The sequence below is a fragment of the Populus alba genome, chromosome 14 (genome assembly GCF_005239225.2).
Source record: "Populus alba chromosome 14, ASM523922v2, whole genome shotgun sequence".
Classification (NCBI taxonomy): Eukaryota; Viridiplantae; Streptophyta; class Magnoliopsida; order Malpighiales; family Salicaceae; genus Populus; species Populus alba.
In genome coordinates this window covers 349,627-417,491 of record NC_133297.1, presented here as the reverse complement: position 1 = coordinate 417,491, position 67,865 = coordinate 349,627, and the positions used below count along the sequence as shown (strand labels likewise).

Genomic DNA, 67,865 nt, shown 5'->3' with positions numbered 1-67,865 from the left:
GTCATAGTCACCATCCTGTTTCTTTGCTTCAGGTATTTGGGTCATTGCATTAGTTATGCTGTTGTAGCATCTGTGCTGTTAGGTGCTGCTGTTTCTCGTCATTTGTCAGTCACAAATCCTTTAGTTGCTAGAAGAGATGCCTTACAGAGCACAGTGATTCGCCTCAGAGAGGGTTTTCGCAGAAAGGAACAGAACACTTCATCTAGCTCTTCTGAAGGTTGTGGCTCAAGTGTAAAACGTAGTAGCAGTGTTGAAGCAGGTCCACTTGGTAACATTGTTGATTCTGGTAACCAGTCCACAGTGCAGTGTACAACTGATGCTAGTAACTGGAATAATGTTCTATGTCGAAATGCCAGTTCTCATGAGGGGATCAATAGTGATAAAAGCACAGAAAGTGGAAGGCCAAGTTTAGCATTACGTAGCAGTTCTTGTCGTTCAGTTGTCCAAGAGCCTGAAGCGGGGATGTTTGGGGATAAGTTTTTTTATCAGAATAATTCCCTAGTGGTTTGCTCTAGCAGTGGTCTTGATAGTCAATGCTGTGAATCTAGTGCATCAAATTCTGCAAATCAACAACTGTTAGATTTGAACCTTGCTCTTGCCTTTCAGGAAAGGTTGAATGATCCCAGGATTACATCTATGCTGAAAAAGAGGGCAAGGGAAGGTGATAGAGAATTGGCTACTTTACTGCAGGATAAGGGACTGGATCCTAATTTTGCCATGATGTTGAAGGAGAAGAACTTGGATCCCACTATCCTGGCATTACTCCAGAGGAGCAGTTTGGATGCAGATAGAGATCATCGTGACAATAATGATATCACAATTGTTGACTCAAATAGCGTTGACAATGTTATGCCCAATCAAATTTCTCTGTCAGAAGAACTAAGGCTTCAGGGGCTTGAAAAGTGGCTTCAGTTGTCTAGATTTGTTCTGCATCACATAGCAGGCACTCCTGAGCGAGCATGGGTGCTCTTTAGTTTCATCTTCATTGTGGAAACAGTTATTGTGGCAATTGTTCGTCCCAAGACAATTAAAATTATAAATACAGTACATCAACAGGTGAGTGGAGTATGTAAGATTTTTTCTTATTTATTTATTTTCTTAGACTTATGCCTGATTAATGATAGTAAACAAAAAGCATGTTCAAATTTGATGAAAAAATTTATATTGCAGTTTGAGCTTGGGATTGCAGTATTTCTATTATCTCTTGTTGTTTGCTCAATCATGACTTTTCTTCGGTCACTTCAAGTAGAAGAGATGGCCATGACATCAAAACCTCGCAAGGTAGATATTATTGAACATCCCAATTTCATTCTTTCTAAATGGTCAATTCAAATCCAAAGTCCAAAATTTTTAATGCTAGTCTGTGATTTGGTTTTTTAACAGTCCAAGTACCACTATCTTCATTTCTTTTTTTTGCTATTGTGTTGTGTCCCGTTGCGTTGCACTAGAAGATGGATTTGTTTTGTTTATTTGTGTATGTGTATAAATCCATATAAAATTTGCCTCTTTACACTCTTACTGTTAGCCTGTCTTTATACTGTTTAAAGTTTTTTCTGTGATTATATGGGACTTGCATCAGAATTCTTGGTGTTCTTATGTCTTCTTTAAACCTCTTTGTTTCTCAGTATGGTATTATTGCATGGCTGCTTAGCACTGGTGTTGGATTGTTGCTTTCCTTCTTGAGGTATGCTAAATATTCACAATCCACTTAATTCCATTATCATTTTAGAATTTTCCTATCATGGCACCTTGTTTTTTCTGTATATAGCTTGCTTTGTGAATGATTTAATGACATGTTATGTGTGGCAGTGCACCACCCACTTTGTAATGAGTTAAATCTTTTTCCTGTTCTGCAGCAAATCGTCAATGCTTCTAGGATTATCCTTGACTGTTCCACTCATGGTGGCTTGTCTTTCTGTTGCAATTCCTATTTGGATTCACAATGGCTACCACTTTTGGCCTCAAGTGCAGTCTGCAGGTCATGCTGGAAATCATCGTCCTCCTGGTACAAAGGAGGTTTGTTCATTCTTGCCCTTCACCCTTCACCTTTGATTTCACATAATTATTCAAGAATAAGATCTATCATTTTGGAAGTAGATGTTTCAAAAAAGTTTCCATCCTTTCCTTTTTTAATATTTTTATTATTGTGCTCGTTCTTTAGGAACTTTGGTTTGCAAAATTAAACCTTTATTGATTCTAGTTAATTTTCTCGTCTTTGCTAGGGTATTGTTCTTATTGTTTGTACAATAGTATTTATTGGATCCGTGTTAGCTTTGGGTGCTATTGTGTCTGCAAAGCCGCTTGATGAATTGGGATACAGGGCATTGACCACTGGTCAGAAAAGCTTCAGTTCTGCTTATGCATCACCAGCATACCTTGGTTGGGTGATGGCATCTGCAATTGCTTTAATAGTCACTGGTGTGCTACCAATTGTTTCATGGTTTGCAACATATCGGTTTTCCCTGTCTTCTGCTGTATGTGTTGGGATATTTGCAGGTAATTTGTCTATACTTGCTCGGTCTTTAATGTTTGCAATTTAGGTCTATCATAAGTTGGCTGGGTCAGCATGTGGATTTATCTTACCCCCTGTTTCTGTTTTGGTAGTTGTTCTTGTGGCATTTTGTGGTGTGTCCTATTTGGAAGTTGTCCAATCTAGGGATGACCAGGTTCCAACAAAGGGTGATTTTCTTGCTGCCCTACTTCCTCTTGTGTGCATTCCAGCATTGCTATCACTTTGCTGTGGATTGCTTAAATGGTGAGAATTATTGTATTCAACATTAATTCATAACTGAAGTTTACTTCTCAAACCATGACTGGATATTGTTGTACTGCTGCAAGTGAGCATTTGTTTGGCTATTTAATGTGCTGTAGAAACTGTTTACAGGAAAGACGATGATTGGAAACTTTCTCGAGGTGTATATATATTTGTTATTATTGGTCTTCTTCTTCTGCTTGGTGCAATATCTGCTGTTGTAGTTGTGGTTAAGCCATGGACTGTAAGTGGGGTTTTTTATGCATCAATGAATTTTACTATCTTTGAGATGCAGTGTACCTATTTAACTTGCTTTATTTTTTCCCTCAATTGCAACAGATAGGGGTAGCATTCCTCTTAATTCTTCTCCTGATCGTACTAGCTATTGGTGTTATCCATCATTGGGCTTCAAACAATTTCTATTTGACCAGGACACAGACGCTCTTTGTTTGTTTCCTTGCTTTTCTTTTGGGCTTGGCAGCATTTCTTGTTGGATGGTTTGGAGGTGAAAACAAATATCATGACTAACCGATACCATTTGCTTAGACCCTAGTCTTGGACATAGCTTACTTGAACAATGACAACCATCCAGTGACTTCAAATTTCTTACCTTTCTTTTCAGGAAAGCCTTTTGTAGGAGCATCCGTTGGTTATTTTGCATTTTTGTTTCTTCTTGCTGGACGAGCATTGACTGTAAGTTTCACCACATTAACTTCATTCAAGTTTTGACTGTAATATTTATTCTTTATTCTTTCATTTTACAAAATGGGTTTAATTTTTCTCATTTATTCTTTTATTTTCTCTCTTCTCGCATGTGTGTCCCTGCAGGTCCTGCTGTCACCACCCATAGTAGTTTATTCACCACGAGTACTGCCTGTTTATGTTTATGATGCCCATGCAGATTGTGGAAAGAATGTCAGGTTTGTCATCTATTCTCTGTTGTTCTTCTCTCATTTGTTCATAGATTTCTTATTCTTCTGTCATTTATTTTCTATTATAATCTTTGATATCCATATGTTGGCTCTCTGCACTAAATCTCCATTCTTTATTCATATCTATTGATTGTGCATCACCTCTTAAACAGCGGTGCATTTCTCATGCTTTATGGGATCGCTTTGGCAACTGAAGGATGGGGTGTTGTTGCCAGTTTGAATATTTATCCACCATTTGCTGGTGCTGCTGTATCTGCAGTTACTCTTGTTGTATCCTTCGGGTTTGCTGTCTCACGTCCATGCCTGACTTTAAAGGTTTGCATGCTGATCATATCCAATCTCCAATGAGTTGATTTGACTTGATGTCAGTCTGCAAGTATTTTTTCTTATTCTTGTTTTAATATTTTATGAAAGGAGTTACTTTGTATCTTCATCCCTAGCAATGTTTATTGGGTTCAGTTAATAACATTCTCTTATATCTCCAGATGATGGATGATGCAGTTCATTTTCTCAGCAAGGATACCATTGTTCAAGCAATTACACGATCTGCTACTAAGGTGTGTTTGATTTTGTATTTGAAACTGATCCACAGTCAGCATCTGATTTGCGTGGTTTAAGTATATTACTCAGATTAACAAAAACTTGGGGTGGCGAAATGCTTCAATCCTCACACCTGCTACAGTTAAATTGAGTCCATGAGATGTATGTTTTCACTAGGTCATGCCCAGGCTATTATGTATAAATATTTGTGAATGTCTATATGTGTTCATGCAGCTGCTTGAGACGTGTTATAAAACATAATAATCCACCATAGTTTTTAGCTTTCTTTATCTTGTATGGTGAAAGGTTTTTCAGGCTTATGCTCACTTACTACTGAACTGTGATGCATTTACTATGTTTGTCATGCAGACAAGAAATGCTTTGTCTGGAACATATTCTGCACCTCAGCAATCTGCTAGTTCAACAGCTCTTTTGGTTGGGGACCCTACGGCTGCACGTGATAAGGCAGGGAACCTTGTGCTTCCTAGGGATGATGTCATGAAATTGAGAGACCGTCTAAGAAATGAGGAATTGCTAGTGGGATCTTTCTTCTGCCAGATGAGATACCGAACATTTCGATGTGAATCAGCTAGTGGTTTAGATCACAGAAGGGAAATGTGTGCCCATGCACGAATTTTGGCTTTAGAAGAGGCAATTGATACTGAATGGGTATATATGTGGGACAGATTTGGTGGTTACTTACTTCTTCTGCTTGGTTTGACTGCTCAAGCAGAAAGAGTACAGGTACATCAGGGTTTTGTGATAATTACTATATTTATTTTATCGCTACTCAGAATGCATGATTATAGTTCTGCTGTTGTAGGATGAGGTACGCTTGAGGCTTTTTCTTGATAGCATAGGTTTCTCAGACCTAAGTGCCAAGAAAATCAAGAAGTGGATGCCAGAGGACCGTAGGCAATTTGAAATTATTCAGGATAGGTGACAACATTCTCACATATTCTTTTTTTCTTTTTTCTTCCATGTGAGGAATTACCCTTTCCATGTTTCTAAATTTCATTCTGGATTTTGTAGCTATCTGAGAGAAAAGGAGATGGAAGAGGAAATCTTAATGCAAAGACGTGAAGAGGAGGGCAAGGGTAAAGAAAGAAGGAAGGCCCTTTTGGAGAAGGAAGAACGCAAATGGAAGGAGATTGAAGCTTCTCTCATTTCCACAATTCCTAATGCTGGCAGCAGGGAGGCGGCAGCCATGGCAGCTGCAGTGCGTGCTGTAGGAGGTGATTCTGTTCTCAGTGATTCCTTTGCACGGGAAAGGGTTTCAAGCATTGCCCGTAGGATACGCACAGCTCAATTAGCTCGCCGAGCACTGCAGGTCAATAGCCCTGTTCTGTAAACTGGTTCTCCAATGTTTACCTTCTGCCCTTTGTTTTTGATATTATCTGATATGAATGCTGGCATTTCTTCCATATTTGGATGATGTACCTTCCCGTATTTGATATAGATTAGCTGCACATTGAATCTGGGTTTTGAAACCAAGACTAATAATGGATAGACTAATAGTTTAACAATTGATGCAGCAGAGGCTGTTCTGAAAATGTTGTGCAATTAAATGGGTTAGCTTTAATATACTGATTAGTAGCTGACAAATAATCAGTGAAATGAGACCTGAATATTTACCTCCCAAAAACTAGCTAACACTTGAGGAATAACAGAAAAATACAGGAAGTTGGTGCCCCAACTTCTGGAAGTTGAGGACTTTCCAGGTCTTGTTTCGCAGAGCAGGGGCTGTACCTGCAAGAAAATATCTCAAATTGCCCTAATTTTTCCTTGAGTCACCTGCTACTTCATGATCTATAAAGCTAATTTCTGAAATTGTGCAAGGATGTCACCAATTCTGTTGTGAAATATGAATCTACTAACTCTTAATGTTGCTGGCAGACCGGAGTTACAGGTTCTGTATGTGTTCTTGATGATGAACCAACCACAAGTGGCAGGCACTGTGGTGAGATCGATCCCAGTGTATGCCAAAGTAGAAAGGTCAGTTTTTCCATTGCTGTTATGATCCAACCTGAGTCTGGACCAGTTTGCCTTCTAGGCACTGAATTTCAGAAGAAAGAATGCTGGGAAATTCTGGTGGCTGGTGCTGAGCAAGGTATTGAGGCTGGACAGGTTGGGCTTAGATTAATCACTAAAGGTGATAGGCAGACAACTGTTGCCAAGGAGTGGAGTATCAGTGCAACAAGTATTGCGGATGGAAGGTTAGGAAGTTTTTTGTTTGCAAGTTACTTTGAATCTTAGTGCTTGAGGTCTTACGCTTTTGCTTCCATGTTACTTTCCATGTATTCTTGTACTTGTTTTTTTTTTTTTAATCTTTAATTGAAGTTTGGAACTCCAAGATGTGTTATACTTCTAGGGTTTTATTTTTTTCCAGCATTTTGTGATTTCTATTTATCTACAGATTCAATGTTACTTGGGTTTAATAATTCTTTGCAGGTGGCATATTGTGACAATGACAATTGATGCTGATTTGGGTGAAGCAACTTGCTATATGGATGGTGGCTTTGATGGTGACCAAACTGGGCTACCATTGTCTGTGGGCAGTAGTATCTGGGAACAGGGGACAGAAGTTTGGGTTGGTGTTAGGCCACCAATAGATATGGATGCATTTGGAAGGTCAGATAGTGAAGGAGCCGAGTCTAAGATGCATATAATGGATGTTTTCTTATGGGGAAGGTGCTTAACTGAAGATGAGATTGCCTCGCTTCACACTGCGATAGGCTCAACGGAGTTTGGTATGATTGACTACCACGAAGATAATTGGCAGTGGGCAGATTCACCCCCCAGAGTATGTTTTGCAGTTAATGTTTCTTATTATGGTGAACCACGTGAAATTTCAATAATGGAAAGAATATTTTATATGCAAGGTTGAAGTCCTTTACTAATCTTTGCTTTTCATGTTCACTTAGGTTGATGAGTGGGATAGTGATCCTGCAGATGTAGATCTTTATGATAGGGATGATGTGGATTGGGATGGGCAATATTCAAGTGGGAGGAAAAGAAGATCAGATCGTGAAGGAGTGGTGATAGATGTTGATTCTTTTGCTAGGAGGTTTAGGAAACCTAGGATAGAAACCCAGGAAGAAATTAATCAACGAATGCTTTCGGTTGAATTGGCTGTTAAAGAAGCCTTGTGTGCTAGAGGAGAAGCAAATTTTACTGATCAGGAGTTTCCTCCGAATGATCAATCATTATACATGGATCCTGCAAATCCCCCTTCAAAGTTGCAGGTTGGTTCTTTTGGCCCTGTAATTACACATTGTTTGGTGTATTTTATTGTTTTTTTCTAACTTTGTTTTGGAGTTCAAAACTAGGTTGTCTCTGAGTGGATGAGGCCTGTGGAAATAGTTAAGGAAAGTCGTCTAGACTCCCACCCATGCTTGTTTTCTGGGGCTGCAAATCCCTCTGATGTTTGTCAGGTCTGGTCTCTACTCGTTGCTTGACATGCAAATTTTTTTTCACTGCACTGATCATCTCTGTATTTCGAATCACCTTAATTGAATGTCTCAAAATTCTTAAGAACTGTCATGGTTATGTAATAGGGTCGTTTAGGTGATTGTTGGTTTCTAAGCGCTGTGGCTGTTCTAACGGAGGTATCACGAATATCAGAAGTGATTATTACCCCAGAGTATAATGAAGAAGGAATTTACACGGTTCGCTTTTGTATTCAGGTAGCAGCTTGTAGTTTCTTTTGGTAATAATACATTTTTCAATAATGCATTTAATGAAAATAATACAGTTACTTGGCTTTCTGTCCTTTGATATATATATGATGTTTGGATTTATGATTCAGCTGTGCTTTATAGGGGCAAAATGTGAGACATTGTGATGTATTATAGATTTTTTTTTTCAATTTTCAATGTTGTATTGAAATAACAAGAACCAGTTGAAAATGCATCCCAAAGTTGTTTAAATTACTCTTATCTGCTGACTAGAACTTAATCTTTGATGGTTAGACTTGCCTTCGGTATACTGGTGATTTGTGCGTGAGAAAACCTGTATCCAAAACTGTTCTTTTACAGACTTGGCTAGTTTCTCACTAGCCTGGAGAAGATCCCATTGTTTAGTGATAAAGTAATTCTAATGTACCTTTTGGTAGACAATTGTCATGTTAGCTGTCATGGAACTAGGAGAGATGTCAACTATCATCTGTTTGGATGTCAATGCTGCCAGACTTTAAGTGGAGCACTCTCCCTCTGACGAGACTATGTCAATTAAGTGCCATTCTATTAGATGCAGCTTCCCTGAGCTTCACTTAAGAACTGGCAATGCTTTCCCTGGGACTTGGCCCTGGTGTTCAAGTGGTGAGGTGGTTTTGGGGTAGGTCTTGAGAATCTTTAGAGCCATAGACAGTGGTTTTGCATGATGTCATTCCCGAGTCGTTCTATTATAACCTGGTCCCTACTGGGTTCTGCTTTTCATTTCTGAATACAATGCACGACCCCTTTTTTCCTCTAATGTTGCTTCATTTCCTGTTAAATTAGCTAACAGACATATTTAGTAAGACTGCTTCCTGATTGGTTATTGTTGTAATTGTTTTGGTTATCATGTTCTTATCAACATTCTGTTTTGCAATCTCCTTGTAGGGTGACTGGGTCCCAGTTGTTGTTGATGATTGGATTCCATGTGAATCACCAGGTAAACCTGCATTTGCTACCAGCCAGAAGGGTAATGAACTCTGGGTTTCTATATTGGAGAAAGCATATGCCAAATTGCATGGTTCTTATGAGGCATTGGAGGGTGGGCTTGTTCAGGATGCCCTTGTGGACCTTACTGGAGGTGCTGGTGAAGAGATTGACATGCGGAGTGCTCAGGCCCAGATTGATCTTGCAAGTGGTAGACTGTGGTCTCAATTGTTGCGCTTTAAACAGGAAGGCTTTCTACTGGGTGCAGGGAGTCCATCTGGTTCTGATGTTCACATTTCTTCCAGTGGTATTGTGCAGGGCCATGCATACTCTTTGCTGCAGGTAATGCAAGCTTGCATCTTTCTTTATCAATCCTGTACCAGCTGAAGAAGTCTTGGTGGAAGTTGACACTCTTATTAAATTATTCAGGTAAGAGAGGTGGATGGCCATAAGCTTGTTCAAATTCGAAATCCATGGGCTAATGAAGTAGAGTGGAATGGACCTTGGTCTGACTCATCTCCTGAATGGACTGATAGGATGAAGCACAAGTTAAAGCATGTTCCACAGGTACTTAGTTTTGGCATGTTTTCCTTTTCATATCATGGAGAGTAAAAAAGTTAACAAGCACAGTCCTTTAGTACTATTTGGTAAGGCATGCATGACATCATGAGTGCATTTGTTCTGATCACCATCATGCATGACTAAATTATTGTCAAAAACCTAATCCTATCTTGTTGAACAGTCCAAAGATGGTATATTTTGGATGTCCTGGCAAGACTTTCAAATCCACTTCCGGTCAATATATGTATGTCGTGTATACCCCCCTGAGATGCGGTATTCTGTTCATGGCCAATGGCGAGGCTACAGTGCTGGTGGATGCCAAGATTATGCTTCCTGGAATCAAAATCCACAATTCCGATTGAGGGCCACTGGTCCAGATGCATCATTACCAATTCACTTGTTCATCACTTTAACTCAGGTGTGCTCAAGTGAAGGACTTTCAGGAGGATTTCTTTTTTAAATCCATTGCACTTGAATATCTTTACTGAGTTCATGAACTCATCTAATTTCCTGTGTTTAGGGTGTGAGTTTCTCTAGAACAGCAGCTGGTTTCAGAAATTACCAATCCAGTCATGATTCAATGATGTTCTACATTGGAATGAGGATTCTGAAAACTCGTGGTCGCCGTGCTTCCTACAACATTTACCTACATGAATCAGTTGGCGGGACAGATTATGTCAATTCTCGAGAAATATCATGTGAAATGGTTTTGGATCCTGATCCAAAAGGTTACACAATTGTACCCACAACTATACATCCCGGGGAAGAAGCACCATTTGTTCTCTCCATTTTCACCAAAGCATCAGTAATCCTGGAAGCTTTGTGATAATCAATGATGGCTGTTCAGTTGTTTTCTTGTCCTTTGGGCTGCGAGCTTACCTGCTAGATTTTGCAGTGCTTGGGTTGTTCATAGTTCATGTACCACCCAGAGGCAGGTTTTGTTGAACCACAAATCAGTGTGCAGAGGGAAGGTAAATTGTGTCTCCAGTTTCTTCTGTCCATTTTGCAGTGCATCTTCTATGCTTCTACTTCCCTTCTGTTTTTGTTCTCAAGAAGTTTGGTAAAACACCAAACTTTCTACTTTTGTCATGTTTCTCTCTGTATCAATGTTGAGTTACGATGGATGGATTTGAAGTTGTATATTTGGCAGTCTCTGCACAATGTGGTTCTCAGCTGCCTGGATGGCCTGTGAAGAAAGCAAGCAAGCCTTTTTTGGACTTGATTACCAGCACCAAATGGATTTGAATGCACTTTGGTAGATGCGAGAGCTTATTGCGTCGGATCTGGAGGGTTGTCAAAACTGGTTTAAATCATTTTCTGCCACCTTCCGAGGGATGTCTGGCACGGTTAATTGTACATGTGTAGGTATGTAATTTGTAAGAAATATAGGTCTGATCATGTAAATGAAGCGGGGAAAGAGAAAGGTTGAAAAGAAATAGGAAAATAATCACTAACGCTAGCTCTAGGTGAAAACCAAAAAGCATGGTAGCTGGAGAAGGTTTCAGCTGCAGTTTTGATGTGCTTTGTATTCTGAACAAGTTATCACTTGTAAAAAGTCTTTATTTTTGCAATATAATCATTTGTTATTTGATTTGGTAATTGTCAGCTTCAATTTTTAATTGTTTCCTTTTCACAACCATTGCATCGACTATGATGGTAATTCAAACTGTAACCTGTAAGCCCGTTCTTTCATCTTGACTGGAACAGTCCTTTAATTTCCTCTGAACTTAAAATGAGGTAGAGAAGTTTATGCATATATCATCAAACTGCTCATGAGGCATAAACCCTAAATCTGGCCAGGGAGAATATGCTACTGTCTTGACCTTGTACTTAGCCATCTCTGCATTAAATGAAAAGGAGAGAAATACAACATTCTATGGCAGTAGTAATCAGTTTCGTGATCAAGTGCTACAACCCATGACCGTTAGCATATATTCTTTTGAGTGGCCTTCGATTTTCAATGCAAAGCAAATCGTAGCTGCAGGGAACCCGTGAAATGAAATAAAAGCAAACCAAAGAACCATAAAAAGCAGGCAAAAGCATCAATAAAGGGCCGGAAAAAGGTGACAAAAATAATATTTTATATTCCAAATATCAAACTGACAAAGCAAATTACAGGCTTACAGCTACAAAAACAACCAAGTGGGAAAGAGACACCTCTACCATTCTCTTTCTATTTTCCTTCCCTTTTCTCCTTCAACAAAAGAAAGGGAACCTTCTGTTTCTAGTCGTCTCTCCTAACTACCAGTGGTCAAAATCTCTCATTCCGAGTCACTTTCCATGCTTCCCATTGCCTTCAATCCTCTAGGTCTCTGCATCAAATAAAAAACCAATCATGAATTTGACCTCTCTGCTGGGAAAGATTGAAGATATCAAGCAAAAGATACAAATCTTGATTATAGCTCATTTTGAATTCAAAATTCAAACCTATTTAACTTTTTTCTGTATTTTTCTGAGCAAGCAGACAATCTGATATAAAGACCAGTAACTAACAAACAGGACATGGAAGGAAATAAAAGAACAAGTTAGTACCTTTTTGGAAGTCTTCTTCTCCCTTACTTCATACCTCTCTTGACACAAATCTGATAACCATGCACCTGGACTTGCCATCTGAGAACACACAAGAGAAATAAAAAAAAATAACATCAACACAAGCTCCCATCAAAAGAAAAGGAAAAGACTTCTCTAATTTTTAACAGTCCCCAAATTCCTTTCTTAGTGTATGTATTGAAGAGACTTACAAGTAAAGTTCGTTGAATCAACTTGGCTCTTTTCTTAGGCCTCTGAGAAGGCTTGCACCCTTTCATAGCCATGAAATCCTCTTCCTTCTCTTTGTTAGACAATGTTATAAACAGTCTGGGCCAAACAACCTTTTCTTCCTTAACAGTATCCACTAAAATCTTGCCATTATCATCCAATCCCAATGATCCCCTTGTTGTGTAGTACCGGTCTTCCTTATCCGGTGACAACGCTGATGACTTCCTATTGTTCGTTAACAAATCAGAATCCCTATATCCAACCACAGCCCAAAAGTAAAATTAGAACTTTTTGACACATTTATTTGAGTGATAATAACAAATGGGACATGAAAGTAAAGAAAACTTTGTGATCTAAGAACATCTAACAATACTCTCACAATTTCGATTTTTCCTAGTTTTCCACAGTTTCTAATCAACCAGGCCAGTTATAGATCAGATAAAACTTCTTTTGTAATTCACAAAAAACCAAAGATCATAAAAAAAGAACGACTTATCAAGCAGACCTAAGTAAATGAAATATGCAAACAAGCAGATTTGCTCACTTGAGCATGTTAGAAACTGAACACTTTCTTCAGTGTATTGACTAGTTACCGACTGGATACAACGACCAAAAAATAAATGTATTGAGCAAAATTCATCTATTCTTAGTTGATGAGGAGAGGAGGAATGGGATTCTTACTTGATGAGGCGAGAAGGAAATTCTTTCTCGGTAGTGACAGCACGAGAAGTAAGTTTCTTCCTGGGCAAAGAATCATTTAGTTTAGATTTATTGGCCAAGTTTTGGGCTTTTTTCACTTTCACACATCTAAGCCTCTTTGTACTTCCCCATTGCAACACAAAATCTGTATCTCCAGCTCCTTGACTCTTCTTCTCCTTATCCTTCTCCTTCTCCATCATCTCTCTTCCCCTCTCTAAACAGCAAAAAATTAGCCCTTACAAATTGTGAGGCGGATATCATTCACTACTATAGAGAGAAAAATCTTCCAATCAAATAGACACCCTTACAATCAGTAACAAATTCAAGAGGAAATTTTGTCACGAACAAACATAACATTGCACAAAGAGTAAACAAGAAACCAACGCGGAGTTCTAAAACAGAAAATTAAAGAGGAATCTAAATAGAAAATACAGTAAATTGAGAGAAAACAAGCCCATTTAAAGAGGAATCAAATAAGGCGACTGACCTCAAGATCTCCAGATAATGCAATAAAAATTGCTCAGAAATTTATCCTATTAGCCTGCATTTCAAAACAGACACAAAAAGAATACCGCGTCAATAAAATCACAAGGCTAAATCAACAAGAAACATAAATTTGTTCTCTGATTGGTTGCTAAGAAACCATAGAAAAGAAACAATAGCATAAGAACTTGGAATCCCCCATCAAGAATTATCGAATCACTTTCTCAGCAACAAAACAGGCAGAGAAAGAGAGAAAGATTACAGTGAAGACGCTTCACTTCATTGCTCAGTTCCAGCAGTAGCAAAAACTTGAAAAGTCTTTTTGTTTGGTCAACGAGAGAAGGGAAAAAAACAGAGACTTTCCAGAGAAAATTGAGAGAGTGAAAGATTAGAGGCTTTAGAATTGTGGGTCTGATTCAGATTTTCAATTTGATGAATAATAAGTTGAAGGATCGGAGCTTTCTCTGTTATCTTCACCAAAAACTGAATACTCCAGTCTGTGTTTCTGTTTCTCTGGCTCTTTATGTTCCAACTTCTTTTTTACTGCTTTCTATTGGTTTGATCATGACCGTCCGATGTCAAATGGACGGCCAGATGACTTTCCCTCCAATTGGGTTAAGGTCTTCAGTTACACGTGACATGGGATGCAAGCACATGACCTTGTGCACTGCCTCCTCTCCTCCCCGCTCCGCTCCGCTCCCAGTGAAATCCAAGATGGACATGGCCAAAGAATTATAGTTCCCTGTTGTTACTCGAAAGTAGTTTTGTGTGTGTATATATATATATATATATATAGAGTTTGTTGTGTTGTGTTATTAAATGCATCTATTTATAGTTTTTTATATAAAAAAATGAATAGCAAGAAGGACTAGGTATCATCTTTGGTGTTTTGAGAATATATAAATTAATATTTTTCTAGCTATTTAGGCTTTGTTTTGAAGGATCGGGGTCAATCCTGCTGACCCATGATCAAAGCTCGCACCAAATTAATTCTCAAATCAATTTTTATAACTATGGCTGCAACAATTACTGCACAGCTTAAAGGAAAACTGCTGCATTCTGTCTTGAAATTGTAAATGAGCATCTCATCATCATCATTCAAATTCCCACAAGGATTACTTAACAGATAGGATATTAACTTACTTGTATACTTAGTGTTGTGTTTGGCAAGTAGCTCACTGTTATTTTGATAAAATTTAATTTTTAGTATTTTAAAATTATTTTTAAATAAAATATATTTTAAAAAATAACCTCTATCATACTATAAAATACTATTTTCTTATTGGTTATTGTTTGTGAGAAGTTTTCTCTTTTCTTCTGGGACAAGTTAATGAAAAGGGGTTGGTAATTAGTCTTGGATTAATTATTATTATTATTATTATTGTTTCCACATTAGTCTAATTTGGGTGATCTAGCTATAACAACCACCTTTATAATTTCAAGACATACATGACCCCCTCTCTTAGCATCACCATTGGAGAAAATCACGAAGTGCATTGCTCTCTAATCATGCTTCTTCTTTTCTTCTTCTTTTTCCTTTTTTAACGGTTAAAGATGCTCTTAAACTAATTTATGTGTTGACAGAGATTAAATTTTTTATCCTAATGTTTTAAAAATGTATTAGAACGTTATAAATATATTCAAAGATTTGAATTTTTTTTAACATTAAATATATGTTGGTTTGTGTGACCAATTATACGGTTTATCGTAGAAACAAATAAATTCTAAGTTACCTCTTTAAATTTTAACTAATATAGAAATAATATCTTCATGATATAACTAAACCCTTAAAATATTCTTGAATAATAATAAGAAAAGACAGGAAAAAAGTAAGGTTTTTTTTTTGAATTAAAAAAAGAATTGTCAAAACGGTTATATTTTGAATTAAAAAAAAAATTGTCAAAACTCATTAGAAAAAATTTATCTTTTACTTAATTATAATTGTTAAAAAGACAATTATATTTTAAATTAAAAAATTAACCGATAAAATGTACTAGAAAAACCCATCCACCATATAGCTTTTATTTAATTTATTACACAATAAAAATCAAGAAAATATTTATTATCAATGTAGATGGATTTGAAACCACACCAGCATTTTCTTCACTTTTATTTAAAAGCATCAATAGGTCTCACCAATGTAACGTTACACTTGCAGCAGTACAAGTATAGTGGTTCCTGGAGTCATTTAAATTTCAAAGGGTGAGGTTGGTTCGAAAAGCAAGACACTCAATTGGTTCGGGTCGAGATCTATTTATTCTCTGTGATCCACTTCTTTGGTGACGATGATGATGAATCATGAGCATGCTGTATGATTCCTTGCTGCTGCTGCTTTCTTCTGCTAGCCAATCACCGACTGCATGGATGTACATTTGGAACTACAGAGAAGATCAATTCTCTTGCATTGCTGGCCCAGACATGATCTAACTGCCAACTTCATCAGCTTCAATGTATTTCCAACATGTAATGCCCCACGGTTGCAACAATTTATCCCAAGAGGATTGGATGGTACATGTACTCTTCAAATCTTTACATCTTCTGTTTGAGTGTAATGGAAACTTATATGGATAGATTTCTTATGAATGTATAAGTGAAAATATAAATTATGGTATGGAATTCTATAAATAAAACTATAACTATAAAACCCGAAAAAGATAATAAGTTTAGCAGATTTTAGTTTTTTTAATAATTAAAACAATATCATTTTTAACAAATTTTTAAGTCAAATTGAGTATCATTCAAGTTGATGAGCAAAACAAATCAAATTTAATTGGATTAGTTTTCACATAGTTTACATATAAAACCCTGCTCAAATCAGGTTTCAAGTTGATAAATCAATACATTAACCAGTTTGATTATACCAGAGTTAATGTAGCACTTAAAAAGCCCTAATTGAGAGGGGGGGGGGGGGGGAAGAATCACAAACATAATTTTATATAATGTTAAAACAATACTAAGCAAGAGCTGTCAAGCGTGTAAAATATAATAGGTATTGATCTTGACAAAGTACCAACAAGTTAGGTTAAAATGAGGTGCATATCTGAAGCATTCCTTAACGTTTAACGTCATAGGAATGTTCATATCGTGACAGTTAAGGTATCCTTTTCTATTTGGAATCTAAGCAAAACAATTCTCCGTTTCATCAAATTAAGTCGACATCGCCTCATAAATTTCCTCTTTTATATCATTCAAGCAAGAACAACTTGTTTTTGTCAATCGACATCACACCAAATAATTACGATAACGAAAAATAAATTTGATTAATTAGCTGTACTGGATTTGGAATTAATGCATTCACTGTTAGGGAAAAAAAAAACTTCTTGCTATATAATTTCTAGTTATAAATCTTGAATTAGCCTAGCAAGTTGGTTTAAGACTTCGTCGACTCAAAGTCTCGATGACTTTAAGTTAAAAAAATAAAAAAATTTAGTTAACATTTTGAAACTCAATTCAAATTTGTTAATTTTTTATAAAATAATATTATTTTAATTTTTTTTTTAAATAAAATTAACTCAGAATTAACCTTTTTAAATCAACTTGCTCTGAATTGATTCTTGAATTGAGATTTATAATTATAATAAAATTAATATAAAATAAAAATAGAGGAAAAAAAGTTGATAGCTAATTAATATCCAATTTGTTTACATTGGAAAAAGAATTTACAAGATTTTATTCTTCGTTTAAGATCCTTTTATATATATATATATATATATATTACAGAACCTTAATAATTTATTATCCTTTCAAGTCATGCCAATGATTTAAGACCATACAATGACTCATCAAACCATGTTAGCAAGCAACCACATGAAAGGTTTTTCCCATCAACAAACTTGGGAAGGCCAGCAATTTCTTTTTTTTTTAAAAAAAAGAGTATATTTCCCACAACGTTGAATGAAATCATTCACAACCCAACAAAAAAATAATAATCAATTTTTAATTCAACAGAGAGAGAGAGATATCGAACAAGACAGCAAAATATGGAGACCCACAAAGGAACATTGGACAGCTGTTTGGCAACCCTTGTCTTTGCCACCCTGTTCTCACCTTTCTCCTCAAAATCTCTCCCTTTACCCCTTTATATATGCGCACCCACACCCACACAGAAACACCTACCATCCACATTCCTACGAGCTGCTGTCTTCATTCTCTCTCTGCATCTCTCTCTAAACAAATCTCATTTCAAAGAGGAATTCTAGAGTCTTTCTTTCTTTGCTAAACAACAAGAAAATGGAGGCAATGAAAATGAAGGTATTTGCTGTCTTGATGGTGGTCTTGATGGCCTTTTCAACCATGCAAAAGGCAACAGCTGCCGAAGCACCAGCACCAAGCCCAGCATCTGATGCCACCATCTTTGTTCCCACATTCTTGGCATCTTTTGTTGCTCTTGCCTTTGGGTTCTTCCTTTGAGCCACCCAACTTCAACTCATTAGATGCTTTACCATGTTTTCTTCCCATTTCTTTCCCTACCCATCTTTCTTTCTCCCTCTCTGATCTCATTTCTTTACTCTTTTGTAATCTTGGATCTTTCACGCTACAACATGGGAGAGACAAAGGAAAGAGGGAGAGGAAATGGGTTGGGATTTTTCTTCTTCTTATTTTGTATTTATTTATGTATTGTTGATCTTTAAAGTCATGTACTTGGGGTGTGATTGATATATTTTGATGGCATTCGTATTGTAATTATCATGACTTGTATAATTCTTGTGTCTGTTTTTTTTTTTTTTTTGGGGAGGGGGGGGGTGTGGAGCTAGAGTATTAGCTAGCCTTGAGCTTGGATTTGTGTTGGTGGATTTTGTCCATCCATTATTCATGTATCCTACTTGCCCTTGAGCTTCTCTCACTTGTATTTGTGATTTATTCTAGTAATAAATCTTCTTTTACTTCTACTTCTCCAATGAATGCTTGGTGCTCTTTCTTTTTTATGTGAGTAACTGGTGTTCTTCTCAACCATTTGATCACCTTCTAACAAATTCCATAATTGAGGCTTAGAGGGGTCATTAAGAAAAGATTGCTGTTAAACAAGTGAAAGAAAGAGTTGAGAGCTTTTGTTGGAAACATGGTAATGAGCTGGAGTTTGGCAGATTCTACTGGATTTGTGTGGTGAAGATGATGATTGTAGACAGTGCTTGTTGGGGCCTTCAATTTTGACTGTATTAGGCACAATGTCACTGAATTTGAAGGCATGGCCTACCATGTGAATTAGAGAAATGGTTAAAATTTCATAACATGGGAAGAAATGTGGTCCAGAATCAAATGGCCTGGTAGTTTATAGGAAAGGAATTGTTTTGCTACAAAATCCTGGCAGAAGCATCTCTATGATAATCACTGTCCAATTCAAATCTGCAAAAGGGCTTCCAAAATAACAATAACCAAACCTTAATTCCAAGCACTAGAGATGTTCTGATTCTAAGGGCCAAATGCATCTCAAAACTTAGGGGACACATTCCAATTTGGAAGGCTAAATGGCCTGGGAAATATTGCCCGTTGCCCTGATGCACCATAGCCCCACAAGAAAGATATTATGAAATTTGATAGAGACACATGATTCTTCCTTTGTTCTCATGAACTATACCATTGATAAATGATAGCCGTAAAAACTTTAGGGATGCCCTACAATGATATGCCACCATAACCCTGCTGAATTCTACCATCAATTTTGATTATCGAGGGAAACCATAGTCATTAATGGAAAAAACTAGTTTGTTATCACTCAAATTCTGTCACAAAAGGTTCCATTGTCATTAAACTCTGCCATCCTTGTGTTCCCCATTAATTTCACCAAATATAGTTTTTATTTTTATTTTTAGAATCACTATTGAGGCCATCCAATCCCTAAACCACACCACAAATGCATTGGATTATTATACTTGGGCATTTTATCAAGCAATGTTATGAGAATTATGAGTAAGAGGGCAGAGCAGGAGTTAAAACCAGTTGTTTATGTGAAATTGTTAACAAATGGCACATGCTTGTTGGGGCCTAGAATGTGAGATTGCAGCCCCCCCTCCCTGTAAAGCTTCATATAAATATTAAGCTTTGTAAACCTCTTTAATGGCCTTAATCATGGATAATTATACTCACTAATATATTGTTTAGTAAGTTGGAATCCAAGCACCTGCTGCCCATTATAATTTTGTTTTCACATGCATAATCAACTAAATTAAACAGAGGATATACGAATAAAAATGCTTGCAAAGATGAAATGTGGAATCTCACATCATTTGTGTGAAAGTGACCATATCCAGAATCACCAGGCAGAAGTGGTTGGTTGGGGTAAGCTTTGTCTGGACGCCAAGACTTGGCATAAAAAACCTTGGCTTCTAGAAATTAGTGCCACTCATATCCTGTCCCGTTTTTTTCTCTTAAATTATTTTTTGGTTTGTTGAGAATCCATTATTTACACGAAACCCGTTAGTTTTGTGTAAAGTAGATTGTTTTGGAACAAATTCTACATGAGACTATTTTTTTTTTACTGTTTGCTTCAAATTTATCGAGTCTCTGATTCAGGTTAGAAATTGAACAAGTTAATTGAACTTGAAGAAGTAATTGAAATTAACCTGTTCAATTCAAAACAACATCATTTTAATTTATTTATTTTTGAATTGTCCAGGATAGATTCAATATCTATGGCTCGGTTATGTCAATAAAAACTACTTGAAACTAATGGATAGTGTTTAGTCATGTATGGAAAATATGAGGTAAAAAGGAAATGGCAAGAATTAATTGATCAGGTTTATCAACGGAAGAAAAACATCTTCCACCTTAGCTATAAGAGAATCATAATAATAACAAAAAAATAATAATTTTGAACTAGATGAAGAACAATGGACACCATTACAATGGTGGTAATGTCTAACATAATCTAAAGATCTCTTGTAGCAATGAACTGTCCTATTCATTTACATCTTCAGCATCTGCTGTCAAAACTATACCTGTTAGATCTAACTACTTCTTCCCAAACATTGCATTTCTTACTTTCTACGCCTTCAAAAAGGAGGGCTATCTATCAGCAGGCTACAATTACGTTTACATTTTACAGTTTATTGTACATATGAGGATGAAGGCACGGTGCGGCAAGGCACGGCACAGACAGTTTTGCTTGAGATTTCTGAGTCTTCTTCAATATCTAGAAAGAGAAAAACCAAGCAAGTTACTTCTCTCTTATACCTGCGACCGACCAGGCTGTGAAGAGAGCTCTTTATCAGCAAAATGAAGCAGTCTTCTGAGTCTTAAAACCATGTCACAATGAAATGGGAGAGCAGTTCGTCGCTCCAAGTATGCTGGGCTCACAGTCATCCAAGATAGGGCTTGAAGTTCTGCTGCGATGTTTTCAAGAATTAATTGGGTTCCGATTTCTAAATCTTTACCATCTGTGCCTAAAGTCCGTCCCCCTTGCTTCAGAATCCCTCTATACATTTTATCTTCGGTCATGTTGTTACCTCCATAATAATCAATGAGACTCACAGAAAGAACTGAAGGCCATTCTTCTCTTGCATCGCTCCTATAGTCGTTCCTCATGGAAGGTACAGCTTTTGAAACCACGAAACCAGTGGAGAGAGGAATTGCAGATCCCTTACTATGAAGGAGATGAGCAAGTGGTGGGGATTCAGCAGTGAGGCATGTGGGGTGCTGCAAAGGTGTTGGGGGAAGGAAGCGCATGCTGGGTGATGGAATCAAAATGTAAGATGCGGATGTTGAACCAAGAGACTTGACAGGAGAGATACCTTCCCGATAGATTGATGGGCCAACACTACTGCCATTTCCTCCTACACAAACTTTTGCTGTTAGTACTCAAGGTAATAAAGTTTAAAATTCCAGCCCCGATTAGTGAAGGAAAAGATGTTCCAAAAAATCTCAACATACACCTGATTACAAGGATTTGATCAAAAATATTTCAAATGTTCCTGTAAGTCACCAAGTATGTGTGCCTACGTAATTGTCCACGCATGCCCAGTAAAACCATTCCCAATATTAAGCACCATAATGTGAGCTTTTAACATGTTTATTATTGTGCATCTTCATCATCACACCAACATAAGAACATTATCTAAAGTCACACCAAAAATTTCCCACAAGGACACTAAGACTATGCCAAGGTGTCCATCCACATCCAAGAAAATAAGACGGCTGATTAAAAGTAGCTACAAGAGACATCAAAACCAGATGCAACAAACAATAGAAGAAGAATGTAAACTTTTTTAACAAGAGCATCAAAATGCTTTGAATATGAATGCATCGAGGGGAAATAAAGAATGAGAGTGAGGGAAAGAATATCATCTTACCAGGAGATGGCATATCAGCCTGAAACATTAGATGTAAAGAATGGTCGACTGAAATTGTAACAAAAGTGATGCTCTGCACCCACTGAAGCATCCCCCTTGAGTTGTCAACAACAGTGTGCCCACCCATAAGCTGTTTTCTTGAAGAAGGTTGCCCCAAACCACCCTTCATATAGCCAGATGCTTTCAAGAGAGGGCTATACAATGGACTAGGTGAGGAAGGCAGGGTTCTTTCTTGAATTAAACTCATCTCCTGCTGCTGCAAAGAAGCACCATTAGTACTTGCAGCCATCCCCTCAGGCATTGAGCGCCGTAGTTGCAGTGGCCATTTCTTCACCTCAGAACCCCCAACTGAATAAATGGCTCTCTGCCACTCTGTTTAATCACATAATATAAGAAAAATAACAGAATGTTAATGCCAAAAGGATAGAACAAAAATAAAGGTCATGTCATAATTACAGCATCAGAAAATCCTTCATCAACAGGCTAAATGGATAATAGTTGCACGCGACTATAAATTTCTAGCAACTTAGCAACAGGTTACAAATACTATAAACCATATACAGGCACTCCAAAACTGCAGCCATTACTGGTAATTGGTAAGTGAAGTAAAATGAAAAACATCTATTATTTAAACTGAATTCATAAACCATTTACTTGTTGCACTTGAACAATAAAATAGTCGTGAAGCAGCTATTCCAACTAGCGGACATGACAAATCAATTGACGGTCACCATCAAATAGAGAACAATAGAGGACTATGTGAAAGGAAATTTTGTACCTATGTATTCAAGCTCAAAGAAGCTTCCAATGCGAGTAATCACAAAATCTCTAGGCTTTACACTGCCAGTATCAGGAGAGGAGCAAGACTGAAGTATCTGACATCCTTGCTGCAGAACTTGCACAAAAAGGCATTGCAGACCTTTTGTATCCTGGCGACTGCTAATTCCACCAAAAGGGAATATATGGCTGTCAAGCAATTCTCCTCTTGCATCTGTCCAGATGCAAACTAGCCAACGCCAGTCCTCTGTCCATCCATAGCAGCAATGCAGGCTTGGAAGTGCGTTTTGATGACTAGATCCAAGGCCAGTGGGCTCAGATCCATCATGTTGAGAGCTAGATCCAGTATCCACACTCCCTGCTGAGCTTGCACTTTGCATGAAGCTTCCACTGCTATCATCAGATTGCATCTTTAAAGATTCAGAGCCTAAATTACCAAAAACTGCAGGCGTGACAGCATGCTCCAGAGATCCAGGCTCTGAAAGAATAAAAAGTGGTTCAAACATGAAGTGAATGTCATCTTGAAGAGAAAAATCTCCATTTCTGTTTGGATCACAGGTCAAGCCTCCAGTCCTTATTGTTTGCCAGGAATTATCCCAGGTACCGGCTCTCAATCTAGAATCAATATCAGCCTCTCGTGGTAAAGAATTCCACATTGCTGGAACAGAACTCATTTGTGTTAATGCTGAGTGAGATCTACTTGATGCTGATGATGACTGAACATCATTTGAAGATCCTTTTGAAATTCGCCGAGCCTTATTGTAGACAGTGAAAGCAGTCTCCTTAAGAATGATGAGCTCATTAAGAGCTGGACTTGTAACCCTAAAAATGGCATCAACTGTCACGATTTGCAATACCAATTTAGGAGTGCTAAACCCTGAAAGTACTAGAACATTTGATGCTGATGCATCATCCACAGCTGCCAAGCTGCTTAATGCTTTTCTGACCTGACCCAGCAACATAGACCTCCTCTCTCTATCAGCTGGGGGAATGATTGATCCAATAGCAACAGAGGATTCAATGACAGTTTGTAGAACTGCAGCAGGTTCAGGAAAGGGGCACACCACATAGATAACCTAAGTAACCATCAGAGAGGTATTCAGTTACAGAATAATTTACTAGCATGCTGTTATGTGCCTGACACAAGATGCAGACAAGCATACTGTGGCCACTAAAAAACATATTATTTCAAGCTCAAGAAACAGAAACACAACATAATAGTACACAGCATGATTTGAATTCTACAGATTATGGAGCTTAAAACTAGCAGAAAGTAATAACAAACCCATCTAGATTACCCGAAAGCACATAAAAAACATAATTTCAGGAAGCAGTTTCCAATCATAACAAGATATCACAAGTAAAATCATAAGTTAATGACACCATCCATCAATAACGGAGAGCATTTCTCATCAACAGTGGTGGCTAAAAGTGAAAGAATTGGAAAACACCATACTAACAATGCCATTTTGGGATACAAAAGGCAAAGCAATTGGAGAAAAAAAAATCCAACACATCCTTCAGAAAAGGAAAACAGAAGTTGCTACTTACCATACAAGAACTGCTACTTCCTTCTTTTGGGTTTGTCAATAATGATGGACCAATTTTCAAAGCCTTGACAGCTTTTGAGAGAGACTTAAGATAGCTCGCCAGGTCCCAACCATTGGAGAGAGAGAGAAAATAATCACTTATCGATCCCACAAGAGATGCATTACTGCTTTCTATCTTCATTGATTGAGGGCAATCAAGTAGTACAAAACCAGTATACAAAGATTTCCCAGCATCCATCTCCATATGGTTTCCCAAACTCTGAGGTGAATGAGTTCCCAGTTTGCAAGTTTCATAAACTGAAGGGGAAAAAAGAGTCACTTACAATACTGAACCAATTTTTACATGATGACATGCAGCCATTGAACTTAAATGAATTACTCAAATAGGATATGCAATATAAAAACACATGATTGCACACACATTGATAAATCCAGGAAAATTTCATGAAACATGTGTTTTACAAGTTAGATACAGAAACACAAGTGAAAAGAATAAGTCAATAGCAGAGGCTTTTTTCCTCTACGGCTAGGAACTTCTTCAACAAAAGAAAAACAACTTCCCTAAAAGACTGGGATCACAAAATTTTAAGCAGCAAAATTCTCACATAGTTGTTAGCAGAACTTGAACAAAACCTAGAAATCACTTTCTTCCTCCAAGAGAAAAGTATGTGGGACCCTTCCCCTCATTGGAATGGTTGGGCGTATTTTATGAACATGATGAATTGACACATCACCAGGGAAAGAATATACACTCACCAGTTCCAAGTTGTTGGAAAAAATCTGCAGCAGCAGAAGTAAGGGGATCGATGTCTGGACATACAACATAATAACTAATCTGCAAAAGTTAACAAACAATAAAGTTACATTATCATCTGCAATGAAATCCACAAAAGATCTCTTTCAGAGACAATAAAAAAAACCAGGGATACAAAACAGACAGCAGGAGTATCCTTAGAATGCACTGGTTGCAAGGCTCTTACTGGTTTTGGTGAAGCATATGGTTCAAAAGGAGCCTTTTCCCAGAGTTGTAAAGAGCTTGCCGATGTCTTAAGCCAATCATCCTGGTACCTATTAGACAAAAACAAAAGCACATATCATACACAATGATACCAAATATTAAAGCTGAATGAAAAAACTGAACTCACAGAGCTATCCCAAAAATTCCCTTCACATTCACTGAAAAAGAGGAAAGGCAATGCTCATCTAAAGATATTAAATTTGTTTCTTAATTTATCAGGTGTTGACGTGGAATCAAAACCAATCACAATACATACCCAACAAGAATAGCAGGTGAGGGAAGAACAAACACTGTCGGCTTTATCCTGAAATGCAGCTCTGGCTCTATTTCCTGGTTTGATCTCCTTTGGGATGTCTCATCCACTTTAGCTCCATCCAATGTACTGGATGCTGCAGCAATGGAGAAAATGTTAAGTACCTGTAAATTCAAAAACCAAACATGCCATGGGATGTGCATGTGAACACAGCATTACCATACCTTTGAGAGACAATGATACAGCAGCACAAGAGAGGGCTGGGCTCATTGGTTCTCCAACAGGCAGTGTTCCAATGCTTGAAGAATCTTTGCATCCACTTAAAGTGGACTCCCCAATGGGTCCATCACATGTGGTTGCTCCATCACCTGACTGAAAGCGGCCTTTGCACCAATCAGTGACACATAATGGACCATCCAAATTCCCAAATGCAGATTTTAAGGCTGTTTTAATTTCAGACTGCAGCAAGCTAATCACTGCAGAAGAATGAATCTGAAGAACAGGAAAGTGGTTCTCATCATAATACAGAAAAAGATGCTTAGATGGAGAAATATAGTAACTGTTCGACCATTATCCCACAATAAATTGTACTAAATGAAAAACAAAAGCTTACATCAGCAGAAAGTGGATCAACTAGTTCTACGCCAGCAATGTCCAGAGAATGACAAGCAGCCAAAGCCCCCCCACAACCTGCATGGACCATGGAAGGCCCACAAGAAAATCCACGCCTCCAATGTTCTTGTAATGCAAGCCAACCATAAGGACCATCACCACAATCTGCATCCAGAGCCACATCAACGAAGGAAGTAGCTTGTTGGACAAGCAATGCCATGCCATCCAAAAGCTCCTGCAGAGGCTGCTGCCTCTGCCTATAAGAGAGAATTCCTTCCTCACTGAATGAATGGTGTGGCAAGGATGCGCTAACTTCAATATTTGGTGACCTAGTATGTTTTGTTAATTTAGGAACTCCAACAGAGCGCCAAACACCTACAGGTGCATTGAGGTGTCCATCTAGCAATCCCCCATCCATATCCCCAGCTATTCTAACTGGTATAGATTCTTTTTTCTTCACTTCATACCTGCCAGATATGCTGTCCGTCATGGTACTTGCATCACCGTGCAGCTGATTCAAAACAGTGCCTCCACTTAACCTACTCAAATTTACAGGTGTAGGGTTACCATAAGACAACAGCTTGTGTCGCATACTGCACATGGAAGCTTGAAACATAATGCATTCTACTTCAGTTGCCAGAACAGTCTTCATAGAAAATAAGAAATTTTCAGCTCCTAGTATGCCATCGCTCATTTTCCTCTGGACAGATTTGACAGTATTTGAGGAATTGGAAGTCAATAATGGAGATGGCACCATCGCCTCACTTGTAGGATGACTTTCATTAAATATAAAAGTTCTTCTATCAAGATGCACTTTCCCACTTTCCACAAGAGTGTAATATTTTTTTGTGTCATTCCTTCCAGCACCTGTTTTCAGATTCACCTGCATACCAGTTTTCTCATTTGATCCTTCAAAGAAAGGAGAAGATGGTGGTGTTGCACCATATGCATACTTATTTGAACTTGGATTTGAGCTCTCCACTTGGCGAGATTTTGGACAATATGGGCGTCTGAAAATTGATGAGGATAATTCGCTTGTAGGGGTTTCAACCGCGCCATATTCTGGAGCAAATGTCATCAAAGCTTCAGCTTTGATTAAATAATCAAACTCACCTGAAGAAGATGGTGGAGTGCAGTTCACTGGAACTAATGCCAGAGCACCGTGCGTGGCTTCTTGGCTTTTGCTGGCACTTTCATCTATGGCTGCTGCAGGAGATGGATTAAAACTTTCGAAAGATGGGAAAGCTGCAGGCAGAAGCATCTGATCCACAACATCCATTACTCCTATAGGAGTGTTAGCAACTTCACCACAATCTGGACCAGAAAACATAAGAGCCTGTGACTCTGCTGCTCCAGGAGGCTTCACAAAACAAAGGGCTGGAATTAGTTCCAGAAAAGCTTAAAACTTTATTTTTTTTTACTATAACAAGGCAATAAAGAAATTATAGACCTTCCAAGCTCCCAAGGGGAAAATTGATAAGAAATTCTCTAACTTCAATTCAAATAAAACATCTAGATTCTAGTGCTATTTGGCAATTGATAGAATGCAACATCAAGGTCTGTCAGCAGAAAGAAATGCCTTCTAGGTTCATAAGGACAATAATAATCTGTATTGAGTGTCAAATATTCCATTGCTTTGTATGGAGTATTTTATTTCCCGTGTCACAAAATGTTTTCCCATCGACATATCTACAATTCTTATACATTCCTTTCAGGGGATAAACATTCAATAAAAATTTGCGTGCACTAGTAAAAGCATGCATACAAATGAATATCTCCCCTAGTTGTGCACTGTGTGACGCTTGCAGTTTATAAGAGATTACCTCTCCAAAAGGCAGATCATCATTCTCAAAGAAGTCACCAAAATCACCAAATTCAGAGAGAAGAGCTTGGATATCCATTCCTGCACCCCTGTCATCATCCCAATCCCAACGAGATCCAATCTGCTCATTTGCAATTCCTGTAATAGCTGAAGCATTAACTTCAACCGAACCAAACTCTTGCATAGGAGCATTTTTAACCATGCCCACTTGACCATATGGCTCAGTCATTCCTGTTTGAGGACGCTTAGAACCCTGCATAAGAAGCATAGTCATCTGTCTGAATCCCACAAAATGTCTAAAACGAACACACATAAAGACAGGTTCAAGTGCTGTTCAAATTCATCATCCATAAAGACAAGTTTCCACTTTCCAGTGTCCCTTAATTAGTCACAACCCATACAAACCATGTCCAGAAAATCATGAAAAAGGAACCCATCTTGCCTAACAAAAAATGTAAGGCAACAGCATCAAAGGCTCATGCCTAGATCATATTGATAAGATATATATGAAAGAAATGAACATAATCACCTACAACTTCTAGTGTGGAGTAATTAAGTGCAGCCATAGTCAACTAAAGGGAGTGGTTTCTTTACCCCTGTATACCTTCTTTGCAGGATAAAACTCAATCAAAACGTATATTGCTCAAGAGGAGACCAGATGAGAGTCAATTAAGAGAGCAATCTAGTAAGCAGACCATGGAAGTGCATATTCAACCCCAACTCAGAATCCACAGTTTGGGCAATTGATAGTTTAGTTGTAGGGGAAAATTAGGCAACAGCATCAAATGTTCACACCTAAATCATATTGAGGGGACCTCCAGGAATGAGAATTTTTAATATTAATCAAAACAGTAGCAATCATACAGAAATTCCTGCTAGAGGCCACAGGCAACATAAAAGCAGTAACCCATGTCTAACCCTCCCTAGTCTCTTATCACTTTGGAAGTAGGGTTGAAAATGGGCTGATATGCATTTAGGCAGAATCATGGATTGTTAGGATTGCTGAAGTACCATAAAGGTCCTAGACATCCCTTTTACAAATCACAAAAGATATAAGAATAAGATCAAGAATCTAAGGATTCAGTGTATAGGAATGGCAAGTAGCCTGCTTCTATTGATGAAACACAATACAAGAATGAAACAACAAAATGATCCAACTCACAATAGAACTTGCAATATGTATAATTTTGTTAGATTGCAGTATATGTGCATGCGTGTAACAATACATTCCTGCTGGACAGTTGCCAACATGAAATGGCAATTACATAATCTACTTTGCTAAATTCAACTATGTGAAGAAGACATTGAGCTATGTAGTGGCAATTTCTGCACAAGAAACGACTACCTTGTGGGAGTTACTAAATGGCATAATCCTGTGAAATATTAGGCTGACAAAGGCTATAGTACTCAAGGCTTCTATTAGATTTCTGTATTCACAATTGTTTATTCTATTTAGTTTATACAACAAGCCTCAATTCCAAACTAGTTAGGGTCAGCTATATGGATCCTTTGATGCCATTCTAAAAGGATCATATACCATACTATCTAGTTTGTGCACACTTAAAAAGAAAAACCCATGCCAATAAGATAAACTCAAAAACAGGAAAAGATGCTTGTCCCTTGTGTTTAGATTTTGTGGACATGTCATTATATGTAGACTTTTGTGAACTTTAGAGTTTACAACACCATCTTCATCTTCATCTTCAGCTGAAACATAGGTATCCTTGTCTACAGATAATGAATAAACTCAAGGAATGTAGAAGTCAATACTATGAATATGGATGAAAAGGAGTACCAATTTGAGGTCATCAATTTCCATCTGATCATTGGAAGATAAACCGGATTGTCTGCATGACAATGAATCACCATCAGCCTCAAGCTCACCGGTGGTCATCTTGTAATCACTATCACTAGAGCCGCTGCTTATGGAGCTGATGCTGCTACTATTACTATTGCTACTACTGTTATAGCTGTGCTGCATACGTAATCCATTAGATTCAATCCAAGATCCTTCCAGAAAATCTGTATCACCACCACTGAAGAAAGAAGAAAAATGTAAGAGCCAAACTGAAGATTAAAGACCATAATCCCTGTAAGGAGTCTTTTTTGTTTCAAAACCTTTTTACTAATTATTGAAGTAGAGAAAAAATCGAAGTGTATGTATAACTAAATGAGAAGTCAATATAATTTTTTAAACATTATTCATGTTGATGACAAGGACTTATAAATAAGGATGTCCTGGGTCCATAATTATGAGACAGGCAGTATCTATTCAAGTCTTGCTTGTTCTACTAAACCACATTTAACCAGTCATAAAAATTACCATGAAATTTAATCATTGAATGTTTTGTAACACCATGACCTCTAAATAATGGGATTTTCACTTCCCATTACCATTTTTCACTGTTATAACAGCACTTTCTCAAATCACAACCATAAATTACATACTGTTGTGTATGCCAACAGTTTTAAAAATCCCCACCAATAGTTTTGATTTCTATCCCATTTCTTTCATACTTTTTCGAAGCACCCCACACCATTTTCTTCATATATATATATATATATATATATCATTTTCACCTGGATCAAGCATTAAACTTGAAACATTTGCTTCAAAAGTCAAGATCCAACTATCCTTTTTTGAAGATTTGAGGTAAATATCTCAGTAAAAGGATTGTTTTGTAGACGAATATTTTATGACATTGAAGCATAGGGTATTTTTATGATATTTAACCAGTCATAGTGTTGCTATTGTGTTCATTAAGATACAGTGTTAAAATGGCTAGTTACTAAAAATTTGCTAAAAGTTACTAATGCTGCATAATGAAGATGACCAAGGCAATCAAGCTGTCATTGGGATCGTGATTTGAAAGCATGGCAAACACAATCCAAGGTGGCACATACATGACCTAAAAAAAGACCCAGGCATATAGATAATTGTCAAAAGATAAAGCAAGTGATGGACTGGATTTATTAACTTGAAAAAAATTGGGAACTTTAACAGCATAATTTCTCAAGTAGTATCAGCGATTTTTCTTCCAAAAATGATCATAACTAACCAGTGCATAAAGAATGATGAACCAGGCAGTGATGACCCTATCCAATTTTGTAGCCAAAATCTGCGAGTACAAAATCAATATTAGCTTAAGCCACATATAACAACATTTATGAACAAACAGAAACAAGTTTTGTGATCATCCCATCTATTAAACTAGAGAATAAATATACCCCCAACCTTGAAAAGTATAACCCTCTCTCCAAAACTAGAAAATAACTACAACATAATTCAATTTACCTTTTCAAAGAAGACCTGGCAAAAGATTTTGGCAAGACTGGGACAACAATTGCTTCAACTGGATATATAAATGCTTTCTCATAAGCTGATAAGTGATCTGGTGATACCTTCTGATCACCTCTCCTTACTGCAGGAGATTCTGCAATATGATTCTTGGATGAATTTTTAGTTGATTTCAAGTTTGTTTCCAATTCCTTGTCACTCTCTGACCTTGGGCAGCCTAGTGTAATTTCAACATAGCAATTTTGCTCCCTCAGCTGGCAGCCAGGCCCTTGAGAAACATGATACGGCAGGCCAATAAATCCATTCAATGTCTTAGACTTGCCAGAACTGTTGAGGAAAACGTAAGTTGCCAGTAGAAAATATTAACCTAAACTCCAAAAGAAAGGAAGAAGTGTGAACATACGGAATTCTACATAAAACACAAAATTACCTCATGAACACTTGCTTGACAAGATCATTCGGACAACATCCTGTCAGTGAACCACGAATTCCATGGGGAGAAGCAATCACTACAAGATGAAAACACAAGACACAATTTAGAGATTCTGATATAGAAAAGATACGCATAATTCACGTTGTCACATGACAAGAAATTCAGCTATTCATAAAGAAGGAAGGGTGGGTGAAACAAATGCCCATACATAGACCTTTCCACCACCAATATAGGTGGTTAGAGGGATGTGGAATATTTTACAGGTTAAGCATGTGTAGAAATACTGGATAAATAATTGCTCAAATAAATCATAACCATATGCTTTGCAAATACATATGTTGCTGTCTAGAACTCAGAAATGATATTCCCAGTAACATGGCCGAGTTATTCCTAGTTGACCATGTGGCACAACCTTGAATACTTGCAATAAGAACAAAATTGCTTGAATGTTGAAAACACTGAAACCTTAGCAGGGAATCCTTCGAATGCCTTCATGATACAAATCACAACATCCCAACATGTTCATGCATCAACAAACTAACTTCTCCACACTCCACAAGGAAAAGTGATGTCTAACTGAGCCACGGTCAATTGCACTTTTATGTTTATTTATATTTCCTTCCAGTGATTACTCTGTCTTGAAGGTATTTTAAAGTAGTCGTTCAAACTCAGACAACAATTTTTTTTCTCTTATGTTTCTCAAACCAGTATCCACATGTTATGACACTCCTTTTCATCTCTCTTTCTTGTTTCAGACACCATCCAGAAGCTATGATTCAACTAGATGAGGTGTTTCTTATCTTATTATACTTGTGTTAACTTACAAAACCCTTTCCTGGCTGCTTGGAGCAAGGGTAAATCAAAGCTTAAGCCCTAAACAACATGGGAAAAAAAGTGAAATTGGTTCCATAGCTCAATCCAATCTTCAAGCACCATTGTTGCATACCATTCCAGAAATTATGAATTACCTAGACATAATAAACATAACAAAAATAAAAAGGCTTTCTGATTCTGTAATCACCATGAAGATGTCCTAATATTCTTGTAAAATATGTGATAAGATCATTTCTAAGAAATCCCAAAATATAATGTGCACCAACCTGGAAGCCTATAACTGGAATTAGAAGAAGACTGTTTTAAAACTCTTTCCACATCACCATTTGAAAGTGCACGGATATGCCTGAAAACATATTAAACATGTATATTAGGGAAAGTTATTGGTGCAATATCATAACTAGAAACGATTAATTTATGAAATTTCAACCAACTTTGCAGATATTATTGCGTGCACAAAGATCGCCTCCTCAGAGGCAGAAAAGATGAATTCAACTGTGGGCCGTCCTTTCCTGCAAAACATTCACCAAAAATAAACCACTGAATACAACCAAATTACATTATTAAAAAGAAACATAAGTTTGACTGCCTAACACAATATTACACCTTTTTACTAGCAGGTCTAGTCATGAATTGGATTGAAAACGAATGGCAGGTGGGGAAAAGCAACAGCAAGGACCAAAAGAATGCAGAGGCCCTAAAATCATTAAATTGTTTGATATCATGTTTTTGGTGATGAAAATTGCCATTATTATAATTATACTACTATTAATCAAGAAATATTTATGTTCAACCTGGAAAGTCCTTCACTTTGAGATGGATGGTACTTTAAAAATACATCTCCAAACCTCATGTATGAATGCCCGGTCAATGCTCTGTAAAAACCAATATAATTTTAGTTTAAATAATTCAAACAGAAAATATAATGGATGCTTAAAATCCAGAAAAAGCAACAAAAGTTTACCTCTCTATATAATTCCTCAAAGACTGAGAAAGGGCTGCTGCAACCTCTTCAGAGTCCCCAGGAGCCACCCAAACTCCAGATGCAACAACTACAAAAGAAAGATACAAAGAGATTAAACTCATGATAATATAATTATCCACCATTAGCTCAAGTTCCATACAAATGTTGCAAAAGGCGAACAGAAGAGAAGGTAATGACGATAACAGACATTCATAACCTGCCTGAATCGTTAAAATATGAATTTCAGAAAAAAATAAAATAAAGGGAGTGGCAGCGACAGAGACTCATGAACAAATGTTACCTCTTAATCTAGACACTGCAGCCTGTGCCTTATCAACAACAGATGAGTAACGTCCAGGAAGGAAAAGCCAGAGCTTTATTTTCTCATCTGTTAGGAAGTTATATAACCAACACAGTCAGACCTCAAACACAGCCTAACCCATGCATGATCACAAGATCAGATTCATTTGTTTGTTTTTCTCTTTCATGCATGGAAGCAAGGACCATGTGGTTGGTAGATGGTCACTGATTGCAATTCTTACCAGGATTATGTAGACCTTGTGATGGATCCCAAGGTCCAACAAAGGAATTGGTCCATGTGCTTAGAAACCCCTCCTTCTGCAACTGAAAATGAGCTGAAAGCACAAGCCATGTAGCAAAGTCTTTCTGCTCTACTTTTACACTGTTCAACCATAAAAAAATATCTTTTAATGATCTTTTAACACCTAACTGTGAGTACCATCTCTAATATATAGATGCTCTTGAGTTCAAATCACAGGCAAAGATGAGCGATGCAAATGATTCTTGCCTCTTATCAGGTAAAGAGTTCAAATCAGATTCATTAGGGAGAAACTGGAACCATGATACATGATGCAGACCACCCTGTAGAAATGGTTGATAAAGTTAAGAAAGGAAAATGGAGCAAAAGAAGGATAGTTATTAACAAACTCCACAAAGATGACATGCATAAAAACTAAATATTCAGTTCAAATTGTTATAAAATGGAAATAAAATTCTGTGGCAAGTTTGATCAGGCATTCAGGCAGAAAAAGAAATTCTCAAATTCATAAGAACATTACGTGCAAGAGCAAATGTAAAATAAGAAGAATTTAACAAAGATTGAAGCCAATAAGAACAAAAAAAACCCTTAAAAATGTTGTTAGCCACAAATATGCCAAGATCTTTTGATATTTTACTACCATTTTGGGAAAACAAGTCTTCCATAAAAGGACCAAGGCAAACTTAAGAACAGAAGGGAAAACAGAGGATCTGAGCCATGAAGCTGTTGTTAAGCCAATTAGTTTTTTTTTTTTTTTTTTCATATCTAAAAAGCATTAAGTTTGTCCAGATAACAGAAAAGAATTGTTATTAATGCATGAAAAGGATTTTGAGAAAGCAAAGTGAAGTAAAGTAATTTGGAATAGCTTGACATGCTCAAAGGAATGGCATATTTGGAAGGAGCATGATTCTAGAATCAATACCAGCACTTACCTATTCATCTAATTTTGGATAAAGAAGCTCAGATGCCATCACTTTAGCATTCCACCATGTGCATCATTACAGGAGTATCTTTACTATACATGCAACTCTCATTCCACTTGGTCAAGTTTCATGATCTCTAGAAGAATGTCTCATTTCCACCCTGCATTACATTTTTTCTCTCCTAACAAAATCCCTCTCAATCACTGCCTATAAAAAACCACATCCCGAAGAACTCTATACATAGTAATCCATTTACACAAAACGCATTCCTTTTTAAATTAAGCAGCTAATACGCCACCACTAACGCAAATCAAGTACTACATATAATGCCACACGACTTTTCAGTTAATTCATCTGAAAATTTAAAACCTTGATCCCATCATTAAATCGGATCAAATAACAACCTCAAACAAACAATCTAACTCGAACATCCGATAAAACTTAGCATTTCTCTAAATAATAAACTTGAATTTCAATTATTCATCCAGGCACAAAACCCGAAGAATCCTTTGCATTACTCAATAAAAAACAATTCGTTAACTAACTACCAAGAGAGAGAACTCAGTAATAAATAATAACAGAGCTGGAAAAAAAAGTAAGAAAAAAATCATTAAAAATACATACAATTTTGAATACATTGGTCCACATTTTCTCCTCCTTCTCCAACCTGTAAAAGCTTTCTTTGTTTTTTGCTCAAAAAAGAAAATTACTCCACAAATTACATCTCTCTCTCTCCAACCTGCAAAAGAAATCAAACGGTGAAGCAGTGATATACTCAACAACTCAACGCCGTTTAGTGAATTCGAAAACGAAAAACCCTAATTAAAAAAATCGGAATAGAGAGACGTGACTTGATTGGCTTACCTTATGAAGAAGGAGGAGGAGCAGCAGCAGCAGAAGCTGAAGAAATAAATAAATAATATTAAAAATAAATAAACTGGAAGGAATTGAAATGAGGTTTTGCATAAAATGGATTCCTCGCCACTCCAGAGAAAGGGAAAGGCCCAGCCAGTGCTCAAGCCAAAGCCGACCCTGTCAAGCCCACGTATGTTTTGAATTTGTGTGGAACAAAACCTAAAGTATAAAGTATAGTTAGGGTTATTTTTTAAATTATTTTTTATTTAAAAATATATTAAAATTATAATTTTTTATTTTTTAAAAATTATTTTTGATATTAAAATATTAAAATAATTTAAAACACTAAAATAATATTAATTTAAAATAAATAAAAAATTTAAATTTTTTTAAATATACATAAAAGCAACATCATATCATTTTATTTTTTAATATTTATTAAGATATATATTATCATAAAAATTTGAGATAGACTTAACATCTTATTTTAATCGTTTTATAAGTTGTAGCTAAGTTGATTAGCATGCAAGACATGTCAAGGAATTTGTGTTTATATTGGGTCTATAATTTTTTTTTACCAGATTTACTTTATTTTTAATTTTGATATAATTTTTAAATATTATTATAAATCAGTTTTTTATTATCAAATTTTTAAATAGATTTTAAACATTATTTTATCAAATTTATGATTTTCTTAGCTTTTAATGGCGCAAAAAATAGATATATTATTTTTTTATTAACTTACTTTAATTATCATTAAAAAAAAATAGAATAATGATTACAGTTAATGTGATAGCTAAAAATAAACAGAAAACTTATGTTGATGATTTTTACTTTAAAAAAATTTAGACCTCTCCACCCTCAGCATAGCGCGGGCAGAGATTGATCAAGAACGTTTTTATAATGTTAGCCTTCTTGAGAAATTTGAGCAACTCGAAGTGCCGCCAACCTTGTTTGGCAAAGCCGCAAGGTGCGACGTTGCCCTCTGATAATGATACTTTTTCAGGCACAGAGGAGACTCTTGTTGATCAGAACGGAAGTTTCCATGGCAGTTTCATTAGTCGGATAAGCCAGTTCAACAGCTTGCATAGAGTTGATGTCACCATCAATGTCATTACTGCATTTTGGTCCAGGTCTAGAATTAGATCAAAGCATCCAAAAATCGAACCACCATCTGTTAATAAAGGATTGGTGGATCCATCAACACGAACTGGATCGTTATCTCCTAATTCATTCGCAGAAGTTCTTTACTCTGATGTTTCATGGATCGAGTGAGATTCTAAGACAAGACCACACTCTGAATATATTGTGTCTCCCCTTGAATGGTCGAATACTACCTCTGTAACGAGGAAGAGCAAAACCATTCTTTTCAAGGGCAAGCTTGGCTGCTCCTATTTTCTCTTCTCGGCTCTTGGCTTCTTTTCTGCCTTAAGTCAACAGACCGCTAGCTGGTCAACACAAGCTGTTGGTCTGATTTTCATAGCATCAGTGGGGCAGTGGCCTGCTGCTTTTGTCAAGCTTCTTCAACTCCACGGGAGGCTATATAAGAGGTGTAGCAGCAGCTGGTTAATAAAAGAATCACTAAATTTATCTTCTCTTATATATAAATTTATTGATTAAATCATTTTGAGCTTAAAACTTCCATTTCTTGAGAATTAGGACATGGTTGGTTTATATATATATATATATATACTAGCTACGAAACTTAGCTTTAGATTATATGGATGGTAACAGGACAGGGAGGTATTAGAAAAGGATCGAAGTTGATAAAGAGTAAAGGAGATGGCAGATGCAGCAATGAGTCTTGCTATTGACAAGTTGGTTCAATGGCTAACTCACAAAGTGAACTAGTGAAAGGAGTCCCATAAAAAAGTTGCTTGTATCAAAGACGATCTGGAAATCATCAGGGCTTTCCTAAAAGATGCGGATTCAAAGGCAGATAAAGAAGGAATCAGTGAAGGTGTGAAAGCATGGGTAAAACAAGGAAGAGAAGTAGCTTACTGCGTTGAAGATGTCATTGATAAGTACATGGTTGAAGCCTGTGCGGCACAACATCGTGATCAACAACGTGGATTAATGGGCTCCGTCCTGTATAGCATTTGTTCCTTGGTTAGTAAATTGAAACCGCGTCATGAGATAGTATCAGGGATTCAAGATATCATGGCAAGACTTCAAGAAATCAACGACAGAAGTGAAAGATTCCGGTTCATTTCTTCAGAGCATGTCACCTCAAGTAGCAATTGGACAACAGTCTTATTGCATGATCACCGAGAGGAATCTCTTTTCATTGAAGAAGGTGAGCTTGTTGGCATTGAATCTCCAAGAGATGACTTGATATATACTCGGTAGACGGAGCATCCCAAAGGACTATGATTTCCCTGGTTGGTATGGGCGGCATAGGGAAGACCACACTGGCTAAGAATGTGTATGACAAACACAAAGTGAAGAACCACTTTGGATGTCGTGCGTGGATCACTGTGTCTCAATCATATGATAAGGAGGAGCAACTGAGGAGCATGCTAAAGAAACTCTATGAAGGCAAAAAACAGCTTGTCCCTAAAACCATTGTTGACATGGATGTCTCATCCGTTATATATGAGTTTAGAGAATACCTACGACAAGAGAGATATCTCGTTGTATTTGATGATGAATGAGAAGTTGGCTTCTGGGGAGATGTGGAGAATGCTTTGTTCAACAATGATAACGGAAGTAGAATATTGGCCACAACAAGAAACGAGGATGTTGCTAACTTTTGCAAACGATCTTCGTTAGTTCATGTCTATCAGATGGAACCTCTGCCTCAACAAGAGGCATGGGAACTCTTTTGCAAGAAGGCATTCAAGTTTGACTTTCAAGGGAACTGTCCTAAAGATTTGGAGGCATTATCTCATAACATTGTTAGAAGGTGTGGAGGATTGCCATTAGCAATTGTGGCTGTTGGTGGACTTCTAGCAACCAAGGAAAAGGTGGTTCTCGAATGGAAAAGGTTGCTTGATAACCTCGGTTCAGCACTGGTTTGTGATCCGCATGTTGAGAATGTCACAAAAATTCTCTTCCTCAGTTACAATGATCTGCCTTACCACCTCAAATCTTGTTTCTTACACTTCGGTATGTTTCCAGAGGATTTCTCCATCAGGCGTAGTAAACTAATCAAACTATGGATTGCTGAGGGATTTATACAATAATAGCTAGGCATGACGTTAGAAAAGACAGCAGAAGAATACTTGAACTTATCCATCGAAGTTTGGTTCAGCTGAATGAAGCTGGTTTGAAAGGAATTCTTAGAACATGTCGAGTTCATGATTTAGTGCGTGACATCATTCTTTCCAAGTCAGTGGAGTTGAGTTTCTGCCACATTTCCAAGAATTGCTCATCTATTGAAGGCATAGCACGGCGGCGACTCTCCATAAGCAAACGAGTGATTAGTAACATTTCGAGGAGCAGCAGCAGCACCAAGTCTCAAACTCGCTCTGTCATGGTATTCAATGGAGTTGATGTCCAGAAGCCTTTAATCTCTGCAATATTTACAAAATTTAAGCTTTTGACCATGTTAGATTTTGAAAGGTACGTATCCCATAGATCGCATCCCCAAAGAACTGGGAAACTTGTTGCATCCAAGGTACTCGAGCCTAAAGGATGCTAAAGTGTCCAAACTCCCAAAATCCATCGGCTAGCTCTACAACTTGGAGACTATAGATTTGAGCAATTCCTTTGTGGAGGAGCCGCCAGTTGAGATCAGCAGGTTCCCAAAACTACGACATCTTGTGGGGAGTTCACGAAAAAGACTCGTACGTTGAAGATACGTGGAAGTATTGGTGATCGAATTCTTACAAACACTTCATAGAATTAAAGTAGATCATGATGTGAGATTAATCAATGAGTTGCAAATGTTGAAGCAGATGAGGAAATTGGGGATCACGGATTTGAAACGAGAACATGGAAGGGATTTATGCACTGCGTTAGAGGAGATGGTTTACTTGCAAACACAATCTGTCTTTTCAGTCAACAAGGATGAGATTCTTGAAGCGCAAACAATGTCTCCTCCTCCTCCTCACCTTCAAAGTCTATACCTTCATGGGAAATCAGAAAGGTTTCCATGTTGGATTTCCAAACTGAACAATCTAGTTACGTTGGGATTAGTTTTTTCAAGATTGACTGATGATCCAGTTAAAGTCTTTCAAGCTTTGCCCAGTTTAAAATCTCTTGGGTTCTTTTGTGGATACGATGAAGAGGAAGTGCATTTTGAAGGAGGGTTTCTTAAGCTCAAGTGGCTTTCTCTTTCTGGATTGAATCCCATTATAATAGAAAAAGGAGCGTTGCCCCTTCTTCAAGAGCTAGCTATAGGAGCTTGCCCGCAACAGAGACAGGTGCCTTCAGGAATCCAACACTTGAAAGACCTCAAAGAATTGTCATTTGCAGGGATGCCAGATGACTCCACTCAAAGATTGTCATGCAATGGAGGGGAAGACTACTGGATGGTCAAGAACGTGCCATGTCTCCAATACGACGGGATTTATGATCCCAACGATGAAACATCTTATGCTGCAGAGGTGAAAAGATATCTTGAATGATTAACACGAGCACCAAATCTAGGTATTGATATATTGAATTCGTCAATACATTCAGCTTTACTTATATCTCCTTTCTAACATACCATGTTCCTGTAATCACTCATTTTCTTGATAGGTGGCGTGGATTATAGTAATCAAGCACTTCACGGTACTGCCATTCTCAAATATGTTCCATTCCAGCACTTGTTGTTTCTTGCAGTAGCCTCCATGTGAGATTCAACCTGCTGCACAACTAGATTCTTGCTTCTGTGAATATGTCTCTTCTCTCAACATCAATGAGCCGGTTGTGTTGTTATTATATTTCTGAGAATTAACGTGACAACTGCAACTGCTATTGCTGTCATGGGTTATGTTATGTTGTGTTAATGTTCACTTTTACGAACATCTTGAGGCATTTTTCCTTGAAGTTATTATGCTAATATATTCATATATTAACTGGCAATGGTGATGAGTCTGGTCAAGTAGCCCATTAAGTGTTGAAATTTGATAATCTTATTGAGAGGGATTTGCTTTTCTGGGTGGTGGAGGTATCGTTTAAACTTTCCTTCAAGAAGATTTCTTTCTCTTGACTGCCACAAGAGAACTGAACAGGGCTGATATATAATGCAAGGTGCAATTAGAATATAAATCATATCTTGAAACTTTATATAAAAATTTAAATTTTTAGATTAAGATGATTTTTTAACATGATATCAAAACCTTGATGACCTAGTGATCACGAATTCGAATCTCACCACTCTTATTTATTTGATAAAAATCAAGCACAAGATAATATGGGTCTATATAAATTTCAAGTTTAAAGGATTTTCGCTTGAGGAAATGTTTTAAAAAATAATATAAATTATATTCTAAAACCTATTTTTAAGCTTTTAAATTAAAATGATGTTTTGATACCAGCGTGGCCAGTGAGTCATTGAACTAGAAGAAAAGAGGGCCTAAAAGGAAACCAGTGTTGATTCCAACTTTTCTGAGAGGTGACAGTTAATTAACGCAACAGGTTTCTGGCCTTGATAGGCTGCATTAATCTTGCCTGTAATGATAATAGCAAGAATTAAAGGTAAAGAATAGACTAATCCAAATGCTGGCTGATGCGGGCATCGCAGCAACCCAATACTGTTTCCTTCCGTGTTTAGTATTGTAATGCTCGAATGTTTTTTAAAATATAATTTTTTTTTAAAATATATTAAAATAAAAAATTATTTTTATTTTTTATATTAACATTTCAGAATTATTAAAAAAATATGCTAAAAAAAAACATCTAGAGTCTTGATTTCTCTTCTCTGGTATGAGATGAAAGAGAGACGGGGAGAAAATCTTAAATTGCTGGATTGAATTGCACTGAAAAGGGATATGACGGTAATTTTGACATCATCTTCTTTTGTTTTATTTTGATTTGCTGTAAAGTAAATTATTATATAGTCCCTCAGCTCTCAGTGTCATTGTAATTCAATCCCTTGGTTTCCTAAAAACTACAGTTATCCCCTCCCCTCCGATGCTCTCCTTACAAGATGCTCCTTCGGTTACTGCACGATACTAAACTTTTCAATAATCAAAATTTTAGCTTTAAAGTATATATGGTGTTTGTCATGCGGTTCAATTATATTTTAAAAAATTCTTGTATTTTTTTAGCTTTAAATTAAATATCATTATTGCACACACTTAAGGTGCATTAACATTGCATTATCAAAAGGACTCATTGTTGAATAAGGTTACAATGGTTACCTCAATCTTCACATATTATTTATAAAGTTGAAACTCATTTAAGAGCGATCAACAATCTCCATTTTCCTTTGTTATCCATATTTTAAAAAAACACATTAACCTCTACATTTTTAAAAAAAAATATTAATATAAATTATATTAACATTCTTTTCAAACTATAATGGTGATATTATAATATATTCCTTCAATATATCCTGGTAAGAAACTCATCCCATCATCAATCTCCATCCTCCTTCGGCATAATGTAGTAAAAGGATCGAACACCTCAAAACCTAAAATCACTCTCATTGCAATCCAGTTGTTAATCACCTGGGAAAAGTCTGAATGAGACTTGAACTAGCGCCTGATACATTGCCACTTCGCAGCGAGAACCGAATCTAGCTTTATCTAGACCCAATTCATGGCCTGTTTACATCATGGCTTGTAACTCTTAAGGTGCTGTACATCCAGAGAAAACAAACACAAGGCAGGATGAAGAAGAACATGCTGAGATCCAAGGTGAAGTTACGAGGTTTTAAGAATACAAATGTTGATCCATAATACCTGTTTATCAAGTACAAAATGTATTTTTAATTCTCTTCTCAAGGATTGAAATGAGTAGGAGCTCTATTGATTTCAAATGGGGTTTTATGAAAAATTCAAATCCTTCCACACCCTATAAATTGTAGGTGCTGATAAGCATAGAATTCAGAAATCCTACTTAAAATTCGACAGTAAGAATTTCGAAAATAATTGGTTTGACTTGAAAGTCAAACAGAGTGTCAACCGCCAAAACCAGCCAGAAACTACAACAAAAGTACACAGCCAAACGCTGTTATTTTTTATAGCTCAACTCATCACGAATTCGGTCTCTGCAGGAAACTACAACCCGACTGATTTCTCCAGCTTTTGAATTTGGTTAAGGAATATCCAGGTCATCTGCATATGCAAAACATTGCAATAAGAACACTATGTGCCGATCTAAAAACAGTTAAGTAATCAGTCATAGCTAAGCAGACAAAGTCATGAAAGATGGGCAAACAAATGGATGGAGGGAAGGGGGGAGGGGGGGAGATAAGTACCATGACATGAGGAGCAATCCTGACACAATAAACAGGGAATCCAGTGTAAAATTTGAATGGTCCTCCTGACTTGAGTGTCTTTAAGGCACAATCCATGGAGCCAGTGTATGGATACTTTCCTTGGGCATCAGGTTGCATTTTCTGAATTTGAGTTTTGACATAGTCAAATGGAAGACTACAAGCTGCAGCGAAAAATCCAGAAACACTACTTGCACCTGGAAATAAAGAGGATAAAGGGAGCTGTTAGCCATTGAAACACATCATGCTTACTGTGTTCAGATGAAATATTAGCCACATGGTGATTCGAATGTCAGATTCAATCAATGAACATGCCTAATATAGATGGCGTAATGAACAAAATACATACATTTTAGAAACAAACAGGAAAAAACATGCTAGACTAAGATCCACTTTTCAAATCTTTGACTAGATCTATGTAATATGCACACCCAGTGATTGTTCATGCCATGCTCAACTGATGCGTGCATAACTAACAATGGAATAGTTTTGAAAAATTAATACTCATTGATACAAGGATATAAATATTATGCATGCAAAGAATCTTACCTAACACTGTAGCAGCTTCACCAAAACCAAGAGAATCCCTGCAAAACTCAACACTTTGGTCATAAGAAGCAAGCATCCCCATGTTCAAAGCCATTGCCCTTACAACAGTAGGGCCAGCACCTTTCCAGAGTGCCAAAACCCCTTCATCAGCAACAATTCGGTAGAGGGCATTGAAAGCATTTGAGTAGTTTCTGCGCTGAGCAGCAGGTAAAGTGGCATCAGCCTGCATACGGATAAGTGCTAAATCTGCTGGGCTGCCCACAGATGCTCCAATCGCACCAGCTGTTAGCCCACACAAAGCCTTCTGATATAGAGGTAAGGGCTTCCCGTCATTGGCTTCAATTGCTTTGCTGGTCAAAATCCTTACAAAGACAGAAAGGAATTCAGTAAGCTTTATAACAATAGAAGTTAGAGGATGCACAACAACATTATAGTTTGATAACAAATATTTTCAAACACTCACTTGAATGTTCCAAGCCGGGCAGTTGTATAAGTGGCTTGCCTCAATAGTCCGGCAGAAAGCCCCTGATCATTAATATGGTAATGAGACACGGAGCACACACAACACGAACCAGATTTAAAATTAACAACAACAAAACACGTCTTAATTCAAAAGACACTAGGAATTCAATTGGTCAAGTTAAATGCTTCTCGTTGATGCCATTTCTGAGGTGATCTCCAAAAATTAAGACACAAACAAGTAACCGATATCAAATCTTACAAATTTGTTTTAATCTCACAAATTCGAGGACATATTATATTAGATAAAATCTATCAATTTTCTGTAGAAAGAGCACAAACCACACCTCCTCTTAAAGCATTCAATTTGGAAAGTTTAATTCCTTTCCCTGTGAAATGATAGCTGAGCTCCAAAATAAACAGCAATGAAGATCCATCCTTTAGCACAGATCTTACAAACGAGAAACTAAATCAACATCACGCAACCAAAAATCCAATGTTTAAAGTAAATTGTTCAAACCTTGTATAAAGCACCAAAACCCTCATTCTTTATCATATTCCTTGTCACCTCACCAGCTGATCCTTGACCCAATTGAATCCTCACCTACACAAAACGCAAAAACCCATCAAAACACAAAACACAGACGTCAACAAACCACTTTACACCATCAAACCAAACAAAACATTTTAAAAAAAACCCTCAAATCCCAGATCTAAAAGGCCATTTTAGCTAAAAAAAGATTCAAACTTCATATCGCAAAGAGCACAAAAACATAAAATAATCAACCACAAACCCCCAAAACATCCTTTTTTGTACCTTAATCATATCAATTGGCTGGATAACACAGGTGGCAAGCATGCCAGATGCACCACCATTAACAAAAGGTTTAACAGTAGGCCATACACCGAGTGATTGTGGTTTCTTCTCCTCCCCCATTTCTTCCCTTCTTTTTTGGATTCAAAAACTCCTCAAGGAGAATCTGGGATTTGCCAAAAAGAAGCAAAGAAATGGAGAGAGAGAGAGAGAGAGATAGAGAGAGAGGGGGGGGATATAAGAACTGAGAAGTAAAGGAGGGCAGTATATAAAAAAAGGACTACACAAACTCACAAAGCTAGGAAGAAAGAAAACCCTCCCTAATTTTATTTTATTTTATTTTAATATATATTGTTGAGGAGGAAATATTTTGGAGGCATTTATCACTCTCTCTATTTATTTATTCATTATATCTTGGATGTGTAGGAGGGTGACATGAGATTATTTGTGGGAACAAAGCAAGAAGCAATATTCATAATAAAAAATTTAAGAATTGGTGAGATTGATTGACAATATTGCCCTTTCTTGAATTTGATTTTACATGTACTTGTAATTAAATGAATTAGTTGATGAGAAAGTGTTTTGAATTTGAAGGGTGTTGCCTGATAGTCTTCTATAAATGTTTTCTACTGCATTAGACAAGCACAATCCTCCATTTAATTTAATTTAGGAAGAATAATTTAAGTAAATATAGTTCTAAAGCTTCTTAAAAAGCAAGTATAAATGGACACAAGAACCAAACTCCCAAGACTCCTATCATTTTCCATTAACTCTTTTTCTTTTTTATTTATTTTTCAAAGAGAAAAGGTCATGGGGATCATTAAAAACATGGTGGAATGCACCAAACAGTCATTTTGACCACCTTAGAGTCTGTTGCTTTTATTTATTGAATTGTAGAAAAAGGGTCGGTCCAACTTGCAGCAGCAGCAACAAATTGTACATGGTTACTTAGTTCAATAATGCATAAAAAAGACTTGACTGGACTTCCTGTTAGGAAAGGCAAACCTTTACTTGCCTTGGACTCAAAACACAACAGAGCCCCTCATGTATCACTTAACCTTAACAAATTAGCAAGGATAAATAAGTAATTTCATTCACAAATACTTGAGGGCATGTTTCTAGCCGAGAGAAAATAAATATTTGATAAAAAAAATATTAAAATAAAAACATAAACATTCTTAGAGTGAATTTATGTTTTTTTCAAAACAGGAAGAACACAGAAAAATATCTATTTTATTCTCACTAATTTTGCACACTACATAAATAAGCTATCAAAAGGATTTATTGGGATTTTTTTAATCCATTTCAAGGTTTTTTTATTTTTTTCATTTCAAAGATCTGAAGCTCTAGAGAATGGGCGACGTTTTCAGTGAATATGTCTCAAGCGTAAATCAAAAGGTATTGTGAGGTTATTTCGGTAAGTTTCTGTCATAAAACTAATGCTGCACGATGCACGAGAATCCCAGCTTGCCCAACCACCCAGGATCGGCAGATTCTTAAATATTCGAATTACGATAATGTCCTTGAATGTTTTCCTTGGATGCAGCCATATCCTTCTCGATATTGTCGCCATTGTCTTCGTAAGGAGGAGAGGAAAATATAACTTGGGATTTTAAGACAGATTAGCTGTCTCATTGGTGGACTTGGAATTTCGGGAATGCATAACGAGGACAGGGACACTCAAAGAGAAAACAAAACAAGAAATTAGTTGCAAAATTGTTTGATTCGTATGGCTTAACCTTACTAATTGTCTCCTATATTACTAAACTCGGTGATCAATAAATAACTTTTTAATTTTATTTATAATCTAAATTAGATTTTAAATTAAATTAAATATATATTAATTATGAATGAATAACTTGGCTGCCCAATCAAAATTCATTTGAATATTTTAAAAAATAATTAAAATAATATTATTTTATTTTAAAAAAAAACTAAAACAACACCCTTTTTATATTAACCCGGATTAATTTGAATGAATATATCCAACCTGTAACCATATTTTTTAATTAAATCATGAATTAAATTGGATTTAATATCTTTGTTTTATCAAGCATCTTTAAGTTTTTTTATAACTTCTTACGATGTTTTTTTTTATGACAATAGGTGAAGATTTTATTTAAAGAGAAAAGGCCAGCTAGAAACTCACGGGAAATAAAACAAGAGCAAGAAATAAATTACAACCAAGAAATAAATTTAGAGTCATTGTCTAAGATTTGTTTTGCATTTGCCACTGCATTCCCTTCTCGCAGCACATGAAAAAGAATACATACAATATGATTAAAATATTCCTCAAAATTAACACCATCGCGCGATGCTTGACAATCTTGGCTTGAAGCTATATGGTGTTTATTTTATTTTTTTTAATGTAAGAGGGTTGCTAGATCTACTAGTCTTTTATTCAAGGTTAGAACTAGTAATTAAGATTTAATTTTCATGCCTAAGATCTGCACAAATTGCTAATTAGAGGCATGGTGTGATCTTAATTAGGTAACATGCACATGTATCAACAGAAATATGCTTAGGATTGCAACACGTAATTAAAATAAATAAAGAAAAGAATATGTGGCAGCTGCATGCATGCCCATGCAGGAGCTGTTGCGATCCATGAAGAGAGACAACATCTTAATTCTGGCTCATTTTTTATTTTGATCTCCACCTCATTCCCATGTCCAACCAACATCTTAATTCTGATACGCAGCTCTTTATAGTATTTTCCCACAGCAATCTGTTAGGCTTTTGCTCTATTTTATTTTCTTGCTTTTTTCTCTATATATATATATATATATATATATATATATATAAACATTTGCTATACTTTCAAACAGTTAAATAGTGCTATCATTAAACACGGATATTTGTTTAGAAGCTTTATTTTCTAGCGAACAATGAATATTTGAAAGCAAAGTTGCCTATTTCAATCTAATAATTTAATTTATTAAATATAATTTATATTATTTTTTAATAATACAATAACATTTGTACATGGCAATGCCTTAATTTGTCGATAGTTCCAGGAGGTTATTGTCTCTGGAGGATGGGCTGATAAACCCATGATGATTTAACAAGTTTCCCACACCAGGGAGCTTGCGTTACATGTTAAAGAGCATCTTCAATGCAAAATGTTATTTTAAAAAGTTAAATTGATAAAATAGCATTTTGAATAGTATAAATATAGTTTTTTTTACCATGTCTATTTCAATGAAAAAAAGCCATTTAAAGAGTCATTTATATTAAAGTGGAAGAAACAAGTGTTTTATTATTTTTTAATAAGTTTAATGTTTTTTTTTTCATATGGCTATATTTAATTGGTTCACTTTTTTAATTGCCCCACTTTGTTGGTTTTGGCTCTTTGGAGAGATATGTAGAAATAACATTTGTGGGGGAGAAAAGACATTTTAGCATTTTGTTTGGTTTTCCCCTTAGAGTGTGCAAAACAAGCAAAGAAAAGCTAAAATATTAGTTTTTTTATTTTAGCTTTCCATTTAGCTTCTCCATTGGAGATGCTCTAAAGGTGGTTCCACATCTGACAAAATCAAATCATTGTGTTCTATGAGATGTCTCGACTCTCAAAAAAATAAAAGAAGAGTTCAAGAATTGTTTCGTTTTACAATATATAATTTTGAATAAATATGTTTTTGAGATCTCACGATGATTTATACCAAATCTTTAATAAGATTTTATCTATTTTCAAATAATATTAATTCAAAAATTATAAGTTAAGATGAAATAAATTTAAAAAGATTTTCAATTCATATTCAAACAATTAACTATTATTATATAAAGAACAAATATGATTTAACATGGTAGAGATATTTCAATCAGAATATTATTGATGAAATGATATTAATTACACTGAAAAATTAATCACTGAAAGGTTAAGTCAAACCATCAATGATTTTTTTAATATTTAAGGGATTATGACACGTTATTAGACGATGCAAATGATCTTCAAATATAAATTAATCAATTATTGAATTGATAATAAATTAAATTATTTAATTTCATTTAATTAGAATTAAAATTTTTATTTGGACTAACATATTAAAAATTTAACGAGTCACACACATTAAGAACTAATAATCAGAAATTAAATTGAAATGATTTAATTAAATATGACTTGATTAAAATATATTTTAGAAATTAAAACTAGAATAGAATTAATACATGGATTATATTTTTAAACATAGAAAAATCAAATAAAAATATAAAAAATTTATTCAAAAAACAAATTAATATTTTATCAATTTATAAGGTTTTTATATTTTTATTAATAATAAATATAAATTTAATAATATCACATATAACAAACAGATTAACTAGAAAATAAAAGACTATAAAAAAAAATGTCTCATTTGTGGCAGAAACACCACTAAAGACAACTCCTCGAATCAAGGCTTTGGTTCTAACCGAGTTCTGATTTGTTACAACTATTTTAATTCATCTTTTAACATAGATCAGGATCATCTTAATTAATTAATCAATCAATCTTGAGCATTTAAAACTCAAATGAAAAGCTATAAATAGGTAAGATGCGTAGCAGTTTCAAAAAGTCATTAAAAAATTACCGAACACTTTTTAACTTTCTAAACCCTTTTCCACTAAGATACGTACTTGATGCTATAGCTATAATATAACATTAGGAAAATCAACATCTCTCCGCATACAGTCTTCTCCCTGTCTTCTGGAATTTGATAATTATTTAACACACATCACAGGCATTTGTAACACCTCTAGCTCCCCATCGATCCTAATCTGTCAAGCATGGTACCTACAAAATAATTTATGTAGATTAACATAAATATTTAGATTAATTTATGTATCTCTTGACTAATCTATAGACCCTGAAGATAATGAATAACTTTATGAAACTGATTTGATAACCAGTAAGATAATTTTTTCCCTTTAACTTTCTTGTCCTCAAATCTTGACGGAGAATCTTATAGTGCTTAAATAGAAGGATTAAAAGTAGATTTTAGAAGTAAATATTACTAATCACGCACCACAAAATTTCTCATCAACACTAAAAATCATTTTAAATATATACAAAGATGAAGGCTTCGTGCTAGTCTCACTTGTTATGGCATGGTAGTAGCTAATGTGTGCGAATAACATTGCAAGTGTATGTATCATGCATGGCGTGACTTCTTCGATTTTATCCCCTGTATTTTTTAAATTGTATGAGCGGCTTCAGATTTTATTTAGGAAAGATTTTGCTCGAGTGACATTATGCTGTTTTCGAATCTTGGTTGTCTTCCATGTGTTTGTGCGTTTGTCTAAGTAAATTCTTGTTTTACTTGTGTAACTTCAGGTTGAGGTCTTATTTCTATTATCAGAGCCGGCAAGAGCCCCGTAAGGCCGTAACCACTTGAAAAATAGTTCAACATATTCACTCAATAAAAACTCTAAAAATAAATCAAATGTATTTACCAATCATGTTTTATAAAATAAAAATTACTCCTATTTAATTAACAAAATAAAAATTATCCAAGACTCGCCATCGTGCATATAAAAAAAAATATTTTAAAATATCTCATTAATAAATTTATCCAAGATTCTATTCACCTTAAGACACTGTTTGGGAGCGTGGTGCAAGCTGAGTTTCTAAATAATTTAATTTGTTTTGTTAAAATTTAATATGATTTATATGTTTTGGATCGTTTTGATGTGTTGATGTCAAAAATAATTTTTAAAAAATAAAAAAAATATCATTAACATATATTTTAACATAAAAAATTATTTGAAAAATAACCACTATTACACTCACAAACATACTGCAACGTATCTCAAATTGATGGTAACTAATTGCATGAAAAAGCTTAATGAAGAGGCAATATATGTAGGGTGGTTTGCCATCACTTGACAGCGAAAGAGGAAAGAAGCTCTCGTTTATTTTACTACCAGAGACATGCAGAGGAGGGGACACATCAAATGATCTGTCCATCTTCTGTCATTGTCCTCGTCTACTACAAACTTGGACACGCAGAGTTGTTGTAATGCCAGCAAGTTCTGGGACTTGGATCCCCTGTTGCTCTGCCATTTCTGATTCCCATCTGCAGATTTAAACAAAGCATACAGTTTACTCTTTGTTTTTGGGATTCTGTCTTTCCTGATATGAATGAGAGGGGAGAAGAACAACCTTCTCTCTTTACACTCATCAGATTCATTGAAGGAGATGCAGGCAGAAGGGTGTTTTTCCTTGTAATTTAGCCGGCAATGCTGTTTTGCTACTTGTAACTATGTGTGTTACATCTTTAATAGAAGCAGCTCTGTTGGTCCAACCCCCGGCAAGAAACCAAAGCTAGCTCTTGATTTCGAAGCTTCATCTCAAGATTTACAGGTGACCATGATCATGATCATGGCTGCTGCATTAACCTTGTGAGATAATGTGGTTGCTGTTCTTATAAGCTGAAGATGTATCCCTTTAATTTCTCACTTATTCCATCACCTAATTACTCGTAAAGGAATCTAGATTAGGGGTATGGTAGTTTGGATAATTAACATGCATCACAGACTTGCATTGTTCTTACTGAAACTTTCTCTTGAATTATTAATTAAAAAAAAACTAATAACCAATAGTATAGGATTTTGAGGATTGGCTGGTTAATAAATTGATTTATTCATGATATGAATATTTTATATTCAAATTTAAAAGTAAAAAAGGATTAGAAATATAAGATTTCATTACCGATATTAGTGTTTGATTATTGTTTTAATATTAATGAGACGAAGATTGTGAGTATAAACAAAAATATAATTTGATACACTTTCTATTTTTAGAGTATAAAATTTGCTTAAAAACTATTATAAAAACAAATTTATTTTATATTTTTATCTTTATCTTTTCGATCAAACATGGTTTTTTATATATATTTATCATACAACACTAAAAAAATACAAAAATCAATTATGAATAAATCTATTTTTATCTTACAAAAAAAAGTTAGAAAATACCAGAAACATTAAAGCCAAAACAAAATTATAAGATCCAAAAAATGCAATTAGAAATCTAGCAACTTTCTTTCGATTGTGAGATGTTGGATGCCACACAACAACTCTTGTAGTAGAAGATTCAAAGATTAAAATACAAGATAAATCATTGTGGAGTAAGATACAGAAGAGGAAAACCATAAAAAAAAAACTAAAAGCAAACAGGAGCACCAAACAAGATCATATGAACAACAAGTGAAACAAAAGCTCATGATCTGTTGAAATGAACACGGCACCCACCTCCCAAACGGTCCTTGTTTTTCTCCCATTCCCAATATTACCCTAAGAAACTTCCCTTGTCTCCCATTTTTGTCCCTTAATCCCAACAAGATTCTAGGTCAAATGGGCCGTCATGGGTAGGCCGGCAAGGTCGGAGTGGGTCCCAGGTAAGGCTGGCGCCAAATGGCATGGCCCCTTTTTTTTCTTTCTTTAATCGGATTTCAAATATTTTATCAAATTTCATTTGTTTCTACTTCAAGTCATCTCTTGCCCGTTTCAAAAATAAAATAACAAAAAAGGAAAGTGGAAGAAATATATTTTGGTACTATGAATTAAAAGTATCTTCACTTTCATCCCATTTAAATTCTCCGACATTAACACTAGCTCCTAAAAAGTCTACTTTAGTCCCTAACCATTAAATAGTTAAGGGACATCAATGGAATCTCCATTATTTCCTTATATTCCTTTCATTTTTCCAAGTTTTCTTTCTAAATTTCCTTATGTGCATCTCAATATCTTATTTTGACTTGGAAAAATAATATTGATTCTTATGACGGATTTTTAGCAAAGATAATTATTTTTTTTAATTTTAGTAATTATTTAAAAATAGTGTTTTTAACAAATTGTCATGTTTCTTAAAACTAAATCATTAAATTCAAGTTGAATTATCATGATTTAACACATGATAAAAATAAAAACAATTTAAACTTTATTATGATTTTACATCTCTCATCTAATCTAAAATCTTGTAATTAAAATCAATAATAAAAACTTGCACATAGTTTTCATAAAAATATGATCGGATTCAAATAGCACACATAATGCATACAGAAAAAGATAAATATATTTGGTTAGGAAGACAAAAATATAAAATAAATTTATATATAAAATATTTTTAATATGGATTTTTATTATTTTAAAACATGATGAACAGATTGTTTCAATTTTTTTTTTGTTTTATAACAATGTATGATGAAGAATAAAATATTTTTAAATTTATAATGATTAAAAGTATAATTTGAATAATTTTAAAGTAAATTTTTATTATTTTGAAATATAAAAAAGGCCATCTTAATCATCCATGCGAACAGTAATTAAACGACATCTAATGGACTAATTAAAATTTTAAACAATTAAAAACGGAATGAAATGTTTCGGAATCTATAGGGATTGAAGTATAGTTTACCCAAAAAAGCAACTCTGCATAGAGATACTAACCTAATAAAAATCTTTTTTCATCATTTGCAGCCTGCCTTCCATTTTTTTCGATCTATAACAACAACGTCGAAGAAACAAAGAGAAAGAGAGGGAGTTTTTGCGTGTCTCATCAGAGAGAAAGAAAGAGAATTTGAGTGCTTGGAGTGAAGGAAAGAAGATGAGAGAAATAATTAGCATACACATAGGGCAAGCAGGGATTCAAGTAGGCAATGCTTGTTGGGAGCTTTACTGTCTTGAACATGGCATCCAGCCAGATGGAGTGATGCCTAGGTGTCTTTATTTTTCTGGGTTTTCAATTTTGTTCATCAAGTTTAAAGCTTTTTAGTGTTTGATGATCAACCAGCCAAGTGGTTCTTTCTTTCTTTCTTTACTGTTCTATACTGTTTCTGTTTTCTTTTACCTTTTACTGTTTTTGTAAGTTTATGTTGATAGGATTATTGGTATTTTGTTTTTATACATGTTTGCTTTTTGTACTCATGTATTGAAGCATGAGTTTTGATGGGATCAAGATCGTTTTGCTCTTATACTCTTGTATCATTTTAAGTGTTGAAATCACCAAATCGAGCATCTTCTTCTTCTTCTTCTTCTTCTTTTTTAAGAATAATTACATGTTTGGTCTTCATTGATTTTGATTTTACGTTATTCGAACATATCAACTGCAGAAAAACCATAATTTTTTTTCCAAGATCAGTAATGATTTGGCATTTCAAGAGAGATTCACTGAAAGCTAGTGTATTTTGTTAAATCGGTGAATCTTTTGCCATTCAAAGTCGTAGTTATGGTATTGTGTGTGTTTTTGCCCTGTTATTTTGATTGGATTCATGGAGCGGTTGCTGACCGAAAAAAGGTGATGCCTTTTTGCAGTGACGCTTCAGTGGGTGTTGCACACGATGCATTCAATACTTTCTTCAGTGAGACTGGTTCTGGAAAACATGTGCCTAGAGCTATTTTCCTTGACTTGGAACCAACTGTTATTGATGAAGTAAGGACTGGAACTTATCGGCAACTTTTCCACCCTGAACAGCTTATTTCTGGAAAAGAAGATGCTGCTAATAATTTTGCTAGAGGACACTATACAGGTAAAGGAAATTGTTGCTAGTTAACTATTTTCCTTTTAAATTGTTGTTGGATTAAACTGATGTAGTTTTGGTTTGTAGTTGGGAAGGAAATTGTGGATCTCTGCCTTGATCGAGTGAGGAAGTTGGCTGATAACTGCACTGGCTTACAAGGGTTTTTAGTGTTTAGTGCTGTTGGCGGTGGAACAGGTTCTGGTTTGGGGTCTTTGCTGTTAGAACGCTTGTCTGTTGATTACGGAAAGAAGTCAAAGCTTGGATTCACCATTTATCCTTCTCCTCAGGTACGTACTTGTAAATAATGTAAACCCTGGCTTCCTTGTTCCCGGACACTACGAGGCAATGCTGAAGGAAGAATGATTCTAATAAGGGCTGCTTGTTCATATTTCAAGGGCATCATATAATTTATGGCCAAAATAACTTAAATATCATGGGTGTTATCCCATAGTGCGTGCAACACCCTTTTGCTATTGGTCACGTCGAGGACTTTTTTGTGGTCAATTAATATGTTGCCTTCATTATAAGTGTGCAAGTGTTAGAAAAATAACAAATTTGAATTCAGGTAGGCAAAACAAGTTTCTCTTAGGGAACTCAGTTTTAACGGGTTTCTCTTTGGTTGCAGGTTTCAACGGCAGTTGTGGAGCCTTACAACAGTGTGCTCTCTACTCATGCCCTTCTTGAGCACACAGACGTGACAGTGCTTTTGGATAATGAAGCTATATATGACATTTGCCGAAGATCCTTGGATATTGAAAGACCCACATACACAAATTTGAACCGATTGATATCTCAAATCATATCATCCTTGACAACTTCGTTGAGGTTTGATGGAGCCATAAACGTAGACATTACAGAGTTCCAGACCAACCTTGTTCCTTATCCCCGTATCCATTTCATGCTTTCATCATATGCCCCTGTCATATCAGCCGAAAAGGCATACCATGAGCAATTGTCAGTTCCAGAGATCACAAATGCTGTCTTTGAGCCTGCAAGCATGATGGCTAAGTGTGATCCTAGGCATGGGAAATACATGGCCTGCTGTTTGATGTACCGAGGAGATGTTGTTCCAAAGGATGTCAATGCTGCTGTGGCCACTATCAAAACCAAAAGGACTGTTCAGTTTGTTGACTGGTAAGAAAAAACATACTGCTGAAAACATCTCCTAGTTCATCTCATCTTTGGGAAAATTTCTATAATTGAAAACAATTCTTGACATTATTTTCACTGATAATCTCGAATCTTCCACTTCTCAGTTTTTGTTTTCTTGATGCTTTGATAGTTTGAAACATTAAACTGGCATTCTCCCATTGGTCGACTTTTCATTAATCTGAAATGTGGTTTTACTTGTAATCCACAGGTGTCCAACTGGCTTCAAATGTGGTATCAACTATCAGCCACCTACTGTAGTACCTGGGGGTGATCTCGCCAAGGTTCAGCGTGCTGTTTGCATGATCAGCAACAACACAGCTGTGGCTGAGGTGTTCTCTCGCATTGACCACAAATTTGATCTCATGTACTCCAAGAGGGCATTTGTTCACTGGTATGTTGGTGAAGGCATGGAAGAGGGGGAATTCTCAGAAGCTCGTGAAGATTTGGCCGCCCTTGAGAAGGATTACGAGGAAGTTGGTGCTGAAGGTGTAGATGATGAAGAAGACAATGAAGATTACGAATAAGTTATTAACACCAGCAATCGAGAAGGACCGTGAGGGTTTGGCCACCAACCCTCCCCTTCTTGCTTCGCAGCTGTTATGTTTGTGATTTGTGGCACTGCTATCCTTCAGTAAAACAGTTAAAAATATTTCTTATTTAATGTGTTTTTATGGTTTCGAGGTCGACATTTTTTTGGTTGTTGAAAGAGTTCGACATTTCAGAATGAAGTTATTCGTCATTTCTGCGTTTTGCTTCTCTTATTTCTGCGTACTCTTTTCTTTTCATGCTGCTGCACCCCTTTTGAAAGCGAAGGGTATGAATGTCCCAGCCATCTGTGCTCGCCGAACGCGCTGCTCCGCTCCCTTTTGCTTGTCGAGTAAATAAATTTGCTCATTGGGCTTTAGAAAAACTCTTATTTGAGACATGATGTCTTAGTAGTGGTTGCCTCCAAAATGTAGTTTAATTCATACCCGTTTAACATTTTTCATGGTGACAATTTACATGGAATATTTTTTCAAGGTACTGAGATAGTGATACGCTATATTAACTCACTCAGAACATTTAATGTGGGAATGAGATTGTGAAAAAATAATGTAACTAAAATAAGTTTAGACAATGCTAGGATTTTCAAATAAGTAAAAGAAATTTAAAATCCAGGTTGATTAGTCGATTCACATATATAATAACATCAATTTAATAAAATGAAAAAACAAACATACTTGGAAACATTTTCTAAATCAAGGTTTATCTTTAAAAATCATAACTTGTGAAGTCTCAAACTTAGGCTAAAGTAAAAAGCTTAGTCCCTAACCATTTTAATTTTGAATGATAAAATTAAAAAAAAAATAGCAATAAAAAAAATCAGGACCAAACATGAAAATAATAAAAAAAAATTGCAAGAAACAAATAAAATCTATAATTCATCCCAAACAAAACAAAAAAAAAATTAGGGCTAAATTTAAGAGATGAAAAACTTCAGGACAAAATAAAAAAAAAATCTAATTTGAAGTGATTTTTCCAAATAAAACAGGTTTGGACCATAAAAGAAAAGAAGTTTAAAGGTTGTTGTGATATTTTCCATAAACAATATGAAAATCAAGGCATATGAGATGAAAAACTTCAGGAAAAAAAAAATCTAATTTGAAGTGATTTTTCCAAATAAAACAGGTTTGGACCATAAAGGAAAAGAAGTTTAAAGGTTGCTGTAATATTTTTCATAAACAGTATGAAAATCAAGGCATATGAGAGAAAAATGAAGCGAAAAAAAGAATAAATCGATACTAAATTAGACAACATCATCATCATACATGTGATGCCCACAAAAAAAAAATAAAGAATGTTGGGACACATCAAATGACACGGTAGAACAATTTTTTATGCCACCGTAGTAATCAACATACGCTATTTAAAGACGACAGAGTGTCTAACATGCACACGTTTGCAATTTTTTGTTTTTTTGTGTCAAAAGACAATCAACCAAAGACCAAATAGATATTGTTAACAAACCATTATTAAATGATGATTTTGTCCCTGCAAAAAAGCTTTGAAAATTGTTATTTTGATGGTGATAGAGTTATTGCATTATTAAGAGTAGAAAATCAAGAATGCTACTAGCTATAGTTAAATAAATTTTGCTTCTAAGGGTACTAAAGTAAATCCATTATACAAAAATTTTATGTTGGCCATTTCAAACACTTTTTTCCTCAAGGGTAAAAATATAATTTTACTATTATAATCCACACTAAATCAGGTAATATACAATACTTTTTCCATGAAAAATAGATTTTGTTAATACTTGTAACTTTAACATGTTAACTTTTATTTTGTGTTAAAATTTTTAATTTAATTAAAAATAATGGGATTGATAGGATTCGAGTTAATGATCTATTGTTCATGTTCCGATTACATTATTTGATAAAATTTTAAAAATGATTTTTATTAACATATACTATCACTTTAGTCCTTAAAATGTTTTAGATTTTTTTTTAAATTTCATTTTTTTTAGTTTTAACATTGAATTTATTAGGTATTTGATTTTATAATTTGTTTTGATTAGTTTTCTATAGAGTTATAATGGTAATGGATTTTTTGGGTTAGTCATATTGACTCGAGTTATTTTTTTTTTTTTTTTTTTTTCAACTTCATTCTTTAACATTGAGTTGATTGGAAATTATTTTTTTTATTTGCTTTCTATAGATTTATCCCAGTCTCATTACCCGAGTTTAACATGTTAACCCGAGTTATTTTTTTTATCCTTTTTTCTATCATATTGTTTTTTTTTATCTTTTAATATTGTGTTGATTGAAAATTAGGCTTCATAATTTATTTTAAATTTCATTTTATGAGATTATTTCGATCTCATGATCCAGGTCGCGAGTTTGGTCTATTGACTCTGGTGGTTTTTTTGTGTTTTTTTTTTTTCAATTCATCCTTCAACATTGAGTTGATTAAGAATTAAACTTCTTAATTTATTTTGATTTATTTTATATGAGGTTGACCCGGGTTGACTTGACTAATTTTTTTAGTTGAATTTTATTTTTAATTTCATCTTTCAACATTGAGGTAATTGAGAATTGAGTTTAATAATTTTTTTATTTGATTTCTATAGGGCTGTCAAGGTCTCATCACTTAGATAATGAGTTTAGCAGATTAAATTGAGTTGATATAAGTTAATCTAATATATTATCGTTTCAATATTAAAAAAAAAAGATGTTTTCTTAATTTTTTAAGTCAAACTATATTTTTATTGGTTATTCAAGTTATTTTTGGATCTACGAAATCAAATAAGTAATATCAAGTCAATCTTCATATAGTTTAATTTTTTATTTTACTAAAAAGTAAATTAACAACATCAAAATATATTTTTTTTATATAAAAAAAATATGATTCAACCCTCAATATAGCATGAGTAATTACCATCTAAAATCCAATATTGCCAATATCCTGGATTATATGAATGAATGAATGAAAACTCTATACATGATCTCTCGTATCCATTAAAATTAAGTTATAATAATTTTCCATAAATTGCACTAGATTTTATAAAGCAGATATTCTAGAAACATTGAATAAGTGCTCGTCAAATATATTTTGGGAGAATTGGGAAGAAGATGGCATAAAACATGGGTAAGAAGTGTGAAACATACTTGTATGAATAACTGTGTTCATGCCTTGTAAAATCATTAAAAGCAAAATATCAAGGAATTCATTCATCTATGAATGGATCAAATTCATATAGTATATGATATCAAAACACAGCTGCTGTCTATATCTTTCTCGAATCTTGCATCAAATTTCAAAAAAATCGAGAGAACTAACTAGGACAGAACAATTGACAGAGTGTAGGGAGATCCCAGAGAGCCTCACTTGAATCATTAGCATTCTCAAAGTACTCATTCACTCCATTCATGTCATATAACGATGCTGATATCTGCCTTTCCACCTTCATGCGTTCGAATTCGGTTAATTCTACGCAGGATGATGCATCAGACAACAAACCAACATCCCTTGGGAGCTCCATTCTTTCTTGAATATATGGAATGTGAGGATCAAACCCAGATGGGAATGAGCACGAGGGATGGAACTGAGAAGTGACCGGTTCAAGGCCTCCAAAGCAGCCACTCAAGTCTGGTCTATAAGCATTATCAAACATTTGGTTTTCTTGTTTGATGCCATTGAAATAACTAGCATGGCTAGCAATAGATGATGGAAGAGTATCAACGCTACTATTGAAAGCACTCGTGGTACTAACTATGGTGCTGGCTCTAATAGTAGATTTCGCGGGGGGAGTTGTGGAAGAGTTTTGTTTCAAACTCCTTTTGTGATTGAGAAGGTTTCTAATTTTCGTAGAAATAGGAGAGTTGGAAGAAACATGAGTGTTGAAGTTGGTTCGAGTATTCGAGCCACGAAGAAGACAGGCAGCTTCATCATAAGCTCGAGCAGCTTCCTCAGCTGTCTCAAAGGTCCCAAGCCACATTCTGATCTTCTGAGTAGTGTCTTTGATCTCTGCAATCCATTTCCCTGAAGGCCTTTGTCTAACTCCAACGAACTTGTTTTTGGAGTTGTTGCTTAAGCATCTCTCCTTGAATTTGCTTGGTTTGCTAGGTGAGACCCCTTTAGGCTGCTTTTGGAACTGATGATATTCCATTCAGCAAATGTTTTGAAGAGGAGAGGGTGAGCATAGAGAGAGAGAGAGAGAGAGAGAGGGTGATTTATATAGGGATAGCAAGTGGTTTCCCAGTTGTTTAATCTTAGTGGGGGTCTCGTCTTTCTTTCTTGTCGGCATTTTCCCTTGGAATTTGTTCTGTTTTAAGCATGGCTGATTTATCAAGGTTGAAGCCAAGGCCTGAAAGGCGAGACATGCAAGCCATCAAGACCTGGAAAACAAGTCAAAGCGATTTTTCTAATTGTTTTAAGGTTGAAGTTGGAATCCTCTCCTTCAGCTGGTCAACCTAAAGACAAAGCAAGAATCGTGCAAGGCACGAAGGCAAGACACTTGGAGCCCTAGCCTTCAAAGAAGAGCATGATTGGGCCCTTCCGGAGAGAGAAAGAAATCCCATTTTGGTGGGAATCTGAGCTTCCACAGCCTGCCTCTCCTCTGAGGAATCTTTACTCGCATTATCAAACAAACAGCGTCCTATGGAAGTTGATTTTGCTTAACCTCGCAAGCCAGAACATCTAAATTCATCAACAAGCCATGTCATCCCTAACCTCGTCGAAATCGAATTAGATGAGAAAGTGTTACTAAACCAGCATGTTAATTCAGAACTCAACCCAGCTAGAGGTTTTATTTTTTAGATAAAAAAAAAAAAAAAAAAGAGAGAAAATATAAAGACTGAAAACAAACTATATCTTCATTCGCTAATATTATATTAAAATCCAAACTTAAAATCCGTTCATAGCAATCCTCCTGCAGATGGTAGATTGCCAGGTTAACAGGGATCAATAGGATAATCGAGTTGTTTATATCAGCTACCTATCGGAATCAAAATTGCAATTATAATGAAAGAATAACCAATTCAAGATCCCAGTGCATACATGATCACAATCAAGATGTTTGTTTGTATTTAACCCAAAAATAGCACCACAATGGGGACAAAACTGCGACAAGAATTGCTTCACTGACAACCCTCAAACCTTAAACCACCACCAAATAAGAAAAAGAAAAAAAAGGGACAAACGATACCTACACTTCCTTTTTCTTTCCCCCCCGCCACTCAATCTGGAGTATAAATAACACTTATAAATGAATATACACATTCTACAAAAACGGATTCATTTTCAATGGCAACGACTCTCACACTCATTCAAACCGAAGCCAGGTTGTTGTAGAAGGCCTTGCAGAAAGCAAACGATGGGAAACATCTCTTCCAAAGAATGGGTTATAAATATATTTTAACAACAAACTGGAGATTGCATCTTCACCATAGCCAGTTGGGTTCGCCAGCCAAGATATTATGATGAGAGGATGGATTGCAATGCCATCTGTTGTTGTGGATGCAACACCGACAAGGTTGAGGCCCAGGTAGCTGGTGGTAAGGTTTGTTGTAGTTGTCTCAGAAGATTAACCATTCGGCTTACAGTTTGTTCGGTTGCTAGATCCTTACCACATACAACCTATAGGAACAGTAACATTCCCTCAATGAGAAAAACAAATTGCAAACGTAACCCACATTTAACATGCAAGAACATTTGACAATTTCCAGCATTGCTCTTATCTATTGACCATACAAATTCCTTTTAAGATCACAGGGAAATTATAAACCAAACCTCACGTACTTAATGAGAGTTGTCATGTTAGGTGAAGGGACTTGACATAAATAAAGTATTGAGTCAGATGGGAAAATTGATTGCTGATTACCGTATAATAAAATTAATGACAATATAGGAAGCCCAGAGTTGAGACAGGGTAAATATCTTTGTGCATAAATTAATCCGAGCCCACAAAATATTGCATTAAAATTAGGTGAAGGATAGCATAGCAGTTCCCGAGTCAAGCTGGAAGCAAAATTTGGGGGACATTCTTGCATAAATAAATGTATTTGATTTAGCAGGTTATTGTTTCACTGCATTTCAATACTTGTCAAATGGCTAAAAGCAACTATTGGATCAGATCGACAAAACATCATGAAATCTAGACTTTTTGAGTAATAACAATGAGATCAAAACAAAAATTTAGAAATTTATTCAAGTTGTACAATAGCAAGGTAGATGCATAAAAACAGAAACTAACCTCAGCAAATACTGAAACAATCTTAGGAAGATACTGATTGTTGGGTCCCAAAAGTTCTCTATCTGACCTGTAGATGGATGATAAGGAGTTCATTATTAATGGTTGGCAATTGGTAAAAGCACACTAAAGTATGGATAAACCAAAACCAAAAATTAAGGGGGAGAGAGAGAATGACAGTCATTACCTCTCCACCATTGAACAAAGTTGTTCATGAACAGCTTTTGCTTCAATCAAGTCTCCTGTTATTGGCAAACAGTTTAACCATGCAGGAACAACCTGCCAAACAAGACACGTGTCAATCAAGAAGAATGCTGGAAAAAACACCAAACTCAAAGGCAAATCACATAATGGAAAACCTCTACAATGATTTTTAATGATCCAATAAAACAAGCCCTTTGTCTACACAACACAGCCATAAAGGTTTCAGTGAGCTTTGTTGCAAAAAATCAATTCATAGGTAGGACTGTTAGAAACAGACAGCATTCTCAGCAGCTCATCACATACAGATGATGGATGGGGATATGCCTAGGCAATGCAATATGCTTAATGACAAGACAGATGATTGAATACCTGAGCTGAATCTATACTGTCACGATGAAACTGGCAAATTTTCCCTAAAGCTGAAACAGCATTATCATATGCCATGACATTGTCTGGTTGCTTAGCATTAGGATGCCGTATTACAACATTAAGTCTTGATAAAGCCTCTGGAGAAAACAACTGGCAAATATCACTTTCATGAAATACAAAAGAAAATCAACGCATTTACTTCTGCTAGAGTAAAAAAAATTGACTCCTTAAGGATACAGACAAAAGTTACCTCCAACTAGATGTTTAAACACAGAACCACCAACTTCTGCACAAACACCAAGCCCGTATACAGCTGCCTGAAAACAACCACACAATATGGATGGGAATATAGCCAATCTAAAGCAAACAACTACCAGATCATAGTTAGTGCAGACCTGCCGAACATCTGGGTTGTCATCATTGCAAGCCTCCAGTAAGAAAGGAAGATATGTATCATAATATCTGTCCATTCACATTGTAACAGTTGCATCAAACAAAAAATTCTAGATAATGATAACCAGTCCGTAGGAGTGCGCGTGTGTGTTCTACTAGAAGCTTACTTAAGAGCCGCCTCGCGACATTGCTCCGCAACATCATCAAAAATGCAAATTGCAATCCTTCTCTCTTCAGCAGTCTTATCCTTGCCCTACATTCACTACACATCAGACTAATAACTCAAGAATTAAACTAGCATAACTATTCACAGCATTGTTATTAGTCAGTTGCTTAAGGTATAAATTTCTATTTTTGTTCATACAGCTGCACACCAAGAGAAAGCAATCATCTTTAGAATTTATGCCTTCGTGAAATAGAAATTTCAATCTGTCATAAGCACAGGTTTCAACAAGATCATGTCACCCTTCATCATGCAGAGTGGGTGGTGTTAATTAGTACTGATTGGTTATAGAAACATAAAAATTCAGTGTTTTGCACTTTGAAATACAGCCAAGTTTCAAGCCAAATTATTAGAGCTTTTTTCAACCCCATTATCATCCATTAAACAGCTACAGTAAGAAAGGGAATAATCTTCACCATTCCAATTCTCATACTGAACACAGAAACATGATATGCATAACATTTAGCCTTTCTATATTTTCTAAACTATAGCTGTTGGGAAAAATATATAAACCAACAAATCTGTGCTCACACAAGCACTGCCACACGTAAGAGCATGTAAACAAGATGGAAGGAACTACAAAGAGATCTCACATACCAAAATTTTGGGCAACTTATATAAAGTAATACAAACAAAGAACCAAAAGAGATTCCCAAAGGCAAGTATAAGATTCCCAAAGGCAAGGGAAGCTGATCATGGCAGAAGACTTACCCACATGGGAGTAAGATAGGATGATAGCTCATCAAAGAAAGGCAAGAAAGAAGCTTTGAATGTTTTAATCAGAGTTCCCAAGATTTCACCAACCTGGAAATAAAATGTTATCCAACTAAGAAAAATAAAATTCAGGGATTATAGAGGAAAATCAGTTGACTTATAGTGATATATACTGACTTGGTCGAAAACTTCCTCCTCTTGTTCATTTTCCTCCTTGATCAACTCTCCCTCCTCTGCATCAAAGTCTTCAGCTTTGGCTCTCTCTGCTCTCTCTCTCTTGCGACTTGAGCTGGCAGTGATGACCAGTTTCACCTCATCCACAACAGATCGCACTTGACCTTCATCAACAAGCACTCCAGATATCTGGAAGAAGAAACAGACGATTGAAAAATACATTCAGCAATGAACCTATTTTGACATACATGGATTGCAGGGGATTTCACATGGATTGCAGCAGAGAAATGGACACCACAAGATTAAAAAAAACGCATTTCCTAATTTCCCCTTCACAAGTATCAAATGATTTTATGTGACAGATTTATTGGCAAACCACAAAACCATTGATCACTCTGTTAAGATGCCACACCTATGCAGAAGAGTTCTGATTTTTATCCAGAATTTGATTCAGGATGACTGGATGGGTTACAAACCATGACCCAGTGAAAAAGCAAAGAAAGTGACATTACTAAAGTCAATAATGACTACAACAAACCTGCAAGCATTCATTTAAGGCATCCAGCATGCTTGCACAGATCTCAGTATCGGGTTCCTGCAATCAATTTTAAGAGTCAAGAATCTCATCGCTTTAAATTGAGATAATTATAAATGTACAGTTCTACCGACACTAGACAAATGAAAAGAAACACGGGTAACCTTGTGCAGTGCTTCAACCAGGGCTGGAATAATATAGTCAGACAGCTGCTTCACATAAGACTCATTGCGACCCTGAGAAAGCCCTTTCTCGACAGCTAATTTTGCAGAACGCAGAAGTTCTGGCATGGCTGGCGAAGAAATTCAAAGATTCCAGTGAGTATTACCGACAACAGGAACCAAAGGAAAAGAAATGTGCATCATCAATTCAATACCTGAAACAGCTGCTTTCCTAACCTCTTCATGAAAATAAAATTTAAGAAGAGGTACCAAGGTTGGGGCAACCTGCATGTAGAACATCATTATATTAGTGTCATGGCACTTGAAAGTTGTAATAAGTAAATAATAGAACAATTGAAAATATGTTGCACCAACAAACCTGATCAATCCATGGAAAGAATCCTTCCTTCAGCTCATCAGCGTAGCAACATAACATGTTACAAGCAGTAGCTTTTTCTTCCAGAACACTAGTCTTGATCCCAATTCTTTTGTCACCAAGGGTGATAGTCTCCATACTATAACAGAAACAAATTTTTAGCAAGATGCGAACACGACTGCATGTGTGTTTGGGTGTCTAAATGCATATGATCACAAGAGAAAGCACAGAAGCTACATTCATAAGAATTTGGCAACTGCTGTGCTTGAAATGCATCTTTCACTATTGATCTAAGCAATTGGGCAAAGTACCACCAAGAAATTCATATATAACACTTTCAATAAGATCAAGTTCAAGGAAAATTTTTACACCTTTCATCATCAGAATCATCAATGTCATTATCTGAATCCGCAGATGTAATGGTTACATCAGGCTTGAGTTGAGCAGACTGAAGCAAAGGTGGCATGACAACACTCATGTAAGGAAGAAAATCTTGTCCTAAACACTTGCAAAGTCTGGCCCATGCCTAAAACAGTATAGAGTAAAGATCGTGAGACAACACAGTTCACAAGAAGATGAAATTTAAGATATTTTCAACACAATTTTTAGCAATCGAAGCATACTTGTAGCATGTAACTTGTTGTTGGATCATCTGACTCCATCTGAGATACTTGCAATGACAGGAGTACATCCATGACCTGGCAAAAACATAAATATAGACCCGGATATGGGTGGATACTTTAGTATACTGTGGTAACAAAACAGGTGATAAAAGAAACCAAGAGCAAACCATTGACACATTCTCCCCTATCCCATGGTCGACTGCAAGGGTACTCCATGAAAGACAATGGGATTCATCCAAGGAAACACTTCCAGGTTCCCAAGAAAAGGAAGAGTTGTATGTATGTAAAGAAACCTACCTGCTTGGCATCATCCCTAAACTTCTCTTTCCCCACTGCCATCCCAACTAGACTGATGCACTCCATAGATTTGGCACGAAGCATGCGGTTAGCTTTGTCATTTGCATTCACCAAGATAGTCTTCAAGTAAGGCATGACTGCATCATAGTATTTTTGGAAGTGCTCCTATAAAACCAGAGACTATTAGACCAAATCTTCCATTGCGTGAATGAAACTAAGAATCCAAGCAGATACAATACATTACCTGAGAGGAATCAGCAACTGATGCCAAAGCAGTCAACGCTCCCTCTTGCACCATTTGTTTTCCATTCTGCAGCACATACATGGAATATAAAGACATACAAGAAATTTGTGTTTTTGCAAAAAAGTGAATTCGCATAAATTATTTGAAATTTTATTTTCTATCCTTCCATGAATATACCTGTAGAAGAACAAGCAATTTGCTCACTACTCCATCTAGGTACGGTGTTAAAATTTCTGGAGTACAATTCTCACTGAAGTTGAGCACAGCCGAAGCAGCATGTGCCTGTCAGAAAAGAATACGATGACTAATCAGTAACTGTAAAGAACAACAGCATAATCTTTGACTGTGTTCTTCCATATAAAATTAAATGTCAATGGATCCAAAGGAACCCCCCCCCACCCAACAAAGGGCAAAAATAAAAAATATGGAGTGCATACTGAAGTGCATGCATGAAAAACATGAAGCTGTGCATGCACACAATACACAGAACTGAACTATATATACATATAACTGTATAGCTGCTGGGAAAGTGACATGAGCTTAACTTGACCATAAGTTCACCATTAAAAGCTATTTGTAAGTATATTTCATAATTACAGTTGCTCAAGCAGAAAGGACCTTGCAACAAGAGCTATTGTAACAAAGAATGGACTTTAATGAAATCATCTGAAGCATATCTATTCTAGTCAAGATCCTGCATACGAAATTTAGAATTAATAACTTGAAAAGACACAAAGCAATGACCATAGCTAACCTGAACACGAGGATTCTGAAAATCATCCATGGCAGCTGCTAATGCAGGCAAAACTCTCTGATGGTATTGATTTTGCAAATCTGGACCCAAATCCGTGGACAACTGCCCAATTGCATTAATAGCTGCCCATCTCACACGGGGATGGGGGTCATAAAATGAATTTAGGACCATTGTAACTACTTGTTCCAGGTTTTTTAGCATTACCTACATCAACAAAACACAAAACAAAATAACACCAAGAGACCCAATTCTTTCTAAGAAAAAAAAGCTACATATATTTATAGTACAAACTAAAAAACCAATATAATTCCACTTCAAATTTTCCCACATCAAATAATCAGAGCATCAAGTGCTGTTAACTTAGTGGTTCTTACCAACATCCAATGCACAAAACACAAGGAAAACAAATGCATACAAATAATAGTACTGAATTGCATAATAAAACTAAAATAACTGGCCATTGGCAATACGACCATACATTACTGGAAAAAAAAACTGGATAACATCGGCAAATGCAATTAATTCCTTCAAATTCAACACAACAAAACCAAATGTACACATTCAATAGTTAACATTTAAAAAAAAAATATATAGTGATGTACTGTATAGCTACAAATAACTCAAATAGAAAGAAACAAAATCATTCTTGTATCATGGATCATCCTTCAAATTCAAATG

At 35.8% G+C, this 67,865-nt stretch overlaps 9 protein-coding genes across 15 annotated transcripts in view; 4 read left to right on the top strand and 5 right to left on the bottom strand.

Moving 5' to 3' along the window:
• Positions 1–11,016, top strand: part of LOC118059333 (calpain-type cysteine protease DEK1) — a 16,170-nt gene extending 5,154 nt beyond the window's left edge. Inside the window, exons 8-32 of one of the 2 annotated variants that reach the window (XM_035072182.2) lie at positions 33–1,056; positions 1,171–1,281; positions 1,626–1,684; positions 1,857–2,016; positions 2,223–2,496; positions 2,605–2,755; positions 2,885–2,996; positions 3,092–3,257; positions 3,375–3,445; positions 3,581–3,672; positions 3,837–3,999; positions 4,170–4,241; positions 4,594–4,968; positions 5,048–5,163; positions 5,257–5,554; positions 6,121–6,440; positions 6,676–7,027; positions 7,149–7,469; positions 7,554–7,658; positions 7,782–7,910; positions 8,826–9,206; positions 9,294–9,431; positions 9,607–9,843; positions 9,946–10,396; positions 10,576–11,016. In XM_035072182.2, coding sequence (XP_034928073.1) covers positions 33–1,056; positions 1,171–1,281; positions 1,626–1,684; positions 1,857–2,016; positions 2,223–2,496; positions 2,605–2,755; positions 2,885–2,996; positions 3,092–3,257; positions 3,375–3,445; positions 3,581–3,672; positions 3,837–3,999; positions 4,170–4,241; positions 4,594–4,968; positions 5,048–5,163; positions 5,257–5,554; positions 6,121–6,440; positions 6,676–7,027; positions 7,149–7,469; positions 7,554–7,658; positions 7,782–7,910; positions 8,826–9,206; positions 9,294–9,431; positions 9,607–9,843; positions 9,946–10,251 — 5,533 coding nt within the window. In that variant the 3' untranslated portion in view covers positions 10,252–10,396; positions 10,576–11,016. Of the gene's footprint in view, positions 1–32; positions 1,057–1,170; positions 1,282–1,625; positions 1,685–1,856; positions 2,017–2,222; positions 2,497–2,604; positions 2,756–2,884; positions 2,997–3,091; positions 3,258–3,374; positions 3,446–3,580; positions 3,673–3,836; positions 4,000–4,169; positions 4,242–4,593; positions 4,969–5,047; positions 5,164–5,256; positions 5,555–6,120; positions 6,441–6,675; positions 7,028–7,148; positions 7,470–7,553; positions 7,659–7,781; positions 7,911–8,825; positions 9,207–9,293; positions 9,432–9,606; positions 9,844–9,945; positions 10,397–10,575 lie in introns of those variants that run through there. The other variant, XM_073404481.1, reaches the window with a different exon arrangement.
• A 471-nt stretch (positions 11,017–11,487) lies between these two features.
• Positions 11,488–13,899, bottom strand: LOC118059334 (uncharacterized). Of its 3 annotated transcripts, none has more exons than XM_035072184.2 (6): positions 13,627–13,899; positions 13,369–13,422; positions 12,864–13,148; positions 12,167–12,434; positions 11,958–12,035; positions 11,488–11,737 (listed from the first exon to the last, which is right to left on the bottom strand). In XM_035072184.2, exons 3-6 carry the CDS (start codon positions 13,079–13,081, stop codon positions 11,687–11,689), a joined length of 615 nt encoding a protein of 204 aa, XP_034928075.1. In that variant the 5' UTR covers positions 13,082–13,148; positions 13,369–13,422; positions 13,627–13,899; the 3' UTR covers positions 11,488–11,686. The 3 variants fall into 3 exon arrangements, with proteins under 3 accessions (XP_034928075.1, XP_034928077.1, XP_034928074.1); XM_035072186.2 differs by having other exon boundaries at positions 12,864–13,116; XM_035072183.2 differs by having other exon boundaries at positions 12,864–13,095; positions 13,627–13,896.
• A 3,556-nt stretch (positions 13,900–17,455) lies between these two features.
• On the top strand, positions 17,456–17,916 carry LOC118059332 (arabinogalactan protein 13-like). The gene has a single exon (XM_035072181.2). It carries the CDS (start codon positions 17,595–17,597, stop codon positions 17,772–17,774), a length of 180 nt encoding a protein of 59 aa, XP_034928072.1. The 5' UTR covers positions 17,456–17,594; the 3' UTR covers positions 17,775–17,916.
• A 2,234-nt stretch (positions 17,917–20,150) lies between these two features.
• On the bottom strand, positions 20,151–35,724 carry LOC118059331 (mediator of RNA polymerase II transcription subunit 13). Of its 3 annotated transcripts, XM_035072180.2 has the most exons (23): positions 35,557–35,724; positions 35,317–35,431; positions 34,019–34,092; positions 33,753–33,892; positions 33,512–33,598; positions 33,211–33,298; positions 33,041–33,121; positions 32,681–32,758; positions 32,513–32,592; positions 31,410–31,488; positions 30,977–31,306; positions 30,741–30,800; positions 29,477–29,717; positions 27,683–27,934; positions 25,861–27,219; positions 25,472–25,739; positions 25,251–25,383; positions 24,957–25,044; positions 24,733–24,811; positions 23,978–24,273; positions 22,428–23,502; positions 21,650–22,021; positions 20,151–21,133 (listed from the first exon to the last, which is right to left on the bottom strand). In XM_035072180.2, the coding sequence occupies exons 2-23, from the start codon at positions 35,338–35,340 to the stop codon at positions 20,529–20,531; spliced, it is 5,889 nt and encodes a 1,962-aa protein (XP_034928071.1). In that variant the 5' UTR covers positions 35,341–35,431; positions 35,557–35,724; the 3' UTR covers positions 20,151–20,528. The 3 variants fall into 3 exon arrangements, with proteins under 3 accessions (XP_034928071.1, XP_073260667.1, XP_073260668.1); XM_073404566.1 differs by lacking the exon at positions 34,019–34,092; XM_073404567.1 differs by lacking the exons at positions 32,513–32,592; positions 32,681–32,758; positions 33,041–33,121; ... (4 more) ...; positions 35,317–35,431; positions 35,557–35,724 and adding an exon at positions 31,878–32,223.
• LOC118059348 (disease resistance protein RPM1) lies at positions 35,662–40,118 on the top strand. Its single transcript, XM_035072199.1, has 7 exons — positions 35,662–35,737; positions 36,554–36,818; positions 37,455–37,843; positions 37,948–38,085; positions 38,206–38,655; positions 38,931–39,166; positions 39,447–40,118. The coding sequence occupies exons 1-7, from the start codon at positions 35,662–35,664 to the stop codon at positions 40,116–40,118; spliced, it is 2,226 nt and encodes a 741-aa protein (XP_034928090.1).
• A 2,331-nt stretch (positions 40,119–42,449) lies between these two features.
• On the bottom strand, positions 42,450–45,030 carry LOC118059330 (mitochondrial dicarboxylate/tricarboxylate transporter DTC). The gene is made up of 6 exons (XM_035072178.2): positions 44,745–45,030; positions 44,448–44,531; positions 43,932–43,993; positions 43,469–43,830; positions 42,902–43,116; positions 42,450–42,758 (listed from the first exon to the last, which is right to left on the bottom strand). Exons 1-6 carry the CDS (start codon positions 44,862–44,864, stop codon positions 42,702–42,704), a joined length of 900 nt encoding a protein of 299 aa, XP_034928069.1. The 5' UTR covers positions 44,865–45,030; the 3' UTR covers positions 42,450–42,701.
• Positions 45,031–53,189: 8,159 nt separating this feature from the next.
• Positions 53,190–56,138, top strand: LOC118059329 (tubulin alpha-3 chain). Of its 2 annotated transcripts, XM_035072177.2 has the most exons (6): positions 53,190–53,438; positions 54,033–54,247; positions 54,326–54,525; positions 54,864–55,372; positions 55,599–55,719; positions 55,805–56,138. In XM_035072177.2, exons 1-6 carry the CDS (start codon positions 53,326–53,328, stop codon positions 55,880–55,882), a joined length of 1,236 nt encoding a protein of 411 aa, XP_034928068.1. In that variant the 5' UTR covers positions 53,190–53,325; the 3' UTR covers positions 55,883–56,138. The 2 variants fall into 2 exon arrangements, with proteins under 2 accessions (XP_034928068.1, XP_034928067.1); XM_035072176.2 differs by having other exon boundaries at positions 53,194–53,438; positions 55,599–56,138.
• Positions 56,139–58,977: 2,839 nt separating this feature from the next.
• LOC118059328 (ethylene-responsive transcription factor ERN1) lies at positions 58,978–60,702 on the bottom strand. The gene has a single exon (XM_035072174.2). It carries the CDS (start codon positions 60,036–60,038, stop codon positions 59,205–59,207), a length of 834 nt encoding a protein of 277 aa, XP_034928065.1. The 5' UTR covers positions 60,039–60,702; the 3' UTR covers positions 58,978–59,204.
• A 165-nt stretch (positions 60,703–60,867) lies between these two features.
• Positions 60,868–67,865, bottom strand: part of LOC118059327 (uncharacterized) — an 8,585-nt gene continuing 1,587 nt past the window's right edge. The window contains exons 2-20 of the mRNA XM_035072173.2: positions 67,188–67,391; positions 66,611–66,715; positions 66,434–66,499; positions 66,190–66,354; positions 65,893–65,967; positions 65,641–65,795; positions 65,273–65,408; positions 65,109–65,178; positions 64,897–65,024; positions 64,736–64,792; positions 64,201–64,386; positions 64,021–64,113; positions 63,254–63,339; positions 63,089–63,155; positions 62,944–63,010; positions 62,694–62,830; positions 62,308–62,399; positions 62,124–62,190; positions 60,868–61,507 (exon numbers count right to left, since the gene is read on the bottom strand). Of these exons, the coding sequence (XP_034928064.1) occupies positions 61,346–61,507; positions 62,124–62,190; positions 62,308–62,399; positions 62,694–62,830; positions 62,944–63,010; positions 63,089–63,155; positions 63,254–63,339; positions 64,021–64,113; positions 64,201–64,386; positions 64,736–64,792; positions 64,897–65,024; positions 65,109–65,178; positions 65,273–65,408; positions 65,641–65,795; positions 65,893–65,967; positions 66,190–66,354; positions 66,434–66,499; positions 66,611–66,715; positions 67,188–67,391 (2,118 nt within the window). The 3' untranslated portion in view covers positions 60,868–61,345. The remainder of the gene's footprint in view (positions 61,508–62,123; positions 62,191–62,307; positions 62,400–62,693; positions 62,831–62,943; positions 63,011–63,088; positions 63,156–63,253; positions 63,340–64,020; positions 64,114–64,200; positions 64,387–64,735; positions 64,793–64,896; positions 65,025–65,108; positions 65,179–65,272; positions 65,409–65,640; positions 65,796–65,892; positions 65,968–66,189; positions 66,355–66,433; positions 66,500–66,610; positions 66,716–67,187; positions 67,392–67,865) is intronic.

Bases quoted from the DNA above. Each gene is read 5' to 3' on its own strand.
- LOC118059334 (XM_035072184.2), bottom strand. From the start codon at position 13,081: ATGATGGAGAAGGAGAAGGATAAGGAGAAGAAGAGTCAAGGAGCTGGA. The intron at 12,036-12,166 runs GTAAGTCTCTTC...GTGTGTTCTCAG, and splicing joins TGATTCAACGAACTTTACTT to ATGGCAAGTCCAGGTGCATG. The intron at 11,738-11,957 runs GTACTAACTTGT...TATTTGATGCAG, and splicing joins AGAAGAAGACTTCCAAAAAG to AGACCTAGAGGATTGAAGGC.
- LOC118059332 (XM_035072181.2), top strand. From the start codon at position 17,595: ATGGAGGCAATGAAAATGAAGGTATTTGCTGTCTTGATGGTGGTCTTG.
- LOC118059331 (XM_035072180.2), bottom strand. From the start codon at position 35,340: ATGTGGACCAATGTATTCAAAATT. The intron at 31,307-31,409 runs GTAATTTTGTGT...TTTCCTCAACAG, and splicing joins GTCAAGCAAGTGTTCATGAG to TTCTGGCAAGTCTAAGACAT. The intron at 21,134-21,649 runs GTAAGATGATAT...AAGTTTGTGTAG, and splicing joins GGCTGATATGCCATCTCCTG to GAGGAAATGGCAGTAGTGTT.
- LOC118059348 (XM_035072199.1), top strand. From the start codon at position 35,662: ATGGATTCCTCGCCACTCCAGAGAAAGGGAAAGGCCCAGCCAGTGCTC. The intron at 35,738-36,553 runs GTATGTTTTGAA...ATACTTTTTCAG, and splicing joins GCCGACCCTGTCAAGCCCAC to GCACAGAGGAGACTCTTGTT. The intron at 38,656-38,930 runs GTATGTTTCCAG...CATCTATTGAAG, and splicing joins ATCTTGTTTCTTACACTTCG to GCATAGCACGGCGGCGACTC.
- LOC118059330 (XM_035072178.2), bottom strand. From the start codon at position 44,864: ATGGGGGAGGAGAAGAAACCACAATCACTCGGTGTATGGCCTACTGTT. The intron at 44,532-44,744 runs GTACAAAAAAGG...CGTTTTGTGTAG, and splicing joins AGCCAATTGATATGATTAAG to GTGAGGATTCAATTGGGTCA. The intron at 43,117-43,468 runs GTAAGATTCTTT...CTTTATTTCCAG, and splicing joins TGAAGCTGCTACAGTGTTAG to GTGCAAGTAGTGTTTCTGGA.
- LOC118059329 (XM_035072176.2), top strand. From the start codon at position 53,326: ATGAGAGAAATAATTAGCATACACATAGGGCAAGCAGGGATTCAAGTA. The intron at 53,439-54,032 runs GTGTCTTTATTT...GCCTTTTTGCAG, and splicing joins CCAGATGGAGTGATGCCTAG to TGACGCTTCAGTGGGTGTTG. The intron at 54,526-54,863 runs GTACGTACTTGT...CTTTGGTTGCAG, and splicing joins CCATTTATCCTTCTCCTCAG to GTTTCAACGGCAGTTGTGGA.
- LOC118059328 (XM_035072174.2), bottom strand. From the start codon at position 60,038: ATGGAATATCATCAGTTCCAAAAGCAGCCTAAAGGGGTCTCACCTAGC.